This window comes from Miscanthus floridulus, chromosome 15 (genome assembly GCF_019320115.1).
Source record: "Miscanthus floridulus cultivar M001 chromosome 15, ASM1932011v1, whole genome shotgun sequence".
Lineage (NCBI taxonomy): Eukaryota > Viridiplantae > Streptophyta > Magnoliopsida > Poales > Poaceae > Miscanthus > Miscanthus floridulus.
The window spans coordinates 76,788,037-76,860,125 of NC_089594.1; the positions used below are offsets into that span (position 1 = coordinate 76,788,037).

The following is a 72,089-nucleotide window of genomic DNA, read 5'->3' on the forward strand; positions in this document are numbered from 1 at the left end:
GTTTTTCGTCCTCCAATTGACCTTTGCGTATCTCCTGCTCCAATGTAGGTTCTATCACCAATTCCATTGCATTAGTGACTAGGCTCAAGTTGAGATACTCCATTTCAGCACACAGCTCTGCTAACATAGATGTTATCTGAATTCCATTGGCATAGCTCTTTCTGCTAAGTGCATCAGCTACGACGTTTGCCTTTCCCGGGTGATAATGCACTTCCAAATCATAGTCTTTGATCAATTCCAACCAACGACGTTGTCTTAGATTCAGATCTGATTGGGTAAAGATATACTTCAAACTCTTATGATCAGTATAGATATCACTCTTATGTCCAATTAGATAATGTCTCCAGATCTTTAAAGCATGAATCACCGCTGCCAATTCCAAGTCATGAGTAGGATAATTCAACTCATGCTTCCTTAGTTGTCTAGATGCATATGCAACCACTCTTCCTTCTTGCATAAGCACACATCCAAGACCCAAATGGGATGCATCACAATATATAGAGAAGTTCTTGCTTAAATCGGGCAAGATTAATACTGGAGCTGTAGTCAATCTCATCTTTAGCTCTTCAAAGTTTGCCTAGCATTTATCCAACCATACATACTTAGCATTCTTTTCCAACAGAGCTGTCATGGGCTTGGCTAGCTTGGAAAAACCTTCAATGAACCTTCGGTAATATCCAGCTAATCCCAAAAAAACTACGAATCTCACTTACAGTAGTTGGTGGTTTCCAATTCAGTATATCTTGCATTTTGCCTGGGTCCACTGCTATTCCACCATTGGAGACAACATGACCCAGAAAAGAGACTTCCTTTAACCAAAACTCACACTTGCTCCGCTTAGCGTACAACTTATGTTCTCTAAGCTTTTGCAAGACCAACCTTATGTGTTCAGCATGTTCTTCTTCAGTCTTGGAGAATATTAGTATGTCATCTATGAATACTACCATAAATTTATCCAGAAACTCCATGAACACCTTATTCATCAGATACATGAAGTATGCGGGTGCATTGGTCAATCCAAAATACATAATGGTGTACTCATATAATCCATACCGTGTAGTAAATGCTGTCTTGGGTATGTCCGAGTTCCGAATCTTAAGCTGATGATACCCAGATCGGAGATCAATCTTGGAGAACACATGAGCTCCTCTTAATTGATCAAACAAATCATCAATCCTAGGCAAAGGGTATTTATTCTTGATGGTAACCTCATTAAGTGAGCGGTAATCCACACACATCCATTGACTACCATCCTTCTTATCCACAAAGATCACAGGTGCCCCCCATGGGGAAGAACTGGGGCGTATGAAACCTTTTTCTTGCAACTCTTTTAGTTATTTCTTAAGCTCTTCTAATTCATTAACTCCCATTCTATATGGACATTTAGCTATTGGTGCAGTTCCAGGTAATAATTCAATAATGAATTCAATGTCTTGGTCAGGTGGCATACTTGGCAAGTCATCGGGGAAGACATCCGGGAACTCCTCCACGACACGATCTTGTTCATGGACTTCACCATCTAGCTGATTCACTGTGGCTGTAGGCTGAGCTTGCACTACTACTTCTACATAGATTCTATCCCCATTGAGTGATGTCACAACCATAGATTTCTCCTGACACTAAATCACTGCCCGGTGTTGTTTCATCCAATCCATTCCCAGAATAAGATCGATTCTCGCTGTTCTCAACACAATAGGCTTCACTTTGAAGTCTACCCCCCTTAAGGAAATGCTAGTTGAGGGGCTCCAATAAGAAGCGGGCATACTACCTCCTGGGGAATTCACTAGTATGGGGTTTTTCATGGCACACAAAGGTATGCTATGCATTCTAACAAAAGCTTGGGAGATAAAAGAATGCGAAGCACCAGAATAAAAAAGTATGGTAGTAGAAATATAGTTAACGCTGAACGTACCCAACATGACCTCAGGCGTCTCCTAAGCTGCATCAGATGACACATAGTTCACCTTCGCTGTGTGAGGTGGTCGGGCGTTGAACTTCTGATTGTTGGTCTGGTTCTGAGGTGCTTGTTGGTTCTGCTTCTTAGGACACTGATGAGCATAGTGACCTACTTCTCCACATTGGTAACAGGCATTGGGATTGTTGGGTGCACCACTCTTCACCGGAGCATTGTTAGGCACTCCCTGGCATGTTGTAGGATTGCTGGTCTGTTGCGGGGGACGCTGATTTCCAAACTGTTGCTGATACTGAGGGCGTTGCTGGAACTGGTTCCACTGGGGATACTGACCATGGTTTCCCTGGTGAGTTGGTCCTTGATTCCTCTGCTAGAAACCTTGCTGGGGATAAGCATGTGGGCGAGTGTTGCTTCCAGAAGCTTGCCCTTGGAGCCTTCTCTTCTTAGCTTCCATCTCCTTGCGCTTATCATCAATCACGATTGCGTGATTCACCAAAGATTGGAAGTTAGGATAAGTATTAGACATCAGCTGGAGCTACAGTCCATCATAGAGTTCCTTGAGGAAACGGCATTGCTTATCCTTGTCATCCGCTACATCATTAGGAGCATAGCGTGATAGTTGGGCGAAGTTGTCCCGATATTCCGCCACAGTCATTGATCCTTGCTTGAGAGATCTGAATTCTTCCTGCTTCAGTTCCACTAGTCCATCAGGAATATGGTATGACCGGAAACTGTCCTTGAATTCCTGCCAAGTGATGGCAGGAGCATTGTTGGGACGTCCAAATTGGAATGATTCCCACCAATCCTGAGCAGCTCCTTGGAGTTGCCCGGAAGCGTACAACACCTTCTCAAGGTCGTTGCATTGTGCTATGTTCAGTTGTTTCTCCACAGCACGCAACCAATCATCTGCCTCCATAGGGTCTAAGGCATGGGTGAACACCGGTGGACGACCTTTCATAAACTCTCCACGCTTATCTCTAACCTGAACAGGCAGTGGCCCTCTTGCAGGTTCATTGTCCAAGCGCTGCATCATAGCTTGCATCAGCTGCGCTTGCATTCCCAATATATGTTCCATGGTCCCCGGTGGCGGTGGTGGATTTATAAGAGCATCATGCCCACGACCATGGCCTCTGCCTCTTCCTCCTCTTGCGGCCATCTGTTTTCCAACAAATGTGCAAAATTTAGAGATTTTTCCAATTATAGAGAGCTTACAAAAGATAAGAAACAATGCTGAGAATTTTCTGGACAAGATTCAAATTCAGCAGTTCAGTAAAACTGTTATAACTCGAGTTTCAGAGATCCAACAGAGGTGCACCAAGATTCGTTAGAAAGCTTAGGACATCAGCTACAACTTTCATTTAGACCACTTTTACAGATTCGGACTCACACATAGTCAAAAGTAGAGCTAAACCGAAACTGTTCTGAGTTCCAGACAGCGCAGGAACATCAACTTGTGATAGCTAGATCTCCCAAATCTGAACAGATATTGATGTGATTCCAAAGACACTCGAAAGATACAGAGGTCTAGTTATCTCCACAAAAATTTCAGAATTTTTATCATCCCAGATTTCGAGATACCAAATAAAGAACACAGGCTGCTCCAAAAATCAGCACAGCAGAGATAAGATAAAACGAAACATCTGCACTAAGATTTCATTCTAAACTTAAAGTTCCAATCTAAGGAAGTTGTGGACATGCCCACAAGCTTCCAGCAATCAAGCAAAATACCAAATCAACCAAGTTCACAAATTAAACATCTAATCAACCAAGTTCACAAGACCAACAAAACTAAATAAGAACACGAACTAACGACGTGGTAATCTAGATCAAGGCACCCAACACCTATGGAGCGGTGTCAATCATGGTGAAGGACCGGCGCTTCTTCTTGTAGATGGAAGGCTGTCCAAGTTGTGCTCAAAGTTCATCCACTTGTTTCTGAAGACGTCTCTGCGCCCTCTGAGATGCACGCAGTTCTCCTTTGACTTCATCATCCACTCCCTGCATAGCGTGGACATACTGCACCGTTGCCTCCAGAGTTGGGTCATTCTCTGGTGGAGCCAAAACCTGCCAAACACCCTCATGATCATTTCGAGGAAGGAACCTGAAGCGATCCTCCCTCATGGCCTCAAAGCGACGACCATGGTAGTGGATGTAGGCATTCTGTGCTGCATCCTCCATGCCATCCAAAGCATGGGCTCTCCTGGCAGGGGCACAGTGGACAGTCTTCACCTCATGTCCATTATTGATATCGTTCCAAGCGGTGACCACCAGCTCAACCTTCCAGAAGGTAGCCTCCAATGGATGCTGGTACTCGACGCAGTGGTAGCTGATGGAGGCGTGCAAGTCGGGGAAGTAGTCGTCCAGCATGTGGGTGAGGAGAGTGTGGTAGTAGGCTGTCTCTGGAGCTGGCTTGAAGTAGTACTTGCACTTCTAGCCAATCTCCTCGTCCTCCACGGGGGCAGCTGGGGATGGTGCAGGTGTAGGGGAAGTAGCCGTCGACTCCTCAGGTGTAGCTACAACAGGATAGACTGGCACGGCGACTGGTGTAGGAGTAGGTGCAGGCGTCGGTGTAGCCATCTCCTCGTCGTCGGAGATGATCACAATCTCCCTCTCCGCCGATGGGGCACGCGGGGTGAATATGGCATGATAGCTGGCGGTGCTGAGGTGAGCAGTCTTCGGATTATGAGACATCTATAGATTTAAAGTGAGATAGAATTAGAATCAACAATTTTAAATAATAGATTAAGGTATGAAAAGCATAAATGTTTTAATAAAATAACAAGAATAAATCAGTAAGCAAGAAACCAGAGGAGCAAAGATGCTAAAACGACCATTTTCTAACTAGGCTTGCGTCCTAGAGTCAACACGGCTCTGATACCAATTTGTCACACCCAATTTTAAGGATAAAATTGAATGCACAAAACTCGTGTGTGCCCAGGAATCAATCACACACACAAGCTGACAAATTACATAAAGTATCATCACGGTGTCTCATACATCAGAGTTATAATAAAACTTAGTCTTATACATCACAGCGGAAAAATAAAAAGATAATAAAACTCTCGTGGGCGTCATCACAGGGAAGGTCAACTGGTTGACCACAAGCCTAAAAATCCTCCGGAAATTCCTCATACCCGTTGTCATCTGTTACCCATCCGGGATTTTTATCCAAATAAAGAAAATAAACAAGTGTAAGTACATTCCGTACTTAGCAAGCTAACATGGGGTTATGAAGCTCAAAAAGGATTGACTCTGGTTTACAGCAGTTAGCATTTTTAGTAGGTCAAGCTTTTATTCTCAAGTATTATCAAGTCATGCTTAAGCTCCCATTTAATTCCCATAAGAACATATATCAGTGTAAAGTGTATCATAGATCATCATAGAACATCTTAATAGATCATCTTCAAGTATTCAGTTATTCTGTGAGTTTTTCGGGCCGCTCGTAACCGTGAGCACGGCTGTTATAATAGTTTGTTACCCTCTGCAGAGGTGGTGCACATTCACCACGAGTCGTGATCCCCATATGCCCAGGTTAATTACTCCCATGTCACTACCAAGGTGAGCGGGCATGGTACACTATGAAGCCATTTCATAGGTTTCCCTAACAAGTTAGGGCCGCTAGGTTTCCTTGGCAGGCAGATGTAGGAACCCCCCTTTCCTATGGCACATATCCATCGCGGCTATACTCATAGGAACAAAGGCAGCCCTATACCCAAAGTGGCAAGCCCCATTTGCGCCAAAAAGGTAACCTCTAACTAGCTAGGAAAGATCCTATTACTGAGCTAAAGTCAGAGCCATATGACTCTCCCGGTTGCACTGTCAGTCCCAGCTTTTGCCGACAGATAAGTCCTTATGGAGGGCCGGGAGCAACATGAACAAAGGTCATATGCACTTTCGCCCTATGGAACAATTGTTATAAATCATGTTACTCACTTTGTTCCATAGTATCATTCATCAACATGTATGTCAAGTTCAGTTAGAGCACTAGCAATCTACCCATATGCATTTAACCCATAGGAGACAAGGAACAGGATAAACAATCACTAGGATGTCCTTACGGGTATCAAAATTAGACACATGCAAATGAGTAATTGATTAAAGTGAAATAGGACATCAAGGAAGGCCCATGCTATACTTGCCTTGGTTCACAAACTCATGCTGGTCCTGCTGGTCGTCGAAGAGTTCTTGGTCTCCAACGTTTTCCTCACCGTCTGAACGCGACCAACACGGCAACATACAACATTCCAAAAGCATTCATGCAAAGCAAACATTCCTATCATTAGAACAGTACACCAACAGTATTGAAATCAAGATAAAATGTTTGTAAACTAATCTACGTCTCGCTACGATCACGTCAACGCGAAGTTCACGAAAAACAGAGCTAAAATGCGAAAGTTATGATTTAAACGAGTTTTCCTATAGCCATATATTTAATTAAATCTAATCATGAAATTAAAAAGTTCCAAACTTGACTAACAGTAGTTCCAATATGTAGCTTATGAAATTACGAAGCTAACGCGATTTGAATGGATCAATTCGGAGCTAAAACGATAATTTTATAAGCGAAACAGTTCAAATGGCATTTCTGTAAATACTGAAAACGTATTTTTGACTTAACCCGTGAAGTTTACGCTTTCCAATCGAGATTGCGCATTCGGGGAAATACGCCTTGGACTGCGGGTTCTATTTTCTGAAAACCGAGGGGCTCTTTAGCATAACTACGCGTGAAAGGGTAACTTCCACTGGTGGCCGTTGATCTCGCGATGGGCGGTTGAGATTAAACCGAGGGGGGAGAACACGGGGGGGGGGGGGGGGGGGGGTGGCTGGCCGGAACAGTGCCCCAGGCGGCCAGGCGCCATGGTCGGCGGCGAAGTCTCACCGGTGAGCTCGGTTAGGGGGGCTAGGGTTCGCCAAACGGAAAGCCGAGTGCACCGGGGGACGCGAGGGAGGAAGGGGGTCGTGGCCATGCCATTACGGCGGCCGGGAACGGTGGCTAGCGCGGTGGCCGCCATGGCCGGTGACCACGGCTCGCAGAGCTTCGCGGCCAGGGCTCGAGAAGCCAAGAAACGAGAAACGAAAAGCATGGGAGGATAGGGGAGAGTACGGCGATGCTCACCACGGCGAAAAACCGGAGCGGAGGCGGCTCGATGACTGTGGTTCGTGCGGAGGCGGACGGCGGAGCTCGGAGACCTCGGGGCGGCGGTTGCTGGGGCCTCCGGTGCGGGAGCGAGGGTGAAATTGGAGCGGGGAGCGAGAGAGGGACGCGCGGGAGGGGCTCGGTGCTTTTAAAACGAGGCCGAGGAGCGGGCGACGCGCCCACGATGCGCGAGGAGCGGGCGCAGTTGCGGCTCGACCGCCGCTGCGGTTGCGGGTCGCGCGGGAGGAAGGTGGGGGGAAGAGCTGACCAGCGGGCCTGACTGGCAGCGGCTGAGAGCGAAGGAGGCGCGCCGGTTGGGCTGGCACGGCTCGCTAGGCCGAGCGGCCGAGGCGCGCAGCGGTTGCGCCAGGGAGAAGGGGAGCTGGGCCGGCGGGGCTTGCTGGGCCGAGCAAAGCGCGCGGCTGGGCCAGCGGTGCCGGGCCGAGCGGGGAAAGGAAAAAGGCCATGCGGGCCGAAAGTGAGGAAGGAGAGGAGAAAAGAATAAATCCTTTTTCCTTTTTATTTTCCAAACAAATTTTCCAAAAGCATTTTCAAATAATTTTTGAATTCATTTGAACTCTAATTCAAGAACAATCATCACATGAATAAATATTGCAGCAGCATGTATGCATCAAAAGTTTCTAATCTTATAATTGATTTTAATTCCCCAAAAATTATTAATTTCCTATAATTGAATGCACACTTAATAACATAATTAAATCAAATTTACTTATTTTAAAAGAATGAAAAATTTTGGGTGTTACAAGATCTTGCAAATGTCATAAGACTTTAAGGAAAAATAATTTACTTCTTCATATATAAGGCATGTTTGGGATTTACCACAAGTTCATTAGACAATTTTACGTTGATACAATGCTAAATATATATGCCTTGCAAACTAATGTCATTTTACAAAGACATTGCCCCTATTCTAATATTCACAATATTTCAGAAATTACATGTGGGGCAAGAATTCAAGGTTTTTGCATAGAACAGCAAAATATAGATGTGTGATATAACACACTAGAATCTAACAAGAACTGTAGCCATACATAAAGGCAAATATATATATTTCAACATTTTAGATAAAGAATTGTGCAACTGTCTTTAATACCATATGCATTATGAGTAAATGAGTAATGAATATGCAACTGTCTTTAATACCATAGACCATTGCATAACATCCACAAACTTATTATTAACAATATAAAATTAGTAAAAATGTGAACCATAACTTCCACAAACTTATTAACAATAACCTCAACTCTATATCATGTTGAGGTTATTGTTAATAAGGGTCTGTTAGGTAGGGGTTGACACGGTGAAGAGCAGGACGGAGAGAAAGCGTTTCTAGCTTGGCGTGGATGTGCTGCATTTTCACAGGCGAGAGGGGCAGTGGTGGAGTGGCCGTCTGGCGTTCTAGTAATATGTGTGTGTGTGTGTGTGTGTGTGTGTGTGTGTGTGTGTGTGTATACAGAATTGGTTGCAAGAGGCCAGAAGAGGCGGAGGGTGCTCCAATGCGCGTTGTTCGTTCTTAGCTGAGAATCTTGAGATGCCCTTCACCGTACCCCGCTTGCATCGCTGCCTCTTGTCCATATCACCCAGGATGTGTTTTGATGCACGTCAATCCTGACGTCGTTAGTCTAATTTTGCTATGGCATTTTTTAGACTCCTTCCACGAACTGTTTTTTTAAGAGTCTTAATGGGCACATTCAGGTATTTGGTCAGTTATTTTAGGAAGGGTGCAGAATTCGAGCTGTAAACAGTTTATAACCGGATAAGATTATCCGACCTATCTGTGCTTATAATATTATAAGTGGTAAAATTTCTATTTTCTATTTCTTACTCTCTTCGTTGTCCGTCCGTTTCCGACTTCTGTTCCGTCCCCTTGCTGCTCCGCCATCCCCTACTCTCGCTTTTTTTAGTTTGAAGCTGATATATCTATACATAATACTAAAAGCGGTAAATTTCTTTCTTTCGTCTCTCACTCTCCCTCTAGTCCGTTTGTCCTTCACTTCTCTCATGTCTCTTCGTCCTTTGTTCCTCGCTTTCATCCTTCTCACTTTGATCTGGCCGCTCGAGCCCATAAGCGTTGTGGCACACGTGTTGGCATGTGGCTCACCTCCATTGTCGCATATGGTTTTAAGGACCATAGAATGCAAATCATATGTATGATAGAATCATTTATTCAATATAGGTGACTGCAGGGCATGTGACTCGGGGGCTTCTGTTGAGTACTTAACAAACGGGTTACCTAACCCCCCGGATCCGTGCCATGACAATATGATAGACCGACTAACTGATTCTCCTAATCAACCAGGGGTTTGGGAGCTACACCCGTCATAGGCACTCACGTGCACACTTCGGACAATCACTAAGGCTTGATGTGCCCAAGACGGCCCACTCCAGAAAGAGGTCCCAGTTCCAAGGAGATAAGCCACGAGGGCAAGCCCGCGCCTAAATCGCCCGCGCCCGAGGGCTTGGCTTGGACCACCAGGTTCCTGACCTTGGAAGGTGACAACTAACCAAGGGCAGCCACGAGTGCCCTTGTGTTGCTCGGCTCAGCTTCCCATCCTGACCGACGTGAGGAATACTTCTCCAAAATCTGTCAGACACCAAAAACCTGACACATGGATAGGCCATAGAGCGTGAGGTCTTGCTGGGCTCTGTTCCCTTGCTCCCATGAAGTCGTATCGGCCACTTCAAGCCTAGGGTCACGCCCGTGGCATGACACATCGTGACAAGGATGGGCGCACGGCCACCGCCTGGGCACGCTTGCTCCTGCCACTTAATCTATCTTTGCATGTGGCCAGGCCCTTAGCATGTGATGGATGCCGAGAGGAAGACGAATCCAGGAATGACACATCGGCAAATCTAACTCTGACGGACAACTCTAGGCTCTAGTAGATAGGATGTCGGGGCTGTTGAGGACTGTCGGCCAAGAACAGCGACGATGGATGACGCCCGACACCTCCACCAACCAAATACTTAGGACACAAAATCCTAGAAACCCCGTGAAACCTAGCCCGGCCGACTTTGAAGTCGGCCAAGCTGACTTTTCTGCTGATTCCAAACCGAGTTGTTTCCAAATCGGTTTTTGGATCTATTTTGATGTGGGAAACTTGGTGAACGCGTTTTGGACTTGTTTCCTACTGGGCAAGACCACATGCTACTATATAAATGAGAGGATCACGGCCGATTGAGGATCCCAACTTTCAATCATCAAAAAAGACATCTACTACCTCTCTTTACCCTCTTTTCCCATCTACCTCTTCTCCTCGTTCTTCGTCGTTGCTGCATGGCTAGAGGGTTGACAACGACGAAGCTCTAGAGTGGCTAGACCGACTAGGGCAGCCCATAGCCATCACACACCCCGATTGGGTCCCTCCCGGGCATGTGGTGTTTTGGGTTTCAAGAGACCTCGTCGGCGTCCCTTGCGCATTGCGCTCCCGGTGAGGCTCCTCCGGCGACATGTCTTGAGTATCATGCTAATCGCTAGAGGCACGAGGTCCGGGTGCAGACAAACCCTAGGCACTGGCCGACCTAAAATTCGGGTAGACCCTACATCGAGCGTTCTAGCTCCTTACCGGTGTGGTAACACAACTCAGCGTCAACACTGTGGTGCTGAGATACATAGTGCTGGTTAGGCTATCTCCAACAACAACACTCAAAATACAAGACTCATTCGTCCTTTGGGTAGCGCTACATGCTAAAGGTTCAATACATATTCGGCATCTTCTCCAACAACAAGACCCAAAAGAGAATCCTTTCTGTAAATGGGTTTCTAGGAGAGAGGATACCCATATTTGGATTGTGCCTCTCAGGCAACCAAAAATAGGTCTCCCATATAGGTACTCTGTTGGAGACTGATTTTGGGTCTCCTGCACCCATTTTGGGTTTGGGTCTCCTTGTTGGAGACAGTCTTATAGTTGTACCATACACAAGCAAGGATGGAACAGAGTTAAAAATGTCAACATATTAACACTATTTTCAAGCATGTTAACACTATTTTTTTTTATAAAGTTAGAAACTTAAAAAACTTAGACTTCTAAGGATGCCTCACCACTGAGGCCGCCCTAACATAGTAACATATTAACTAGTTGTGGTGCTGAGAAAGTGCCGGTTCTAGTCGTGTCATCCACATGAACAGAGTTCAGCAGTCCGAACGGCACCGGTACACGCAGGTTGCCACCGGCATTCTTCTCTAAGGGAGGCTCGGTAGCGGCGCCTCAATCCGCAGAGCGCTAACAACTTCCCTGATGGATGGCCTCAGGTTCCGGTCCTGTTGCGTGCACCAAAGACCGAAGAGCAACATGCGCTCCATCTCTTTGGGGTCAAACTCCCCGTTCAAGCGGGGGTCGGCCGCGTGAAGAACCAGCCCACGCTCCTGCAGCTCAGAAACCCGCTACGCCAGGTGGACGACGGTGTCATTAGGGAGAACCACCACGGGTCGCCGGCCACAGGCGACCTCAAGGAGGAGGACGCCGAAGCTATAGATGTCGGATTCCGTGTTGAATCTGCCGGTGACCGTGCACTCCGGGGCCATGTACCCCATGGTTCCGGCGAGCACCGTGGTGTGCGAGCCCCGGCCATGGTCGAGCAGCCTCGCCAGCCTGAAGTCGCCGAGCTTGGCGTGGAAGGAGGCGTCCAGCATCACGTTGCTGGGCTTGATGTCCTGTGCACCACGCACTGCTCCCACTCCTCGTGCAGGTAGAGCAGCGCTGACCCCAGGCCCAGCACGATCTGGTGCCTGAGCGGCCATGGCAGCACTACACCGTCGTCGTTGGTAGCTCCATAGAGGTGCTTGTCGAGGCTTCCGTTGGGCATCAGCTCGTAGACGAGGAGCAGCTCGCGGCCGCCGTGGCACCAGCCGATGAGCTGCACCAGGTTGCGGTGCCTCAGCCGGCTGATGACCCTCACCTCGGAAGCGTACTCTTTCCTCCCCTGTTTTGAGCTCCTGGACACCCTCTTGATGGCAACGTGGAGCTTGATCTCCTGGACGAATCCTCTGTACACTGACCCCAACCCACCTTCTCCGAGCTTGTGCTTGTCCGAGAAGTTGTCAGTGGCAACGGCGAGCTCGCCGTAGCGGAACCGCTTTGGCCCGGTCTGTTAACAGCAATCGGAGGAGGGGAGGAAGCAGCCAGGATTGAAAGGGAGGAATCGGAGTTGGGGGAGAAAAGCAGAGCACGGGGACGAGCTCAGAGGAATCTTGTTAACTTGGAAGATGGTTCATACATTGTTCATATCCCAGACCTTTACCACTATACTACATATAAGTCGAACGGCGACTCACGCCACGCTTGCCTCTGGCTCACTCATGACGCCACTCTGGGCCGAAGAAGCGCACACTCTTGGACTTGGGCCAAACTTGGCGATCCATCTTCTCTTGGGCCTTCTTCTTGCCTTCAGAGCTTGCCTGGTCAGCGCCTGTTGCCGGTTGGTGCATAGGTACAACGCTGACACTCCCCCCTTCTTGCGCGCCAGGATGATCCCAGACCAGAGCGCGAGGAAACTGCTGTTGAAGATCGGCGAGCTTCTCCCAGGTTGCCAGCGATTTCGGAAGATGAGTCCACTTGATCAAGCCCTGCAGAACATAAGATGTACCTTGGCGTAGGTAGCGCTGCTGCAGAATTCGTTCAGGAATACTCCAAAGCGAAGACTCTGATGGAGGTTCAGGGGTAACAGAATGAGCCGCACCCACCGCTTTTTTAAGTTGGGAAACGTGAAAAACTGGATGAATGGCAGACGAGGGTGGAAGCTCCAATCGATACGCCACAGAACCGACCTTGGCAAGAATGCGATAAGGTCCAAAGAACCAGAATGCCAACTTATGATGGGAATGCTCAACAAGGGAAGATTGGACATACGGTTGGAGCTTGAGGTAGACCCAGTCGTTGAGCTCAAACTGCCGTTCGGAGCGGTGCAGATCAGCATTCTTCTTCATGCGTTGCTTGGCATGGAGTAGATGTTCATGGATCAGCTCAGTGTTGAGAGCTCAATCAGATAACCAAGAGGCTAGATTAGTGATAGAAGAGTTGTGAGCAGCCTCAATACCGAATGTGCCAGGGGCATAGCCATACATCACTTCAAATGGAGAACAACCCACGGCAGTGTGGAAACTCGTATTATACCAATACTCGGCCAAATCCAACCAGCTGCTCCACTACTTAGGACATGCATGAGTGTAACAGCGAAGAAAGGTCTCTAGACACTGGTTGACGAGTTCAGTCTGGCCATCGGACTGCGGGTGATAAGCAGTAGACATGCGCAGATCCACTTTTGCCAGCTTGAAGAGTTCTTGCCAAAGCTTGCTTGTGAAGATGCGGTCTCTGTCCGACACAATGGCTTGTGGCAGGCCGTGGAGCTTGAAGACATTGGAGAAGAAAAGCTTTGCCACATAACTTGCAGTGAACGGATGCTTCAATCCAATGAAGTGGGCATACTTAGAAAAGATGTCAACGACGACCAGAATGCAGTTAACAGACCCCGACATTGGCAACCCTTCAATGAAATCAATGGAAATGATCCGCCAAGCACGATCTGGAACTAGGGAGAGGTTGAAGAAGACCTGGTAATTTGGAACGGTCAGGCTTGGCCTGCTAGCACACCTGACAAGCAGAGACAAAATCATGCACTGCCTTGTTCATACCAGTCCAGGCAAAGTATTGCTTCAGTCGGCGGAGAGTAACCGAAATACCAGAATGCCCCCCATGGCATTGGAATGCAACTCAGAGATCAACTGGCGCTGAATTTCAGTGTTGGCACCCACCCATAAGCGAGATTTATACCTCAGAAGGCCATTGAGGAAAGTAAAGTGGGGCACCGATTGATCATCTGCAGTCAGACGCGTGATGATAGACTAGGCATGCTCATCTGCAACATAGGATTTGGTGACCCCAGATAACCAGTGCGGTTCAGCTACCGAAATAGCAGCACAGGAGCCGACTGGGTAGCGTGAGAGAGCGTCAGCAGCTCGATTCTCCGCCCCTTGCCTGTAGACAATCTTGTAAGATAAGCCCAATAGCTTAGAAAAGACCTTGTGTTGCCAAGGGGTATGGAGCCATTGTTCCGTCAGCTGGCTCAGATTTTTTTGATCAGTCAATATATGAAACTCCCCATGTTGTAGATAGGCACGCCACTGATCCAGCGCCAAGAGAATAGCCATATATTCTTTCTTGTATGTCGACAACCCCTAAGACCGTGGACCCAAAGCCTTACTGAGAAATGCCAATGGATGGCCCCCTTGCATTAGTACAACGCCAATGCCAATGCTGCTGGCGTCAGTTTCGACATAGAATGGTTTCTTGAAATCTGGTAGAGCCAGAACCGGTGCTAAGGTAAGAGCATCTTTTAGTGCCTGAAATGAGTGAACTTGTGGTTCGGTCCAATGAAAGGGAACACCCTTTTTGAGTAATTCGGTCAATGGCTTGGCAATGATTGCAAAGTGCCGGACGAAACTCCTGTAGTAGCCGGCAAGCCCCAAAAAACTGCGCAGATCTTTGACAGACTGAGGCACCGGCCATTGCTGAACTATGATGATCTTTTCAGGATCAGTAGCCACACCGGTCTCAGAGATGACATGGCCTAGATAACAGAGTTGTCGCTGCAAGAAAGAGCACTTAGACATCTTGACTTGCCATTTGTCACGGTGGAGGAGCTCCAACAAAAAGCGTAGGTGGACGAGATGTTCTTCACGAGACTTGCTGAAAATAAGGATGTCATCAAAGAAAACCAGAACACATTTGCGAAGGAGAGGATGCAATGTGGTGTTCATGGCCTTAAGAAAAGTGGCTGGCGCTCTAGATAACCCAAAAGCCATCACCCAGAACTCATATTGCCCAGAATGGGTCTGAAACGCCGTCTTGGGTTCTTCGCCAGGGCGCAGACGTATCTGATGGCAGCCAGCAGTCAAGTCCAAAGAAGAAAACCAGGAGGCCCCTTGTAACTCATCTAGCAGCTCCTCAATAACCGGGACAGGGTACTTTGACTTAGCTGTTATGGCGTTCAGCTGACGGAAATCAACACAGAACCAAAAATGATCCGTCTTTCTTCTTGACCAAGAGTACGGCAGACGAAAAAGGACTGCTGCTTGGCTGGATGAGTTCCGAATTCAGCATCTCTGCAACTTGACGCTCAATTTCAGTCTTGACGGCCGGCGGGTAACGATAAGGCCGAACCTGCACTGGAGCAGCACTAGCAACGAGAGGGATCTCATGGTCACAGAGGCGAGCGGGTGGGTAGCCTTGTGGTGGGTCGAATACATCTTGGAACTCAGACAATAAAGCTGCTAATTCTGGTGGAGAAGATGATGAGCTGCCTGCGAAAGCGTCTTCCTTCACTGCAGTGATCTGTAAAACTGCACCCACTGGAAGGGAGTCCAACTGACCCTGCAACTGCATCTGAGTACCCGCATATGTTATAATCATCCACTTGTACCTCCAATGAATCTCCATAGGACTATGTGCCGTGAGCCAGTCCATGCTGACAATGAGATCGTATTGTGAAAGAGGAAGGACCTTGGCCACGGACACAAAAGAACACTGTTGTACTGACCACTGCAATTGCTTGAATTCAGTATCACAGAACATCTGAGTACCATTTGCCACCATCACTCGGGTGGGGTGAACACAATTGGAGTTGCCTTGAAGATGAGCTGCAAGGGAAGCACTGACAAATGTATTGGAGCTGCCAGAATCCAACAATATACGGACCTGCCTGCCCTGAACTTCACCCATGAACTGCATCGTACTAGCAGAAGCGGGATCAGACACCACTGCTGAAGAAAGAGTCATGAACAGCTGAGCCTCAACATCGAGATCCTCAGGCACCACTTGATCAGCACAATCATCACCATGACAAAGGTCCCAAACTTCCTGGAGCACGTGCAGCTGAATCTGCTCAGGATAGCGATGGTCGCGAGACCATTTCTCGCCACACCTAATGTAGAGACCGCGGGCCCGGCGATAGTCGCGCAGAGTGTTCAGCTTAGCGTCGACACCACGCCCACACCGGCCATCATCACCCGCGACCGCTCCCGGCGCACGCTCTTGTCGTTCACCACGCCCGGCGGACACCAGCTGGGGTTGTGGCGCGCGCGGGGGCAGCTTGGCCCATTGGTACGCTTTCGGACGACGTAACTCCTTCTTCCGCGACGAGTCCAACATTTCCTCCTGCAACAAGGCGAGAACCACGGTAGTATCCAAAGTACCAGGACACTGCATATGGACAACAGTACGAATCTCGTCGCGCAAGCCATCAACAAATCTCATAGCATAGTAGATGGGGTCAGTGTTTTTGCCATAAGCTATTAAGCCATCAACGATAGAAGTGAATTTGTCAGCATAGTCTTGCACGCTACCCGTCTGCCTGATGTGAAAGAGCTGACGGATAAGCAGTTCGTGCTGGTCTTTGCCAAAGCGCTCCATCACTAAGGTAGTGAATTGTGGCCAAGACATCCTGAGCACTTGCTGCTCAACAGCGGGAAACCAGCGCGCGGCAACCCCGGTGAGATGCATCATGGATACCTTGATCCAGCGACGCGGAGCCACCTCATACATCTCAAAAATAATCAGTGCAGTTGCGAAGCCATAGGCGTGGGTTTTCGCCATCAAATTTGGGAAAAATCAGTTTAGGTAGTTTGTCAGTAGATTGGTTAGGATCCCAGAGCTCAGGTGCTTCCTGTGTTCCTAACCCCAGCTCCACAGCGGTCTGACCCGTATCCAGCATGGAACAAGAGTATGATTTACGTAGCGCAAAAGTAGGACGAGGAAGAGACTCCGGATGAGGGTGGGTAAAGGGAGGGAAGTGACTGTGCGTACCCTTGACCAGGGACAGAGTTTGGAACTCGAATCCCCGGTGATGGTGCTCAACGCCGTGCCCAACCAACGAGCCAGTAACCTTGGGACCGGCGGAAGATGAAGCCGTGGTCACCAGCGGAGGAGGCAGGACGCCAGATGCGGCGGCCGGCGCAGCGCCGAGAGCTGCGCGGCTCACGGTCTTGCGTAGGGCTGTCATCTCCTCCCGTATCTTCTCCACGGCGTCCTCCGACTTGCGAATCGCACCGATCTCCGAGCGGAGCTCCTTGACCGACGCATCTTCTGTGGGCTTCCATTCGTCGAACACCTTGGCTGCGTCCTCGAGATGGCCAAAGCGGTCGGCGAGAGTGCCCTCCACGGCACCGATGCGGTTGCCGAGGGACATGTTCACGCTGGCGATACTGCTCTCCAGCGACGACTTCATGGATTTCATCTCATCGAGCATCAACCTGAAGTTGGGCTCCATTGCTCCCCGATCTCTGCGAAAGCGGGTGAAGTGGTCGTGATCTATTTGGTGGGGCTCCAGGGTGGGGTGGTCGAGCAACCGACTTCCGATTCAACGCCGATCAGATCAGCCTTGGCTCGGACCTACGGGTTCACACGATCCACATAGAAGTGAGAGATCGGCGATCAACCTGCCGACGGGAGTTACGATCTGGGATCGAGGCGAGGAACGAGAAACAGTGCCGAGGAAGGAGGGCTCCGAGTACCAATTGTTAACAGCAATCGGAGGAGGGGAGGAAGCAGCCAGGATTAAAAGGGAGGAATCGGAGTTGGGGGAGAAAAGCAGAGCACAGGGACGAGCTCAGAGGAATCTTGTTAACTTGGAAGATGGTTCATACATTGTTCATATCCCAGACCTTTACCACTACGCTACATATAAGCCGAACGGCGACTCACGCCACGCTTGCCTCTGGCTCACTCATGACGCCACTCTGGGCCGAAGAAGCGCACACTCTTGGACTTAGGCCGAACTTGGCGATCCATCTTCTCTTGGGCCTTCTTCTAGCCTTCAGAGCTTGCCTGGTCAGCGCCTGTTGCCGGTTGGTGCACAGGTACAGCGCTGACACGGTCCCTTTCTCAAACTCGTCGTCGAAGGGGTCTTGTGTCTCTTGCTTGCTAGCTTCCCCGTTGGGTTTGGCCGTTCTTTGCCGCCGTCGCTGGAGTAGGAGACTAGGAGGCACGTCGTCATGAAGCCTAGAATGATCACGAACGAGACCAAACGAACGGACATGCCGATCGCATCCCTTGTCTTGAACAAAGACGAAGGTCTTGTGGGAACTGAAGATCCTGGAATGTTGCACGACGTGAAGTTTCCTAATACATAGATATAACAGAGCATTTTCTACAACTGCGTCAATCGATAAAGCAAGGAGCAGCGAGACACGTACTCGTACCCGGAAACAGCGGTTGCCCCGGATGTGCACCTGGAGCCGGCGGTGGTGCCGGCAACCGGCGGCAGAGTGACATCAAACTCTCTCACCTGGTAGCGCAGGTAGCAGCTACCCCTTGAGGGCACCGAAGGTGTTGTCGGGGAACAAGTTCCCCAGCTTCTCGGTGTAGTTTGAGATGCAGCTCACGCACTCGCTGGCGTTGAGGTCCCTGGTGCACTGCGCCAGACCGTACATCTCCATCTCCTGCGGGCCCGAGTATGGCGTGCTGCTGATAGAAATGCGCAACGGCGAGGCGGCGACGCCGCTGGTGAGCTTGCTCATCAGCGGCACCCAAGCGTCCCACATCGCGTCCGAGGTGTTAGGTACGAGGGGCGTGATCCGAAGTTTCGAGACCACGTAGTCGAGGTCCGCGGTGGCGGGTATCGGTGCGGCCGAGTACCGGAGCACGCACGCGTGGCGTCGTACACTGCCTTGGCGTTCCCGCTGCCCGGGCATGCCGTCGTGATACCGGCCGGCGCCCCGGAGAGACAGTCCAGGCAGTTGATCGCTTCGGTGTCCGCGAAGGAAGCACATGATGAGGCCGAACCAATGTTTTAAATAGCGGGCTAAGGTGTTTAGCGGTATATCTCTAAAACAGCTAATGGCGGAGCTATATCGGGCTATAGCGGGATATAGCGGCTAAATTATACATGAACTCAAATAGCGGCACCCTGCCTCAAAAGGCTATAGCGGGCTATAGCGGCAGCTATAGCGGGAGATTTAAAACTATGGGCCGAACACCTGGTCGGCCCCCGCCCCGGTGCTGCCCTTGTAGAACCCGCCGTTGTCGTCGCTGGCCGCCACCGGGAGCACGGCCAGGAGCTGGACCAGGTTCTTCATGTATAGGCTGCCGCTGGTGTAGTTGCCCGTCGTCGAGCAGGATGGTAAACTAGGATCACCGTACTGCCCTGCAGCCGCGACGAGGAAGAGGAAGTCAATGGCGGCGATAAGAAGAAGGTGGGAAGCCATGGCCGCCGAGGACGCCCTTGCCTTTTCTACTCCCTAATAATCCAATCACCCTCTTTACTCCTCGTTACTTGGATCCATTCTTGCATGACAAGAGGACTTATCGGCAGGGGCGGATCCAGGGCCCGGGCTGCAGCCCGGGGCGAGTCCATGTAGCCCATTTAACATATGTGGTGTTTAGCCTAAAAAACTATTATCTTAATTAGACAAAAGGAGGCCTAGGAAGCAAGATCAGATTGTTTTGAACGTGAATCAGCAGCTCAGCCCGGGGCGCAGCCCCGTTCTGGATCCGCCCCTGCTTATCGGCTTCTCTGTCATGGTGCCCAGTTGCAGGAATCTGAATTGTGTTAAAGCAGCTAAAGATGCAGAGATTCAACAGTTGAGGAATTGGAACAGACAGCTAGCTTCTTGCAAAATTCAGGATCCGTTTGCAAGTTTCACAGAAGAGGAGTGGTTAGAAAGGTTTATAACCTAGTAGTACTATACTACTATTCTTCTGCTCTGAATGAATGCCTTGGCTCTAATCTAGCAGTCTAACGGCAGATACTAAGATGTGGCTTTGGAATTGGACCATGTCAAATGTATTAACATCGCCGGCTTGCTTTTGGCTTGAATCAATTTATTATCTTGATGCCGCCTATCACTATCGTTTTTATCCGATTTCTCAACTAGGACTAGCATTAGATGCATGCCTTAACAGTGAGGTCCTCAAATATAAACGGTCTCCACCCTCCTCGATAGGGATACCCCACGAATCAAAATAAACTAGCTCAAACCATCTTTACGATGCATCTATTCTATCCCTACTGCTCGACGCTGCAATCGTCCAGCGCCTTTGTCTCGGCCGGCAAAGGAAGGACTCGCATGCATCAGAGTTCAGAGACAACCGCTACGGACGGTTCGTTCAGCAATCGAGTGACATGTGTTGTTCTGCTGACGGTGGTCATGACCATAGTTATTTCAATGATGACCTGGTTTTTAAACATTTTCAACATGTCATCGAAACATGACCTGGTTGCAAACACATGATTGATGTGTCCATGTGTATCTAGTTATGATGAGTGATTGTCAGGAGAGGATCAGATTTCGGTTGAGTTTGAGAATTTAAACCTAACGTGTGTGCTGTGCAACATGTCTCTTGTCTTTGTGATGCACACATGTGGAGCATAGAGATGGTCGACAACTATGGAGAAGGTCAAGTAGAGGTGTGCCGTGCCGATGGACTAGGGGCAGTGAAGGATGGATGTGAGGCTTGGACCGACCGACCAAAGTGATCAGAAGACTGACCATGAGTGGCTGACACTTGAGGACATCGACAAGCAAGTGTACATGTTGAGCAATAGACTGTGTTGACCAAGTCAAGATGGCGGTTGACCAAGTCAAGTAGAGGCGTAAGAGGACTTGTCAATCGGGCGGTCGAGGATGGACGATGATAGGCGTCGAGATTGTGGAGGAGGCGTAGCCGAAACACTTCGTTTAATTTGGGCTCAAAACCACTGGCGACGGTTTACTGGTTGGGCCTAAAAACCCGGGATGGACTTCGGGACGACACATGGCGTCATCGCGAATCTTGCATCGATACGAAGCAAAGTTGTGAAGAGCTCATGGCCGTCGAATGCACGGATCTCTCCACTTGGAGCATTTTGCCCCTGGGTTAATTGTTCATGAAAAATATCTAAGGGCATGTTAGAAATTGTGTAATAGCTCTATTAATAAGAAGGGGCTGCTCCTAACCAGCCCATCTCTCCAATGCTTGGTTCTGTCTTAAGCTCTAGTTGCAGTTCAAGTTTTTCTAAGTTTTCTACTACTGTTGAGATTGACAGTATAGAGAGTAATTCCTCTGATGTGTTAATCTTTCCTCTGTAAGAACTAGACGTGGTTGATCTTCAATAAAGCAATCATTCATCGGAGATCTGAATATGAGTTCTTAGTTTGAGTTGAGTTTGGTTTTTGCTACCCCTTCTCCCTTCTCTCTATTTGTTGGGATTTTGTGTTCTGCATTCTTTGAGTTGTTTTGAGTGCTTGAATTTGTGCAAGGATCTATATGGTGAAGATAACTCCCTAGTGATTTGGGCAGAAACACCATGAGCGCGAATTTACACTTTTGGGAGGAAGAGAGACCTACATGCAACTACGGTGGTGCTGAGATACATAGTGCCGGTTCTAGTTGTACCCTGCACAAGCAAGGATGGAAAAGAGTTAAAAATGTCATCACATTAACACTATTTTCAAGCATGTTAACGCTATTTTTTTTATAAAGTTAGTAACTTAAAAAAGTTTGACTTGTAAGGATGGGAAATGTGCAATTATTTTAGACGAATGAAGTACTCACCACTAATGCCAGCCTAACATAGTGACATATTAACTAGCTGTGGTGCTGAGATACGTAATAGTAGTGCCGGTTCTAGTCGTGTCATCCACATGCAAAGAAGGAACAGAGTTCAGCAGTCCGAACGGCACCGGTACACGCAGGTTGCCACCGACATCCTTCTCTCAGGGAGGCTCGGCGCCGGCGCCTCAAACCGCAGAGCGCTAACAACTTGCCTGATGGATGGCCTCAGGCTCGGGTCCTGTTGCGTGCACCAGAGACCGACGAGCAACATGCGCTCCATCTCTTTGGGGTCAAACTCTCCGTTCAGGCGGGGGTCGGCCGCGTGAAGAACCAGTCCACGCTCGTGCAGCTCAGAAACGACCCACTGTGCCAAGTGGACGACAGTGTCATTAGGGAGAACCACCACGGGCCACCGGCCACCGGCCACCGGCCACAAGCAACCTAAAGAAGGATGCCGAAGCTATAGATGTCGGATTCCTTATTGAATCTGCCGGTGATCGTGCACTCCGGGTCCATGTACCCCATGGTTCCGGCGAGCACGTCGTGCCCTGGCCGTGGTCGACCAGCCTCGCCAGACCGAAGTCGCCAAGCTTGGCGTGGAAGGAGGCGTCCAGCATCAGTTGCTGGGCTTGATGACCCTGTGCACCACGCACTGCTCCCACTCCTCACGCAGGTACAGCTAGCAACGCCGACCTCAGGCCCAGCACGATCTGGTGCCTGAGCGGAAGCCTGGACAAGCACCTCTATGGAGCTTGTTAATTAATAATTGCACATTTACTATCCTTAGAAGTCAAACTTTTTTAAGTTACTAACTTTATAGAAAATAGTGTTAATTAATATGTTCACATTTGTAACTCTGTTCCATCCTTGCTTGTGGATGATACTACTAGAACCAGCACTATGTATCTCAGCACAACCGTGTTGACGCCAAGTTGAGTCACCACACCGGTAAGGAGCTAGAACGCTCGATGTAGGGTCTAGCTGGATTTTAGGTCAGCCAGCACCTAGGGTTTGTCCGTACCTAGACCTTGTGCCTCCAGCGATGATGAGCGCGATACTCAAGACATGTCATCGGAGGAGCCTCGCCGAGAGCACGATACGCAAGAGACGCTGACGAGGTCTCTTGAAACCCGAAACTCCACATGCCCGGGAGGGACCCCATTGGGGTGTGCAGTAGCTATGGGCTGCCCTAGCCGGCTTGGCTGCTCTAGAGCTTCGTCGTCGTTGATCCTCTAGCCATGTAGCATCGACGAAGAACGAGGAGAAGAGGTAGATGGGAAAAGAGGGTAAAGAGAGGTACTAGATGTGTTTTTTGATGATTGGAAGTTGAGATCCTCAATCGGTTGTGATCCTCTTGTTTATTTAGAAGGGGGTCTTATCCCAGTAGAAAACAAGCCCAAAATGCGTTCTCCAAGTTTCCCACGTCAAAATAGATCCAAAAACCGATTTGGAAACAAATCGGATCGAAATTTGCAGAAAAGTTGGCGTTGCTGACTTCAAAGTCGGCCAGGCTAGGTTTCACGGGGTTTGTGGGGTGTTGTGTCCTAAGTATTTGGTTGGTGGAGGCATCAGACGCTGTCCCTCGCCGCTGGCCTTGGCCGACCGCCCTCAACCGTCCCTGACATCCTCTACTAGAGCCTGGAGCTGTCTGTCAGAGATGGAGTTGTCATTCTATCATGCCCAGATTCGTCTTCCTCTCGGAGTCCAAAGCATAAGGACCTGGCCGCATACCAAGATAGACTAAGTGGTGGGCCTAGGAGCGCCATGGCGTTGACCGTGCGCCCATCCTTGTCACAATGCATCATGCCCTGGGCATGACCCTGGGCTAGAAGTGGCCGACACGACCTCATGGGAGTGAGGGAACAGAGCCCCGACAAGACCACGCGCTCTATGGCTCTATCCGTGTGTTCAGACGCATGGCAGATTCTGGGGGAATATTCCTAACGTCAGTCGGGACGGGAAGTCGAGCCGAGCAACACTAGGGCGCTCGTGGCTGCCCTTGTGGTTAGCTGCCGCCTTCCAATGTCGTCAAGGCCCTGGTGGTCCAATCCAAGCACTCGGGCGCGGGCGATTTAGGTGGGGGCTTGCCCTCGTGGCTTATCTCCAAAGCACCAGGGCCTTCCTCTAGAGTGGGCCGTCTTAGGCCCATCAGGCCTTAGCCAGTGCCGGTCCTAGGATTATAAGGGCCCTCCGGCGATCTCGTCGTAACGGCCCCTCTTGACCATGTATAAAATCTTATAATATATATGCGCTAATTTTACTTGCAAAATAAAAGCAAATTCAATAACATATTTTTAATTTAACATGTCTGATAATTATCGAGGAATAATATAGATTAAGGAATATATTTGTAGATGTATGATAATTATCAAGGAATAATGTAGATTAAAAAAATAATATATTCGTTTTCTTTTCTCACACATGACAAATGTTTCTTAGGTAACATTATAAAATTCTAACATGTAAATTAGGAGAAAAATATGATTTTATGGGTATAAAGTACTAGAAGTCTGGAATACTATACAAATAATTAATTTGAATTAAAAATAAAAAGGAAAAAAATACCTTGGGCCTAAACAACTAATCGGTGATCGCAATTCATAAGAAAAGAATCAAGATGTCGTCGTCGTGGAGCCCTGCCTGGTCGCCATCCTCGTGCGCCGTGTCCGTGTCTCCGGTAGTCTAGCTCTTCATGGCGGCACGGCTCTCCAGCTCCGCACGTGTAAGGCGCACGTCCCGAACTCACGATCAGAGTGTGTTGTGTGCAGCGTGACTCCTCGCCTTCTCTTTACCCGAGGGCCGTGGGGAAAGGAAACTAGAAAAGAAATGTCAATGTTGTCTTTTTGGACCGTCTAGCCAGTTCTATGTCTCTCTTCTTATTAATTTGCTAATGCTTAATGGACTATAGGACCTGAGGGTTTGTATACCTAGGCTTGGGCCCCTCCTCCGCTTGGGCCCTCGGCCGTCGCACCTCGTGGCCTACCCTTAGGGCCGGCACTGGCCTTAGCAATGGTCTGAAGTCTGCATGTGAGCACCTACGGCGGGTGTAGCTCCCAAACCTCTGGTTGATTAGGAGACTCAGTTAGTGGGTCAATCATACTGTCATTTTTTTGTTAGGTACTCAAGAGGAGCCCCCAAGCCACATGCCCCGGAGTCACATATATTGAATAAATGATCCTATCATACATATGATTTGCATTTGGTGGTCCTTAAAAACCATATGCGATAATGGAGGTGAGCCACATGCCAACACGTGTGTCGTGACGCCCACGGGCTTAGCGGCCAAGTCAAAGCGAGAAGGATGAGAGCGAGGGACAAAGGACCAAGAGATAGGAGGGAAGTGAAGGACAAATGGACTAGGGGGATAGTGAGAGATGAAAGAAAGAAATTTACCGCTCTAGTTTTATGTACAAATATATCAGCTCCAAACTAAAAAAAAAGGTGATAGTGAGGGACGACGGACAAGGGACAGAACATAAGTGAGGGGCAGATGGACAAGGAAGAGAGTAAGAAATGGAAAATAGAAATTTATCACTTTTAATATTAGGTTTCGACAGGTCAGGTAACCTTATCCTGTTAGAAATTGTTTACGACTCGAATTCTGCACGATTCCTAAAATGACTGATCAAAATACCGGGATATGAACGATTCCTAAAATGACTGATCAAATACTGGAATATGGCCATTAAGCCTGTCAACAGTTCATGGAAGGAGCCTAAAAAAATGGCATAGCAAAAATAGATTAACGACGTCAGGAATGACGTGCATCAAAACAGATCCGGTGATATGGACAAGAGGCAGCGATGCAAGCGGGGTACGGTGAAGGGCATCTCAAGATTCTCAGCTAAGAACGAACAACGCGCATTGGAGCACCCTCCGGCTCTTCTGCCCTCTTGCAACCAATTCTCTCTCTCTCTCTCTCTCTCTCTCTCTATATATATATATATATATATATATATATATAGAGAGAGAGAGAGAGAGAGAGAGATAACTACAGCCGTGATTGAATACTACATGCCTATCCTTGATTTGATGTTTGCAACATCAATCATTCGGGCGTGGAAGACTATACCAAAGAATATCTAGAAGGATACTATCGTGTGCGATGGAGGACAGTGCACAAGGATTATACAGTCACTCTACTGTAGCCAGGACAATTATTCTCCATCCAGCTGTCCAGGCAACAGTAAAAAGAGATAATTGAAGACTTCGCCTCGAAGGCTCCTTCAGACAATAAGGTTCGCTCCTTCAGACGATAAGCATGAAGGACACTCCCTTCGTGCTATAAAGCGGGACGCCGGAGCGCATTCATTCAGCATCGAAAGCTCAATCAGAAAATCATCGAAGACAATCACCGAAGCCTCAGACACTCACTCTCATCCACCACCCACTCCACCAACTCTCCACCCACACATACACCATGAAGACATGATCTCAAAAGCACTCTGAGAATCATCCACCATTAGTAGTAATCACCCATCACCACTGTATCACTCCACCTTTGTAAATTAGAGAATAAAGGAGGTCTCCGTGATCTTCCTGCGCTCGTAAGGTAATCCCTAAGGTTTGTGTTAAGTGCTTAGGGTTTCCTGTTTGAATCCCTGCCTTCCTTTAAGCTCGTTCATATGGGGGCGATGTCTCTATGCTAGGGACCCTAGAGGAGAATCCTCTGCGTGTGTTGTTCTCGTGTTAGCCCTCGTAGCGGCGTTTGTAGAGAATCCTGTGTGCGTAGAGAAGTGTTCCCTTCGGGTGGAACTACCTGGGGAGACGATAGAGCCTGAGTCATGTGTGTGCATGGCTGGGGATGGCGAGGGAGTAGACCGGGCTAGCCTGGTTCTGAAGCGAGCCAGTGATGCATACGGTGGGTACCAAGTAGGACTGTCACAAGCATAGTCGCACGACTGGCTGAACTGTTGGTCTCGTCAGCCTATAAAAGATCCTTAGAAATAATCATCCACATACGCATATTCACTAAGCACTAGCTTAACTAATCGCGAAAGCGACATATCAATATTTATATTCACTAATCACTCGCTCACTCATCCAGCGTCCATAAAATATTCGTGCATGAAAGCGATGCCATGCCATACTTGCAGAGGCCTCGTGCCTTGAACAGTAAAGTGGTTGAGCCACTCTCGCGCATTGTTCATATCCCGAATTTGAATAGTAACCGCGAATTTGAATAGTGAACGCCGAATTTGAATAGTGCTGTGAATAGTAACTTGAGATCTTAGAATTCGAATTTCGAATTCGTCCGAGTTCTCGATAGAACGTACCCCCCGATTCTAGTGGTATCAGAGCCTGGTTATTATATTTTGAATTTAAGGGATTTACTATAATCTGTTGAAGATTGAAAAGTTACATTATTTAAATTTGGAAGTGAATACAGGAAAGACGGTCACTACTAAAGACAATATAAATATAAGGTGCAGATTAAATAGCTCTGAAGAACATACTTGGCATACCTCTCATGGACAGATAAATTTAATAGTCGATTTGATACATAACTTTTACATATCTTGGGGAAAGAGGCAAGACGATCTAGAATTAAAATTTGATAGACTGCAAAAAGAACATAAGCACCTTGAAGAGCAATATTTAGCTACCAATAATAAATTAGAATTAGCTTTACAAATTTTAGAAGAGAGTAAAGTTTCTCTAGGAAGAATTAGTGATTATATTAAAGATATAACCTATCTATATAAGAAACTGATAATATTGTTGAGCATAACAAAGAAATTGTGTTGTCATCAGCAGGAATAGTTGAGTCCACTAGATCTTTAAATTCAAAAAGATGGAAGTATCTAAGAGCCTCTCTAGAAGAGACAAGTCACTCCAATTAGTTAATAAAGACAATAGACCTCTAGGTTTTAAAGATAAACTAAAAGGAGGATGTGATGATACTGAAACCTTAGAAGAAATGATAGATGTAGATAGAGATCTTGAAATATATCAGAAAGATACCTTTAGAAAAATAAGGCCTCAACAAATATATCAAATGGGTTGGTTTGAAAATAAAAATGGATTATATAGAATATCTAGAGAAGTAGAATTAAGCGTATTGGCAGAACCAGTTCTGCTAAGAATTGTTAGTAAACAATTTGAGAATGCTTTAAAATATTCAGGGTATAAATATATACATCAAGGAATGTATATCATTAGAATTAAAGGTATGACCAGAAAAAAATTAGGAACAAAGGTCTTAATAACTCTATTGGACGAAAGATGAGATTCAATAAATAAAGCAGCATTAGGATTTCTAGAAGGTGATATGAATGAAAATATGTTAATAACATATATAACACCAGATTTAACAATGCCAGTAAAAGAATTTATAGATAAGATGGCATTTGGATTCCAGACTAAAGGATGTGAAAAATTTAAAGGAATGAATCTATTAGTAAGCATAGAATTTATAGGAAGGTTAACCAACAGAAATGGAACCAGATATAAGGTAAATGTGAACAATGTTGTAGAAAGTATGCAATCTAATGGAATAAAATTTATGAGTCCCCTGAAAATAAGTTCTGAAGAAAGAGCAGGAGAAGAATGGAATATAAGCTCATTAATAGAGCCAAAAATTTTAAAACAACCTAAAGATTACATAAGCTATGAAAATAATAGAGGGTTGACTAGTATTAGGTTTGTAGATTATAAAGAACAAAGTCTAGATGATTTAGAAGCATCCAGTTCAGAGGCAAAATTAGAAGAAAGAAGGCATAGCATATGTGAATTTATGCAAAAAATTAGACATAGATAATGAAATAAAAGATTATGAGCAAAAGTTAAGCAAAATTCATGACGAATACAAAACATCTATGATATGTCAATGGGCTGCTATAAGAGAAAAGGAACTCTACTTTAGACGAGAAATATGTAGACTTAATAACATCAAGAAAGATAGAGAGTTAAATGCTAAGAAATTTAGCATTCCAATAAAGAAAAATAAATTTGTGTCAAAACAAATAGATAACATGGTAAGGGAAGCCCAAAAAGAAATAGAACATAGCAAGGATAAGATAAAAGACATAGAAGAGAATGATATAAGCGAAGAAGAGCAATGGGAAATTAATAATAAGTTGTTACTAGAAAGCTATGAAGAAGAGGATGAAGAAGCAATTGAGATATGCAGTAACAACACAATAACTCTCATAAACTCCTTAGAAAATAAAGAGTTGCATAAAAATAATGCCATAGAAGCAATGGAAATAGATCCAAGTATATCAAAAAGAAGACGAGGACCTAAAATAAAGATAGAAGGAGAAAGTGAGAGACCAACTAGAAAACCAGGAACTTGGCCACCAGAAAAAGAAGAGCCTGCATATAGATATATACCTGGACAATATAAGCATATGGGTTCAAAAAGAAGAGAATTTGAAAAGAAAGTACAATTTTAGAATTATAGAAGCGATGGTGCCATATTAAATTTAGCAGCACATGATCCTATAGATTGGTCAAATATAATTAGCATATGGAAAGGATTGATAGTCCAAAAGTATATACAAAATCAGCATAATATTAAAAATAGAGTAGAAGATATGATTACATATTTAGAAACATTTTTAGGTGAATCAGTCAAAGTCTTATGGGAACAATGGGTAGAAGCTTTCCCTAGCCATTATGCCCAATTAAAAATGGCTGGTAGTAATCCATATAATTTTGCAAATATTATATCAAGCATAGTAGTAGGAGAAGATCCTAAATTAGGATTTACTATTTTACAGAATGAAAGATTAAAAGAAATAGAAAAATTATCAGTAACAAGCTGGAAAGGAATAAAAGAATTTTCTCAACACTATTTGTATAATGCTACGACTTCTAAGCAAGGCTATAATCAAGGTATAGTTGAAAGATATTTCAATAAATTACCAGATCCTTTCGGGTCTATGATATTTGAAGAATATAAAAAAGAAACTATTGGTAAAGAATATAATATTTCTCAGGCTATAACATTCGTTTTCAAACAGTTAAGAAAAATATGCACGAACATACAAGCCCAAAGATCAATGAAGCAACCGGATTATAATTTTTGCAATAAAATAGTCCAAATACCATTAACATATGGAGAAGAGAGATCAAATATCCTAAGAATTATAAAGGAAATGTAAGGACAAAGAGACATTATTTTCTTAGAAGATCAGATAATAGAGCTCCATTCCTCCATAAAAGGAATGTAAGAAGATATAATCCTAGAAAAAATTATGATAGTTCATGTAGATGCTTTATTTGCAACTCGCCAAATCACTTAAGCAAAATTTATCCTAACAAAGACAAGAAAAGGTATTCCAATAAGCAAGAAGAACAAGAAAAGGTTCAAATAATAGATAGTGTGAATGAAAATATTTTAGTCTGTGATGATGATATAATGGATGATGAATCGATATACTCAATTATAGAGACAGATGAAATAGAATATGATGAAGAAAAAGAATCAAGTGATGAAGAGCTAGACTTAATTGATGAGTTAGCAGGATTAAAGATAGAAATGATGGATCAAAGAAATTGCGAACACAAGTGGGATCATAAACAAGGTGATTCTAATATAAAATGTGTATTTTGCATATATTATGAAGATCCGGCAAAAAGAGCAACATGTAGACTATGTTTAAGACAAGCTTGTATGTCATGTCTAAAACAACAAAGTGATATGAAAAATGATTCAAAAACTAAAATACCATATGAGGAAAATAAAGTGCAATCAGAAAAAGAAGTAATTCTAGAGGAAAAAAGAAACAAATATTTAAACAATATTCCACAAGAGTTTCTCATTCCTAGATTAAGTTTTAAGACTGAACAAACTTTGTCATACTTTACTCGTGATGTTAAAGATATAATTTGGAAGAAATATGCTGAAAGGCATTACAAAACCTTTCATGATATACAAAAATACTTTATGAAATTGTACCAAGGTAAAGAAAGACATCTAGGAATAATTGTGAATGCAAATACTTTTCCTTTACTTTATCTCGATGATAAATTAATGGTTAAGCCTCATCAAAGATTCTTAATATTGAGGGCTGATATAAATTTAAAATATTTCAGAAGTATACAAAGAAATATTGGAGATGATATCTCCCTACAAACTATTATTGATCATGGATTAGTCCATGATATATATGGTACACTTGAAGAAATTTTCCAATCAGAACTTGGAATAGCTTTCAAAGAAGCTTGTAAGAAATTAGCATGTATTCAAGGGAAATACAAAATTAAGTTTTGTTCTAATCCACCAAAATTTACACAACCAATAAGACCAGCATGCCATGATATATATTACAAAGGGATCATACACATTTCCTACTACATGGACTTCAGACTCATGGCAAAATTATGAAGAGTTGTTCATAAAAGATACAAACCATGATAATTGGAGAATTTTCAGTGAAGCAAAAGAATTAGAAGGAAATACCAAATTTGCTTCTGAATATTGTCGACGAAATATGGTCGGCAGTCTACCTAGGGGTATGCCCAAGGTAGTAGATTATCGGCAGACAGATGCGCAAGCCCTAAACAAGACGGTGACGCAAGACAGACATGAGGTTTTATCCAGGTTCGGCCGCCAAGAAGGCGTAATACCTACGTCCTGCGTCTGATTTGTATTGCAGTATGTCAATGAGAGATATTTTTTAGAGGGGTCCCCTGCCCGCCTTATATAGTCCGGGGAGCAGGGTTACAGATCTGGAAACTAATCCTAGTCAGTTACAATTGCCATATGTGGCCGGATAAGGATTCCTATTCTAACCGACCAGGATCCTGCTTGGTCGCCAAATCCGTCTTAATTCCTTGTGCGGGACTCCGATCAGGTTAACTGAGCCGCACGTCGTCTTTCGGGTGGACTGAACCCATCGATCCGGGCCAGCCCAAGCTTAGCCGTAAGGGTATAGGGGTTAATACCCCCACAGCTAGTCCCCGAGCATCATGTATTATGCTGCGACACGCCATTTTAACCTTCTCCGACAAGCGAGGCTTGGATCCTTGACACCTCCGACCACCGTCATCACCGGAGAAGTGGGTTGTCCGAAGAATGTATGGTGCTCCTAAGAAAAAAGAAAAGATTTCTGTCCTGAGAAGTGTGCCCACTTGTATTTCTGAAAAGAAATGTAAGTGGTCTTGAAGCATAGCGTCCTTGAACATCAGAAGCGTAGGGGTCGAAAACAAACACATTCACCGCAAGGTGAAGTGTGCCCACTTAGTCCCCGAGCCTGGTAATAGGTGACGCAGGCACGTGGTGCCAGGGTCTAAAAAGAATTCATAGTTTAGTTGAAAACCGAATTGCCATACAGGCAAAACATGATGCACCGGCAGGTGCATCGTACCGACGTAGTCCCCGAGCTTGCTGGAAGGCAAATTTTTGAGCCTTGTAGCAAGGTCTAAAGAAATGTCTCTTAACTGTATGTGAGTACAAATCACATGTAGCCAAGGAGAACCATTATTCAAGCAGTGGTCGGGGCAGTCCCCGAGCATATTAATAATCCTTATAATCATTCAAAGCACAGGGATCGATTTAAACAAACACATTCACCGCAAGGTGAAGTGTGCCCACTTAGTCCCCGAGCCTGGTAGTAGGTGACGCAGGCACGTGGTGCCAGGGTCTAAAAAGAATTCCCAGTTAAGTTGAGAACCCAATCGTCGTACAGGCGATACGAGATGCACCGGCAGGTGCATCGTACCGATGTATTCCCCGAGCTTGCTGGAAGGCGAAGTAGGAGCCTTGTAGCAAGGTCCAAATAAATGTCTCTCAACTGTATGTGAGCACAAATCACATGTAGCCGAGGAGAGCAAAACTCCAAGAAGTGGTCGGGAGAGTCCCCGAGCACAGCGGTGGTCATAGTAGTTCCTGAATATGGTAATGGTCGGAGCAGTCCCTGGGCACGACCGTGGTCGGAGCAATCCTCAAGCACAAAAGTGGTCTGGACAGTGCCCGAGCACAGTAGTGGTAAAGGCAAATCCACGATTGCGTGCGCTGCTTGTACTATTATTTTGTGTATTTATTTTTCTCTACTCTCTGCCAAGTCCAGTCTGACCAGTCTGACACGTCTGGTCAAAAAAGCAAATAGGTATAGTACGTCATTCTGTCTTCTTATATTTTTCTGGCAAATAGTCGGTTGACACCTGTATTGAGGTGTGTCAGTGTGGGCCCTCTTACACCATTAACGAAGAGGCGCGTACACTGTTAACGAAGGAGCGCGTTTATTGGCGCAGATTTCGAGGTTGTGTGAACAACCGTCCGCGGCGCGTGCGCACGACTCCCAATATTCTTGGGCGAACGAAACGACGGTACTCTTTGTTATTTATAATATAGATCTGGCAAGTTACTGTCACCGTTCCCCATCATCATTCGCCGCCGCCACCTTCGTCTTCCTCTTGCCAAACCCTATTCCTCCGATAAACAGTGCCAAAATCACCTTGCCACCGCATCCACCCCCCTAGAAAGGATAGAGTAATGGCGAGGAGAGACGCCCAGAAGAGAGGCGGAATCATGGCGAAGGAGTGGTGGAAGTCTCGGAGCAACGAGCAAACCATCGAAGACCTCGTCGCCATGGGGGTGCTCCACAACAAAGCCCTCGCTGGATGGCGCGCACCGGAAGGAGAAAGCTTCCCCGATCCACAACCAGGTGAGATCGTGGTTTTCGAAGATTTCTTCAAACGGGGTTTTGGGATTCCAGTGCACCCTTTCCTTCACGGTCTCTGCTTGTACTACGAGATTGGGATTTGCAATCTGCATCCCAACTCGATTCTTCTCGTCTCTACCTTCATCCATCTCTGCGAGGCGTATGGTGGCTTCCAGCCCCATTTCGACCTCTTTCGCCACCTGTTTTGCCTTCGGAAAAAGGGAAGCGGTGGCTCGAAGATCGCCGGAGGCGTCTATCTGAATTTGCGTGACGGCATGAAGGCCCAATACCTGCACTGTCCCTGGAACACCTCATTGGACGAGTGGTACAAGAAATGGTTCTACATCCGTGAAGAGCCGAACACCATCACTCTGTGCGACGTGGGGCTAATTCCAGAGAAGAAGAACAGCTGGTCGGAGAAGCCCGAGAACTTGGAACAGATGGCCGAACTGCTCGGGATGATCCCGTGGGGAAGGCTTGATGGCCCGAGCGTGGTCGGCAACTTCATTAGCCGACGAATTCAGCCATGCCTAGAAAAGGATTCATCCTGGCTTCAAATACCAAGGTGGCGCGGATCCGACAAGGACCAGGAAAGAGCCGCTCGACAAGACGGAGATCAAGGCCAGGATTGGAGAGCTGTTCAATCTGGCTGATCCGAATTATGTTGCACTGAACGCCATCGAGCACGCCTTCAAGCTGGCTCGACCTCCCCCAAAGGTAAATGACGCTTCCTTTTAACTGTAGAGTCATTTTGTATCAAGAAAATAACTGTCTTTTCCTTCATTTTGTGTCTCAGTATAATGGCCGTGACCGGGCAGGAGTGTTCGTGTTGCCTCCCCCTGGTGTAGAATGGCCACAAGCTACCGACCCAGCTGCCCAGACCAGCGCCAGGACCGGCGACGTTCACTGGGCGGTACTCGAGACCGTAGAAGACGCCTCGACCAGAGCCGCTGGCAAGCGTCTGGCTGCCAGCAAACGACGTCAAGCCATCTTCCCCCTGTCGGACGACGAAGCAGAGGATGCTGACATCTTCCGGCTTGTCCCCCGAAAGAGGAGAAGGCAGGTGGGACCGACGGAGCAGGGTGGCTCCTCTGAGCTAGCAGTGGTCACAGCACCGACCACTGCTGCACAGAGGACCGACGAAGGAAACATGCCGCATCCTACTCCGACGCCCGTACCGGAGGTTGAACAAGTCCCGGTGGGAACTGCCGAGCAAGCGGAGCAGGGGCGGTCGAGAAGACGTTCCTTCGCCACATCCTTCCGCAAGTCGAAACTGTAAGTATCTATATTTTTGATGTAAGCTTTGCATTTTGTACTGGATGCTATTATCGTCTGAATTTGTCTCTGAATTCATTAGATCTCAGTCCACCGAAAGCCCCGACCAGCTAGCTGGGTGCGGAACGTCCTCACCAACAACGGCGGGACAAACTGCGCAGCAACCAGCAGTGGAGGAGCCTATGGCAGGGACTCCGCCTGCGCCTCAGCAGGCGGACGACCAGACGCCAGTCCCCGAGCAGCTGGTCAAGAAGACAACCGAGTAGAATACAAGTGCTCCAAGCACGAACCCTGCTGAGGCGGATACCATGACGCCAAGGGAGCAGGATCTAGCCGAGGAGCAGCAGCCAGAAGTTGCCCAAAACATGGTTGCCGACGCGACAGCTCGTGGGAAAGCCCTGGTGGTCGTGGAGTCTGCCAACTCTAGACCAGTGCCGCCTCCCGAACAGGAGGCTGAAGAGGATGAAGTGGAAGAAATCCTGAGCCGTCCCCAAGATAGGCGACAACATGTATATGTGTCACGCTATCGGAACGACGAATGGGTCATGCACGAGGAAATCCCAGAGGTCGAAGAGACCTTAAGAGTCGAACGGGCGGCCAAGCGTCTGGTGACGGAAGTCCAGGTATATTTGGCTTGAGCCCTTGACCCTATTGTGTAGTCGAACTGTCTAACGTAGCTTGTCTGTATGCAGGACTTGATGAAAACTGCAAAATACCGAAAAAGGTGCTTCGACCAGATAGAAGGAATCACGACGACCAATAAGGAGCTGACAGCTGAAGTGGAACGCCTACGGCGCCAACTCGAAGCCGCCGACCTAGGAGAAGACAGACCGAGAAGCACAGAACCAAAACCTGGTCGGCCAGCTCAAAAGCAAAGAGCTGGAGAAAATAGGTAAGTCTTCACCGTATCATAGCAAGTGCGGAACTTGTGTTATTTTGTTCTTGGCAGTAATAGCTGTAATGCAGGTTTAGATGCTGAAGTGACCCACCTCCAGGGGGAGAACAGCCGTGTGCTTGCAGAATGTGGTCGCCTGAAGGAGGACAACGAGAAACTGGCACGCAGCCAGTCGGAACTCCAAGACCACACTACCAGAATGAAGGACGACCTGAGAAGTAAGCACTCCTAGACCACCTTTCTCATTCTATTGCCCAGCTTGCCTTGTCGTGTCATCACGTTTGATGTCTTGTACTTTTTTCAGTTTTGAAAGTCAATGCCAAGAGGCACCTGGAGGCCGTGATCAAGGAACGTGACGACTGGAAAACACAATGCCTTAAGACCACCGAGGAGCGGGACACGTGGAACAAGCGGTGCCAAGAAATGGCAGCTGGCATTGTGCCCGTCCTCGACCTTATCGACCCGGCGCTCACAGAGGAAGAGCTAAGGATGCCCCAGCTTGGACTGGTCGAGAGATGCAAGCAAGCATGGGGATGGTTCCAAGACTTCGTGAAGGAGGCGGGTGAGTACACGGGTGCCCATGTGCTAAGCATGGTGCGTGCTCACTACCCCCTGATCGATCTCAAATGCTTGGAAGCTGGGTACCCGAAGGAGATAGACCCAGACAAGGCCGAAGAGCTTCGAACGGCCTAGCTGGACTTGTCGTCAAAGATAATTGGCGATATTAACCTGTGCGGAGGTGGGACAGCACCTGTGCAGGGTATGCCATCGACAAGTCAGCTGGAAATGCCGTCGGCTACAAGCCAACCAACGAAGCCTGCGGTCTTGACCAGCCAGGCACCGGCGGGGCCATCCCCTTCAGCTTGACTAGCTCAAGAGTCCCCTAGACTCGAGTAGGGTATCAGAGGTGAATGAGCAGTAAATGCTATGCGCCCCGACCAGTCAATGTAATAGGCTTAGAGCTGTAGAAGGAGGACATAGTTGTGTTATTGTAAACTTGAGCCTCTTCAGGCAAGCTTGTAATAACGTAACTGTATATCATTATAAGCTTGTTTGTTTTACACAAAACGTGTTTAAGCTTGAAATTTTTTTTGTTGGTGTAACTAAGTGGGAACGTGTTAACGTTCTGTTTAGTTGTACCGTTTTGCTCGACACATCATCCCGAAGGGTTTGTGCGGCCCTAGTTGGCATGTGGTCGGAGTGTGAGGTAACATGACCTGTGCACACGTGGACACGGACAAGTCAAACCAGGGGGGACCTGCCGATCACCCGCGACGTAGAGAGCGGATCCCGTGCACGTGTTGGGAGGAACCGGAGATAGGACCTGCTCCGAAAACCGTAGAAAGAGTGGTGCCGTCGTAACTGACGACGTTGCCGAGCAATATGCCAGAAGGGACACCAAAGATGCACTTCTTTGGGTTTAATTTCCATTGGAACGTATTAAGGGCTACGAAGGTGCGTTCCAGATTGTTAACAAGGGTATGTGCTTCCTTGGTTTTGACAACTACATCGTCGACGTAAGCCTCGACGAGGCCATCTTTTATCTCGTCGTTCTAAGTCAGAATGACCATAAAATTCGGAGTGACACATTAGAGTGGTCGGAGGAATCATAATTGCTTTATTAAAGTAAATCGAAAATGCAAGTAGAGTACATATCTCAGTAATTAAGCATAGAAACGTCTAAGCTTGTCGATGTGCCACGAGTTTGGTACGTCCGCGCCGTCCAGATGGGCTAACCTGTAAGACGTTGGACGTGTGACTTCCTTGACCATGAAGGGTCCCTCCCATGGGGTTGCGAGTTTGTGGACACCAGGCCTGGTTCGTCTTCCACTTCAGTACTAAGTCCCCGACCACGAAGAAACGCTCTTTAACGTTCTTGTTGTAGTACCTGCGCAAAACAGCAAGGTATTTGGCCGTGCGCACGCAAGAATCAAGCCTTTTCTCTTCTGCGCTAGTTGACTTCTAGCTCCCGTACTTCATTGACCTTGCCTTCGTCGAAGTTTTCTACCCGTGCTGATCTGAAAGCTATATCTGGTGGGAGGACTGCCTCAGCGCCGTAAACCATAAAGTATGGTGAGACGCCGGTGTTACGACTGGGCTGAGTTCGGAGGCCCTAGACAACGGCTGGTAACTCCTTGAGCCATCTTCCAGGAGCTTTATCATTTTCTCTGTACATCCTCTTCTTCAATGCGTCCAAGATCATGCCATTTGCCCGCTCGACTTGTCCATTAGCTCTAGGATGCGCCACCGAGACGTATTTTACAACTATGCTCCTTTCATCGCAGAAGTCCCAAAAAGCGTTCCCGGTAAACTGAGTACCCAGATCAGTAATGATGCTGTTGGGCACGCCGAAACGGTGGATGACCTGGTCGAGGAATGTAGCAGCTTTCTCTGAGGATGCCTGTACTAGAGGCATGTATTCTATCCACTTAGAAAACTTATCAATTAGCACGAAGACGCATGTAAATTTCCTAGGAGCTGGTTTGAAAGGCCCGATCATGTCCAGTCCCCAGCATGCGAAGGGCCAGGAGGCTGGAATCGTCTGGATCTCATGTGCTGGTACGTGAATTCTCTTGGAGAAGAACTGACAACCTTCACAGCGGCGGACTAGCTTCTCTGCGTCGGCCACTGCTGACGGCCAATAGAACCCTGCTCGGAAAGCCTTACCGACCAGTGTTCTTGAGGCCGCATGGTTGCCGCAGGAGCCAGAGTGGATTTGGTCTAGGAGATGCTTGCCTTCCTCCTGGGTTATACACTTCATCAAGATTTCCTCCTTAGCGTTTTTGCGCCATAACTTGCCATCGACAAGCAGATACTGCTTACTACGACGCATCAGGCGTTCATTTTATGTTCGATCGATATAACCGCTACCGTCTGTTAAGTACTTGATGAAAGGTGTTCTCCAGTCCGGCTCATGAGTGGTCGGAAGCGGCTCGGTTGTGCTCGGCGCCGGAACCGTAGCCACTAATTGCTGGTCTGAAACTTTGTCGGTCGTTGAATCTTCGTCTTCAATGGAAGGCGTGAGCAGGTCTTGGACGAATACGCCATGTGGGATTTTGGCTTGGGATGATCCTAACTTTGACAACGCATCGGCTGCCTGGTTCTTGTCCCGGACCACATGTATGTACTCGATGCCATAGAACCTGCCTTCCAGCTTTCTTATCGATTTGCAATATGCGTCCATCTTTTCATTGGTCGTGTCCCAGTCCTTGTTGAGTTGGTTGATGACCAAAGCCGAATCTCCGTAGACATAGAGACGTTTAACTCCAAGCTCAACCGCAATGCGTAGACCATGCAGGCATGCTTCATACTCGGCGGCATTATTAGATGCTGGGAAATAAATCCTGAGGACGTACCAGGAGCTTTTCCTTGGATGGTGATACGAAAAGAACTCCTGCTCCCGCACCGTCAATGTTGAGAGAACCGTCGAAGTACATCATCCAATATTCGTCGGATCCCGGAGAGGCGGGAGTGCTTAAGTCTGTCCACTCGACGATGAAATCGACGAGTGCCTGAGACTTGATTGTAGTACGGCTTGCAAATTCCAAGGAAAGGGGGCATAGCTCCATTGCCCATTTGACGATGCGCCCGTTCGCATCCTTATTGCGAATGATGTCCCCCAAAGGATACTCGGTCATGACCACCACACGATATCCGTCGAAGTAATGTCTCAACTTTCAGGATGTTATCAGTATGGCGTAGAGCAGTTTCTAAATCTGTGGGTACCTGGTCTTGGATTCGTTGAGTACCTCACTAATGAAATAAATTGGCCGCTGTACCTTGTAGGCGTGGCCCGGCTCATCATGCTCGACCACCAATGTAGTGGAAACCACCCGATCGGTTGCCGCAATGTAAAGTAGGAGAGTTTCATCTTCTCTGGGAGCAGTAAGTACCGGAGGTGACGTGAGGTATTGCTTCAGCTGCGTGAAGGCAGCGTCTACTTCCTCCGACCACTCGAACTTCTCCGATGCTTTGAGCAGTTTGAAGAACGGTAGTCCTTTTTCTCCTAATCTTGATATGAAACGGCTTAGAGCAGCCATGCAGCCGGTGAGCTTCTGGACATCCTTCACCTTTTTTGGGGGCTTCATGTCTAAGACAGCTTTGACTTTCTCCGGGTTAGGGCGTATGCCGTCGTAACTGACGACGTTGCCGAGCAATATGCCAGAAGGGACACCAAAGATGCACTTCTTTGGGTTTAATTTCCATTGGAATGTATTAAGGGCTGCGAAGGTGCGTTCCAGATTGTTAACAAGGGTATGTGCTTCCTTGGTTTTGACAACTACATCGTCGACGTAAGCCTCGACGAGGCCGTCTTTTATCTCGTCGTTGAGGCAGGCCTGTATAGCGCGTTGGTAGGTAGCACCGGCGTTTTTGAGCCCGAACGACATAGTCGTGTAGCAGTAGGCGCCGAAAGGCGTGATGAAAGATGTCTTGATCTGGTCGCCCTTTTTGAGAGCGATCTGGTGATAACCAGAGTAGCAATCGAGAAAGGAAAGCAGCTCGCAATCGGCGGTTGAATCTACGACCTCGTCTATGCGAGGTAAGCCAAAGGGGTCCTTAGGGCAGTGTTTGTTGAGATCAGTGTAATCAACGCATATTCTCCATTCATTATTCTTTTTGCGTACAAGAACCGGGTTGGCTAACCATTCCGGATGATACACTTCTTTGATAAATCTGGCTGCCAAAAGCCGTGTAACTTCTCCCCTAATCGTCTCCTTTTTGTCACGAGCGAACCGTCGTAGCTTCTGCTTGATTGGTTTGGCTTTGCTGTTGACATTTAAGGAGTTTTCAATCAAGTCCCGAGGTACACCGGGCATGTCGGAAGGTTTCCATGCAAACACATCCACGTTGCCCCTCAAGAACCTAACGAGCGCGTCTTCCTATTTGGGATCCAGGTCGGCCCCGATGAGGGCCGTTTTGCTGGGATCGCCTTCGACCAGCTGGATTGTCTTGTGCTCCTTGGATCTGATGTTCTTGCGCAGAGCCTCGAGCTCCGGGATCTCTAGGTGGTCGGCCGGGGTCTTCTTAGCATCGAGCATGGTCTTGGCCATGCGAATAGAGAGGTCGTGGGCCTCTGCTATTTTGAAGCTGTCATCCTCGCAGGTGTAAGCTGCGTATACGTTGCCCCTGAGGGTTAAAACTCCTTTCTCAGTAGGCATCTTGAGCACCAGATACCTGTAATGAGGTATGGCCATGAACTTGGTGAGCGATGGTCGACCAAGAATAGCATGGTAGGTGCCGTCGAAATCAGCGACCACGAAGTTGACGTAGTCGGTGCGGAAGTGGTCTGGAGTCCCAAACTGACACTGGTAGCGTGATCTGCCCGAGAGGTGTGGAGCTCTGTCCGGGGAGAACGCCCCAGAACTGTGCCTCGTACGGCTTCAGGTCCGCCTGGGCTATTTTCAGAGCGGGCAGGCTGTTCTTGAACAGTATATCAATGGAGCTGCCGCCGTCGATCAGTACCCTGTCGAATTGAACCTTGTTGATGCAAGGATCGAGGACCAGGGGAAAACGCCCTGGCTCGGGTATGGCGGCCCATTGGTCCTTCCTGCTGAAGTAGATTTTACGGTGAGACCACGGAGGAAGCCGTGGATCGGTGAGAAGGTTGTCGGTGTTTGCCACGTTCAAGCAAGCGCGGGCGAGCAGCTTGCGTTCTCGTTTGGTCTCAATGGACACCTTGCCGCCGATGATGGTGTGCACGCGATCAGTCGGCTTGACGTATTTATGACGAGGATCTGCATCGTCGTCGTCGTTGTCCTCGTTGCGCTGTTCCCCCGCGTCGTTAGGCTTGTCGGACGTATCCAGAGCCTGTTGACGCGTGTAGATAGTCTTGAGGACGCGGCAATTCTCCATGGTGTGGCTCGACTTAGGATGGAGCTGGCAGGGTCCCTTCAATGCTTTGGCGTAGTCGTCCTCGTAGTTTCGACGTCCGCTGCCCTTTTTCACAGTATTGACCTCGCCGTCGTCTTCCCGAGCGCGCTTGCTCCTGTAATCGTCACGGCGGTTGCGCCGCTGATTACGTTGATCACGGTGATCGCGGGAGTCGTTGCGCTGGTTGTGGCGGTCAAAATTGTCGTTCCGACCACGATTGCCGCGGTAATCGTCGCGGTGTGGGGGGTGGTCGGAGCGTGGAACCCTTGCTGCTTCTTCAACGATTATCTTTTTAGCGTCGTCAGCGTCCGCATATTTCTTAGCGGTGGCCAAAAGCGCTGTGACCGATTCGGGTCTCTTCCGGAGGAGCTTGTCTCTTAGGGCGTCGTGGAAGCTGGAGGCCGGTGACAAAAGCCTCGATTGCTTCGTTGTCGGATATTGATGGGACCTTGATGCGCATTTCCGAGAAACGCCAAACGTACTCGCGCAGTGGTTCATCCTTTCGATCTCGGATCCGTTGCAGATCGTACTTGTTGCCGGGTTGTTCACAAGTAGCGATGAAGTTGTCGATGAAGGCCTGCCTGAGCTCCTGCTAAGAGTCAAAATAGTTCGCTGGCAAGCTAACCAGCCATTGGTGACCTGCATGACCAACAGCGACTGGGAAGTAGTTAGACATGACGTGCTCGTCAGCCATGGCTGAGCGGCACGTAGTTTCGTAGAGCATGACCCATAATTCGGGGTTTTCCTTGCCGTCGTACTTCTGAAGCTTCTCGAGCTTGAAATTCTTGGGCCATATGACTTGGCGCAGGTGTGGAGTGAACTGCTTCAGACCCGACGGACCGTGGGCGGTGTCATACTCCATACAGCGATAGCTTTCATGGGATGCACGATTGTCGGCTCTCTGGTTGATGCGAGCACGCAGATCACGTCCACCGAGGTGATGGCGGAGATCGTTATTGCCATCGCGGCGATCTCGATTGCCATCTGGATTAGCCCTGCGACCGTGGTTATCACGGCGATTGTCGCGGTTATCTCGGTGGTTGTCTTCCCGAACGTCGTGGCGGTTATCCTCCCGGCGGCGGTTGTCGTCCCGACCATCATCACGACCACCGTTTCCACCTTGACGGTTGTCTGATGGGTCGTTATTGCGCGAGCCACGTTGGTTGAGTGGCTGTGAGCGACTTGAGTATTGACGGCTGTAGCTTGATTCGACAGAAACGGATGGAGCCCGGGCTTGGTTCATCTCTGCGGTCTGAGCCATAGCAGCCGTCAGATAAGCTTGTATGTCATCACGGACTGCTTGGGTCTCGGGAGTGTTGGGCAGCCGCTGCATTGTCGCCATGGCGACGGCTACGTTGGCGCTTGGGGTCTCGAAGACTTGTTTGTCCCCCACCCTGTCGAAAGCATTGTTGAGGTCACGTGGTCGGAGCCTTATGCGTCGTGCCTCCTGGTCTGCTTCAGCTTCGATTTGCCGGCGATTAAACCGGTCAATATTGCATGCTTCACGTGTAGTTTTTTCTTGTTCTGTTTCGCCAACTGCTGGCGGCTCGTCGTTGCTGACAACATGGATCAAATCTCCTCGTCTTGGCGGGAAGGACGGAAATTGGGGGAAACCCGGGGCGTGGTCTGGTAGATCCAGATCGTATTTGACGCCTTCATCTTCATGACGCTGAAGCTCGGTGTGGACAGATGTGTTGGATGCGATGCCGGATGAGGAGGTGGAGTCACCCTCTCGAACTGTGTGGACGGATCCTTCTTGATAATCTTCAATCCGGACCATGTTGACGATGTTGCATGGCTTCGGCCGAGATCGGTGTATAGGACATAGATCCGAGCGGCGTCGTAGGTTGTACGCGTAGCTGGAGGCAGCGTTCCGCAGGCCGTAGGGCTAGGACCTAGTGGTTCTCCGTCGGGACTTCGTACTCGCAGAGTCGGAGACCCATCGCGAAGGCTGGCTGGCGACGAGCGGAGCGCTCCTCAGGAGTAGATACGACCACAAGATCTGTTCCAAGTCATGCAGGACGACTGGTCCGAGCTGGTCGGATAGATCTATTGTGGGGAGATGTTACCTGCTCATTAGGTTGGCTTTGAATCAGTACTTACCAGAGCTAGGGTTTCAGTGAGTTTGATGTCGACCCGATCGATGGAGCCGAGCAGGTCGGTGTCGTCGATCTGCTTTCCTCTGTAGCGGGGAAGCGGATGACGGGTTGTCGGCGTGGCTGTAAGCGTGGTTGGAGCCAGATGTACCGTGGTCGGAGCCAGATCCATCGTGGTCGGAGCCGTGTTCGCCGTGGTCGGAGTCATGCTCACCGTGGTCGGAGCCGTAGCCGATGCAGGTGAAGTAGTCGTCGGCGTGGGTTGAATCCATGCCTCCTCCGCGGCCATGGCGATGGAGACGTCAGGGCCGGTGGTCCAGGTGATCTGGCCAACGGTGAACGTGAGGCCGTTGGGCGTAGCCATGGAGCCAGATATGATGACCATCTTATTTGCTTGGAGAGCAGTACGCACACCCCCTACCAGGCGTGCCACTGTCGACGAAATATGGTCGGCAGTCTATCTAGGGGTATGCCCAAGGTAGTAGATTATCGGCAGACAGATGCGCAAGCCCTAAACAAGACGGTGACAGCAAGACAGACATGAGGTTTTATCCAGGTTCGGTCCGCCAAGAAGGCGTAATACCTACGTCCTGCATCTGATTTGTATTGCAGTATGTCAATGAGAGATATTTTTTAGAGGGGTCCCCTGCCCGCCTTATATAGTCCGAGGAGCAGGGTTACAGATCTGGAAACTAATCCTAGTCAGTTACAATTGCCATATGTGGCCGGATAAGGATTCCTATTCTAACCGACCAGGATCCTGCTTGGTCGCCAAATCCATCTTAATTCCTTGTGCGGGACTCCGATCAGGTTAACTGAGCCGCACGTCGTCTTTCGGGTGGACTGAACCCATCGATCCGGGCCAGCCCAAGCTTAGCCGTAAGGGTATAGGGGTTAATACCCCCACAAATATTATATGATGTATCAAAATAAAATAATAAAAGTATTCTTACGAGAATACTATGGAAGATATAGTATAATACAGAGAGAAGTTGGTAGGCTAATAAAGCCTAGTTATGGCAAAGAATGTCAATTACGAAAAGAATATCGTGAATTGTTGTCCTGGTATGAAATATGGCAACCTGAAGAAGTGGACAACGAAGAAAATATTGAAGAGTCAATATAGACTCAGTTCAATATCAATATATCTATACAAGAAATATATTTCCTATGTTGATAAGGTGTTATCAACAATTTGGCTAGGGGAAGAGATAACTACAGCCATGATTGAATACTACTTGTCTATCCTTGATTTGATGTTTGCAACATCAATCATTCGGGCGTGGAAGACTATACCAAAGAATATCTAGAAGGATACTACCGTGCGCGATGGAGGACAGCGCATAAGGAATATACAGTCACTCTACTGTAGCCAGGACAATTATTCTCCGTCCAGCTATCCAGGCAACAGTAAGAAGAGATAATTGAAGACTTTGCCTTGAAGGCTCCTTCAGACAATAAGGCTCGCTCCTTCAGACGATAAGCATGAAGGACACTCCCTTCGTACTATAAAGCGGGACGCCGGGCGCATTCATTCAACATCGAAAGCTTAATCAGAAAATCATCGAAGACAATCACCGAAGCCTCAGACACTCACTCTCATCCACCACCCACTCCACCAACTCTCCACTCACACATACACCATGTAGACATGATCTCAGAAGCACTTTGAGAATCATCCACCATTAGTAGTAATCACCACTGTATCACTCCACCTTTGTAAATTAGAGAATAAAGGAGGTTCCCGTGATCTTCCTGTGCTCGTAAGGTAATCCCTAAGGTTTGTGCTAAGTGCTTGGGGTTTCTCGAAAGGGAAAGCCATATGTAAGCTTGCTCTGTAGAAATGATTTAAGCTTTCCTATTTGAATCCTTGCCTTCCTTTAAGCTAGTTCATATGGGGCGATGTCTCTATGCTAGGGACCCTAGAGGAGAATCCTCTGCGTGTGTTGTTCTCGTGTTAGCCCTGGTAGCGGTATTTGTAGAGAGTTCTCTGCGCAGAGAAGTTTTCCCTTTGGGTGGAACTACCTGGGGAGACGATAGAGCCTGAGTCCTATGTGTGCGTGGCTGGGGATAGCGAGGGAGTAGACCGGGCTAGCCTAGTTCTGAAGCGAGCCAGTGATGCATATGGTGAGTACCGAGTAGGACTGTCACAAGCATAGTCGTATGACCGGCTGAACTGTTGGTCTCACCAGCCTGCAAAAGATCCTTAGAAATATTAATCCGCATACGCATATTCACTAAGCACTAGCTTAACTAATTGCGGAAAGCGACATATCAATATTTATATTCACTAATCACTCGCTCACCCATCCAGCGTCCATAAAATATTCATGCGTGAAAGCGACGTCATGCCATACTTGCAGAGGCCTCGTGCCTTGAACAGTAAAGTGGTTGAGCCACTCTCGTGCACTGTTCATATCCCGGATTTGAATAGTAACCATGAATTTGAATAGTGAATGCCGAATTTGAATAGTGCTGTGAATAGTAATATGAGATCTTAGAATTCGAATTTCGAATTCGGCGTTCACTATTCAAATTCACGGTTACTATTCAAATTCGGGATATGAACAGTGCACGAGAGTGGCTAAACCACTTTACTGTTCAAGGCACGAGGCCTCTGCAAGTATGGCGTGGCGTCGCTTTGATGCGCGAATATTTTATGGACGCTGGATGAGTGGGCGAGTGATTAGTGAATATAAATATTGATATGTCACTTTCACGATTAGTTAAGTGAGTGCTTAGTGAATATGCGTATGCGGATGATTATTTCTAAGGATCTTTTGCAGGCTGGCGAGACCAATAGTTTAGCTAGTCATGCGACTATGCTTATGATAGTCCTAGTCGGTACTCTCTGTATGCATCACTGGCTCGCTTTAGAACCAGGCTAGCCCGGTCTACTCCCTCGTTATCCCCAGCCACGCACACACAGGACTCAGGCTCTATTGTCTCCCCAGACAGTTCCACCCAAAGGGAACACTTCTCTACGCACATAGGGTTCTCTACAAATACCGCTACCAGGGCTAACACGAGAACAACACATGCAGAGGATTCTCCTCTAGGGTGCCTAGCATAGAGATATCGCCCCATATGAATGAGATTAAAGGAAGGCAGGGATTCAAACAGGAAAGCTTAATTCATTTCCACAGAGCAAGCTTACATACGGCTTTCCCTTTCGGGAAACCCCAAGCACTTAGCACAAACCATAGAGATTACCTTACAAGCGTAGGAAGATCACGGGGACCTCCTTTATTCTCTAATTTACAAAGGTGGAGTGATACAATGGTGATGGGTGATTACTACTAATGGTGGATGATTCTCAGAGTGCTTCTGAGATCATGTCTTCATGGTGTATGTGTGTGGGTGGAGAGTTGGTGGAGTGGGTGGTGGATGAGAGTGAGTGTCTGAGGCTTTGGTGATTGTCTTCGATGATTTTCTGATTAAGCTTACGATGCTGAATGAATGCGCCTGGCGTCCCGCTTTATAGCACGAAGAGATTGTCCTTCATGCTTATCGTCTAAAGGAGCGAGCCTTATTGTCTGAAGGAGCCTTCGAGGCGAAGTCTTCAATTATGTCTTCTTACTGTTGCCTGGACAGCTGGACGGACATAATTGTCCTAGCTACAGTAGAGTGACTGTATATTCCTTGTGCGCTATCCTCCATCGCGCACGGTAGTATCCTTCTAGATATTCTTTGGTATAGTCTTCCACACCCGAATAATTGATGTTGCAAACATCAAATCAAAGATAGGCATGTAGTATTCAATCACGGCTGGCTAGGGATAGCGAGGGAGTAGACCGAGCTAGCCTGGTTCTAAAGCGAGCTAGTGATGCATACGATGAGTACCGAGTAGGACTGTCACAAGCATAGTCTCACGACCAGCTGAACTGTTGGTCTCGCCAGCCTGCAAAAGATCCTTAGAAATAATCATCCGCATACGCATATTCACTAAGCACTAAGCACTACCTTAACTAATCGCGAAAGCGATATATCAATATTTATATTCACTAATCACTCGCTCACTCATCCAGCATCCATAAAATATTCGCGCGTGAAAGCGACGCCACGCCATACTTTTAGAGGCCTCGTGCCTTGAACAGTAAAGTGGTTGAGCCACTCTCGCGCACTATTCATATCCCGAATTTGAATAGTAACCGCGAATTTGAATAGTGAACACCAAATTTGAATAGTGCTATAAATAGTAATTCGAGATCTTAGAATTCGAATTTCGAATCCATCCGAGTTCTCGATAGAACATACCCCCCGATCCTAGTGGTATCAGAGCCTGGTTATTATATTTTGAATTTAAGGGATTTAATTATATTGCCAAGTTTAAACAAGTTGCCAGTATAACGATTAGTCAAATACTTTACTAATAATGGAAGATTTAGACAGTCAGATTCAATATTATGAGAAAAAGTTAAGTAAGATCCCTAAAGAATATAATACTTCTATGATATGTGAATGGTCTGCCATAAGAGAAAATGACTCTACTTTAGACGAGAAATATGTAGACTTAATAATATTAAGAAAGATAGAGAACTAAAGTATAAATATTTTACAACACCTGTTGTGATAAAGAAACAGGAAGATGAGTTAAAAACTAAAGACAAAGAGACTCGTAAAGTTAAAGAAGTTGTGCAGACAAATAATATTGAATACATTACCAGTGAAGAAGAGCAATAGAAGATTAATAATAAGTTTTTATTAGAAAGTTATGAAGAAGAAGAAAATAATGCTCAGAGTTACCAAGATTTTATAGACTCTTTAGATGATGAAGACTTACTCAATCTTGATAATGCTATAGAAGGCTTAGATATAATATCTAAAGATATTAATAGTTCAAAAGAAACAAAAATAGAATTAATGAATCAAGAAGACTATGAACAAGATTGGATAAAAGGAAGAGGTGATTATAATATAAAATGTGCTTTTTGTATATTCTACCCTAGTCAAGAAAATAGACTTACATGTATTAAATGTTTAAAGCAAGCATGTGCTTCATGTCTAAGAATTACTAACCAAAAATGGAGACAAGAAGTAGAACTAGAATCAGATGATAAATTATTAGCAAGTAGAGTCAGAAATTTAGAGAACAAAATAAATAGCTTAGAAGCAGAATTAGAAGAGCTAAAGAGTAAAATAGAATTCAATGAAGCAAATAAGATAGAAGATAATCATAGAGGTCTTGCTGAGTTAAAGGATCAAGCAATGATAAATACAAATAATGATAAAGCGATACAATTAAAAGAGGCCATAATAAACTTTGGTAGCAAATATATAGTAAGATTACCATTTAAAGAAATTATAGGGATAAGAATACCTATAAAAGTAAAATTAACGCCTAATATCTCTTATAAAATACTAGCATTAGTAGACACCGGTTGTCCAGAAATAGTTCATACAATAGATCAAGATAAAGCAGAAATATCTACTGATATGTTTCGGATAAAAAAGGTTCAGAATCAACTAGCTTATGATGTTGAAGTACAAACAAATAACACAAAATATATAATGGATGAAATTATAATAAGAGATCTATCTATGATACATGATGATATGATATTAGGATTAAGATTTCTACAATTCTCTTTACAAACAACTATCATACATGAGCAAGGTATAACATTTATTCCTTATCAAGACAACATTCCACATATAACAGAAGTACGAAAGACTATAAATTCTACTTCAGGAAAGACCAACCTAGAACTCCAAGGATCTGATGAAAAGGTCCCTGAAAATCATATAGATGAAGAGCTAGGTGAAAATATAGAAGAGTTTCATATAGCAAACTCATGCATAGAATGCATCAGTCTTCAATCATTAGCACCAAATTGGTATAGAGATATAAAATCTAAAAAGGATATAGATAAAATTATAACAAGATTGGAAGATATTCAGATAATCAGAGAAATACCAATGAAGCATTGGGACAAGAATGGTATATTATGTAAAATTAACATAATAAATCCTGACTATATAATTAAGACAAGTCCTATAGAAGCAACACCTAAAGATATAGAAGAATTTAAGATGCATATTGAAGAATTACTAAAATTAGGAGCTATAAGAGAAAGTCAAAGTCCCCATAGATCAGCTTCATTTATAGTTAGAAATCATGCTGAAATAGCCAGAGGAAAGTCAAGAATGGTTATTAATTATAAAAGACTGAATGATAATACCATAGATGATGCTTATAATATCCCAAATAAGCAAGAATGGATAAATAGAATACGAGGTAGTAAATATTTCTCAAAATTTGATTTAAAAGCAGTGTTTTGACAAGTAAAGATGGCAGAAGAATCAATAGAATGGACTGCTTTCACATGTCCTCAAGGTCATTTTGAATTGTTAGTAATGCCCTTAGGATTAAAAAATGCCCCTGCTTTATTTCAAAGAAAAATGCAAAATATTTTTAATGAAAAACAAGAATTTATATTAGTTTATATTGATGACTTATTAGTTTTCTCAAAATCCTATAAAGAGCATATAGCTCATCTGGAAACCTTCTTTAGAAAGGTAGAATAATATGGGTTAATATTATCTAAAAGGAAAATGGAGATATGTAAGGAAAAGATAAATTTTTTAGGTCATGAAATAGGAGAGGGAAAAATCTATTTACAAGATCATATTACAAAGAAAATCTTAGAATTTCCAGATGTCATGAATGATAAGAAAATCCTACAGCAATTCTTAGAAATAGTCAATTATGCTAGAAATTATATTGAAAATTTAGCTAAGTTAGCTGGACCATTGTATGCAAAATTAAGAAAAAATAGGCAAAAACATTTTAATTCTGAAGATATAAAGTTAGTAAGAACTATTAAAAAAAAGATCAAAGATTTAAAACCCCTAGAGTTACCTTTAGATGATAATTATTTCATTATAGAGACAGATGCATCTAAGTTAGGATGTGGTGCAATATTAAAGCAAAAACCACACAAATACTCTCCAAAGTTAGAAGAACAAATATGTAGGTATGCTTCAGTAAAATACAAGCTAAAAGCAATAAACAATACAGATAGGAAAATTTTAGCCATTATAAATGCAATAAATGCTTTTAGATTATATCTAGGATTTAAAGAGTTCATAATTAGGACAGACTATGAAGCTATATGTAGATATTATAATAAAGTCAATAGTAAGAAAAGTTCAACTAGGCGATGGGTCTTATTTGAAGATATTATTACTGGAAATGGTTATAAAGTAATATTTGAGCATATAAAAGGCAAAGATAATACATTACCTGATATATTTTCATGATCTTCTATTTTGCAGGAATGAAGAGAGGAACAAGCCCTATTGGGGGTGAATGTTTTAGCTTTGGAATTGATAATAAGCTAAGAATTTTTCCACCAAATACTTATAAATTCAAGCCTCGAGACCATATTGTTCTAGATGATATACAAGAATGCATTCTAGACAATTTCTGGTTTCAATATAATAATAAAAGAGAAGATAAAGGTTATATACTTGCAATATTAAATAGTTTGGCTGGATATTTTCATATAATTAATGGGAAAATACAACCAAAAGAACCATCTAGCAATATAGAGAAAAAACCCATATATGTTATATATAGGGGAAAAACACCAGGAATTTATATATCATTTGAAGAAGTTATAGCTCAGCAGATAGAAAAAGAGAAAGATGGAGGAGTGTCTTGGAAAAAATATTTAGATATTGATCAAGCTCTTTCATATGCAAGAACAATTCTGGGAGTAAACTATTACTTAGAGCCAGCAGCTAAAGACTATATCCAAAAATATAGGAAGGCCAATGAAATAAAACCAATATGGGCAGGGCCAAATATAAGAGAAGAAGGATCGTCTAGACCACATACATATAAAGAGGCGGTAAAAAAAAGATATAGATCCATTGAATGAAGAATATGTTAATACTAAGATGAAAGAAAAATTAGAGTCAATGACTCTTCAATGGAAGAAAGATATAAAAGAAGAAATCCTACAAGAGATAAAAGGTGAAATAGATGAAAAATTTGAAAATCTAATGAAAGACTATAAAGAAAATATTAAGAAAGATTATGAGTCAAAAATGAATATACATATATCAGACTATGAGGAAAACGATGATGAGATGTTGGATATCCGTGGTCATGGACAAAGGCCATAATATTAGATTTCAATATGATGAAAATTAAAACACAGATGTTCCATACAAGAAATATATAACCTATGTTGATAAGGTGTTATCAACAATTTGGTCGGGGGAAGAGATAACTACAGTCGTGATTGAATACTACATGCCTATCCTTGATTTGATGTTTGCAACATCAATCATTCGGGGGTGGAAGACCATACCAAAGAATATCCATACCACATGCCCCATATGAACGAGCTTAAAGGAAGGCATGGATTCAAACAGGAAAGCTTAATTCATTTCCACAGAGCAAGCTTACATACGGCTTTCCCTTTCGAGAAACCCCAAGCACTTAGCACAAACCTTAGGGATTACCTTACAAGCGTAGGAAGATCACGGGGACCTCATTTATTCTCTAATTTACAAAGATGGAGTGATACAGTGGTGATGGGTGATTACTACTAATGGTGGATGATTCTCAGAGTGCTTCTGAGATCATGTCTTCATGGTGTATGTGTGAGTGGAGAGTTGGTGGAGTGGGTGATGGATGAGAGTGATTGTCTGAGGCATTGGTGATTGTCTTCGATGATTTTCTGATTGAGCTTTCGATGCTGAATGAATGCGCCTGGCGTCTTGCTTTATAGCACGAAGGGAGTGTCCTTCATGCTTATCGTCTGAAGGAGCGAGCCTTATTGTCTGAAGGAGCCTTCAAGGCGAAGTCTTCAATTATCTCTTCTTACTGTTGCCTGGACAGCTGGACGGCGAATAATTGTTCTAGCTACAGTAGAGTGACTGTATATTCCTTGTGCGCTGTCCTCCATCGCGCACGGTAGTATCCTTCTAGATATTCTTTGGTATAGTCTTCCACGCCCAAATGATTGATGTTGCAAACATCAAATCAAGGATAGGCATGTAGTATTCAATCACGGCTGTAGTTATCTCTTCCCCCAGCTAAATTGTTGATAACACCTTATCAACATAGGAAATATATTTCTTGTATAGATATATTGATATTGAACTGAGTCTATATTGACTCTTCAATATTTTCTTCGTTGTCCACTTCTTCAAGTTGCCATATTTCATACCAAGACAACAATTCACGATATTCTTTTCGTAATTGACATTCTTTGCCATAACTAGGATTTATTAGCCTACCAACTTCTCTCTGTATTATACTATATCTTCCATAGTATTCTCGTAAGAATACTTTTATTATTTTATTTTGATACATCATATAATATTCAGAAGCAAATTTGGTATTTCCTTCTAATTCTTTTGCTTCACTAAAAATTCTGCAATTATCATGGTTTGTATCTTTTATGAACAACTCTTCATAATTTTGCCATGAGTCTGAAGTCCATGTAGTAGAAAATTTGTATGATCCCTTTGTAATATATATATTATGGCATGCTGGTCTTATTGATTGTGTAAATTTTGGTGGATTAGAACAAAACTTAATTTTGTATTTCCCTTGAATACATGCTAATTTCTTACAAGCTTCTTTGATAGCTATTCCATGTTCTGATTGGAAAATTTCTTCAAGTGTACCATATATATCATGGACTAATCCATGATCAATAATAGTTTGTAGGGAGATATCATCTCCAATATTTCTTTGTATACTTTTGAAATATTTTAAATTTATATCAGCCCTCAATATTAAGAATCTTTGATGAGGCTTAACCATTAATTTATCATCGAGATGAAGTAAAGGAAATGTATTTGCATTCACAATTATTCGTAGATGTCTTTCTTTATCTTGGTATAATTTCATAAAGTATTTTTGTATATCATGAAAGGTTTTGTAATGCCTTTCAACATATTTCTTCCAAATTATATCTTTAACATCACGAGTAAAGTATGACAAAGTTTGTTCAGTCTTAAAACTTAATCTAGGAATGAGAAACTCTTGTGGAATATTGTTTAAATATTTGTTTCTTTTTTCCTCTAGAATTACTTCTTTTTCTGATTGCACTTTATTTTCCTCATATGGTATTTAGTTTTTGAATCATTTTTCATATCACTTTGTTGTTTTAGACATGACATACAAGCTTGTCTTAAACATAGTCTACATGTTGCTCTTTTTGCCAGATCTTCATAATATATGCAAAATACACATTTTATATTAGAATCACCTGTTTATGATCCCACTTGTGTTCGCAATTTCTTTGATCCATCATTTCTATCTTTAATCCTGCTAACTCATCAATTAAGTCTAGCTCTTCATCACTTGATTCTTTTTCTTCATCATATTCTATTTCATCTGTCTCTATAATTGAGTATATCGATTCATCATCCATTATATCATCATCACAGACTAAAATATTTTCATTCACACTATCTATTATTTGAACCTTTTCTTGTTCTTCTTGCTTATTGGAATACCTTTTCTTGTCTTTGTTAGGATAAATTTTGCTTAAGTGATTTGGCGAGTTGCAAATAAAGCATCTACATGAACTATCATAATTTTTTCTAGGATTATATCTTCTTACATTCCTTTTATGGAGGAATGGAGCTCTATTATCTGATCTTCTAAGAAAATAATGTCTCTTTGTCCTTACATTTCCTTTATAATTCTTAGGATATTTGATCTCTCTTCTCCATATGTTAATGGTATTTGGACTATTTTATTGCAAAAATTATAATCCGATTGCTTCATTGATCTTTGGGCTTGTATGTTCGTGCATATTTTTCTTAACTGTTTGAAAACGAATGTTATAGCCTGAGAAATATTATATTCTTTACCAATAGTTTCTTTTTTATATTCTTCAAATATCATAGACCATAAAGGATCTGGTAATTTATTGAAATATCTTTCAACTATACCTTGATTATAGCCTTGCTTAGAAGTCGTAGCATTATACAAATAGTGTTGAGAAAATTCTTTTATTCCTTTCCAGCTTGTTACTGATAATTTTTCTATTTCTTTTAATCTTTCATTCTGTAAAATAGTAAATCCTAATTTAGGATCTTCTCCTACTACTATGCTTGATATAATATTTGCAAAATTATATGGATTACTACCAGCCATTTTTAATTGGGCATAATGGCTAGGGAAAGCTTCTACCCATTGTTCCCATAAGACTTTGACTGATTCACCTAAAAATGTTTCTAAATATGTAATCATATCTTCTACTCTATTTTCAATATTATTCTGATTTTGTATATACTTTTGGACTATCAATCCTTTCCATATGCTAATTATATTTGACCAATCTATAGGATCATGTGCTGCTAAATTTAATATGGCACCATCGCTTCTATAATTCTAAAATTGTACCTTCTTTTCAAATTCTCTTCTTTTTGAACCCATATGCTTATATTGTCCAGGTATATATCTATATGCAGGCTCTTCTTTTTCTGGTGGCCAAGTTCTTGGTTTTCTAGTTGGTCTCTCACTTTCTCCTTCTATCTTTATTTTAGGTCCTCGTCTTCTTTTTGATGTACTTGGATCTATTTCCATTGCTTCTATGGCATTATTTTTATGCAACTCTTTATTTTCTAAGGAGTTTATGAGAGTTATTGTGTTGTTACTGCATATCTCAATTGCTTCTTCATCCTCTTCTTCATAGCTTTCTAGTAACAACTTATTATTAATTTCCCATTGCTCTTCTTCGCTTATATCATTCTCTTCTATGTCTTTTATCTTATCCTTGCTATGTTCTATTTCTTTTTGGGCTTCCCTTACCATGTTATCTATTTGTTTTGACACAAATTCATTTTTCTTTATTGGAATGCTAAATTTCTTAGCATTTAACTCTCTTTCTTGATGTTATTAAGTCTGCACATTTCTCGCCTAAAGTAGAGTTCCTTTTCTCTTATAGCAGCCCATTGACATATCATAGATGTTTTGTATTCGTCATGAATTTTGCTTAACTTTTGCTCATAATGTTTTATTTCATTGTCTATGTCTAACTTTTGCATAAATTCACATATGCTATGCCTTCTTTCTTCTAATTTTGCCTCTGAACTGGATGCTTCTAAATCATCTAGACTTTGTTCTTTATAATCTACAAACCTAATACTAGTCAACCCTCTATTATTTTCATAGCTTATATAATCTTTAGGTTGTTTTAAAATTTTTGGCTCTATTAATGAGCTTATATTCTATTCTTCTCCTGCTCTTTCTTCAGAACTTATTTTCAGGGGACTCATAAATTTTATTCCTTTAGATTACATACTTTCTACAACATTGTTCACATTTACCTTATATCTGGTTCCACTTCTGTTGGTTAACCTTCCTATAAATTCTATGCTTACTAATAGATTCGTTCCTTTAAATTCTTCATATCCTTTAGTCTGGAATCCAAATGCCATCTTATCTATAAATTCTTTTACTAGCATTATTAAATCTGGTGTTATATATGTTATTAACATATTTTCATTCATATCACCTTCTAGAAATCCTAATGCTGCTTTATTTATTGAATCTCATCTTTCGTCCAATAGAGTTATTAAGACCTTTGTTCCTAATTTTTTCCTGGTCATACCTTTAATTCCAATGATATACATTCCTTGATGTATATATTTATACCCTGAATATTTTAAAGTATTCTCAAATTGTTTACTAACAATTCTTAGCAGAACTGGTTCTACCAATACGCTTAATTCTACTTCTCTAGATATTCTATATAATCAATTTTTATTTTCAAACCAACCCATTTGATATATTTGTTGAGGCCTTATTTTTCTTAAAGTATCTTTCTGATATCTTTCAAGATCTCTATCTACGTCTATCATTTCTTCTAAGGTTTCAGTATCATCACATGCTCCTTTTAGTTTATCTTTAAAACCTAGAGGTCTATTGTCTTTATTAACTAATTGGAGTGACTTGTCTCTTCTAGAGAGGCTCTTAGATACTTCCATCTTTCTGAATTTAAAGATCTAGTGGACTCAACTATTCCTACTGATGACAACACAATTTCTTTGTTATGCTCAACAATATTATCAGTCTTCTTATATAGATAGGTTATATCTTTAATATAATCACTATTCTAGCTAATTCTTCCTAGAGAAACTTTACTCTCTTCTAAAATTTGTAAAGCTAATTCTAATTTATTATTGGTAGCTAAATATTGCTCTTCAAGGTGCTTATGTTCTTTTTGCAGTCTATCAAATTTTAATTCTAGATCGTCTTGCCTCTTTCCCCAAGATATGTAAAAGCTATGTATCAAATCGACTATTAAATTTATCTATCCGTGAGAGGTATGCCAAGTATGTTCTTCAGAGCTATTTAATCTGCACCTTATATTTATATTGTCTTTAGTAGTGACTGTCTTTCCTATATTCACTTTCAAATTTAAATAATATAACTTTTCAATCTTCAACAGATTATAGTAAATCTCATAAATTCAAAATATAATAACCATGCTCTAATACCACTAGGATCGGGGGTACGTTCAATCGAGAACACAGACGGATTCAAAATTCAAATTCTAAGATCTTGAGTTACTATTCATAGCACTATTCAAATTCGGCGTTCACTATTCAAATTCGCGGTTATTATTCAAATTCGGGATATGAACAGTGCACGAGAGTGGCTCAACCACTTTACTGTTCAAGGCACGAGGCCTCTGCAAGTATGGCGTGGCGTCGCTTTTACGCGTGAATATTTTATGGACGCTGGATGAGTGAGCGAGTGATTAGTGAATATAAATATTGATATGTCGCTTTCGCGATTAGTTAAGCTAGTGCTTAGTGAATATACGTATGCGGATGATTATTTCTAAGGATCTTTTGTAGGCTGGCGAGACCAATAGTTCAGCCGGTCACAATTTGGCTAGGGGAAGAGATAACTATAGTCATGATTGAATACTACATGCTTATCCTTGATTTGATATTTGCAACATCAATCTTTCGGGCGTAGAAGACCATACCAAAGAATATCCTTCTACCAAAGAATATCCAGAAGGATATTACCATGCGCGATGGAGGACAGCGCAAAAGGAATATACAGTCACTCTACTGTAGCCAGGACAATTATTCTCCATCCAGCTGTCTAGGCAACAGTAAGAAGGGATAATTGAAGACTTTGCCTCGAAGGCTCCTTCAGACGATAAGGCTCGCTCCTTTAGACGATAAGCATGAAGGACACTCCCTTTGTGCTATAAAGCGGGACGCTGGGCGCATTCATTCAGCATCGAAAGCTCAATCAGAAAATCATCGAAGACAATCACTGAAGCCTCAGACACTCACTCTCATCCACCACCCTCTCCACCAACTCTCCACTCACACATACACCATAAAGACATGATCTCAGAAGCACTCTGAGAATCATCCACCATTAGTAGTAATCACCCATCACCACTATATCACTCCACCTTTGTAAATTAGAGAATAAAGGAGGTCCCCGTGATCTTTCTGCGCTTGTAAGGTAATCCCTAAGGTTTGTGCTAAGTGCTTGGGGTTTCTCGAAAGGAAAAGCCGTATGTAAGCTTGCTCTGTGGAAATGAATTAAGCTTTCCTGTTTGAATCCCTGCCTTCCTTTAAGCTCGTTCATATGGGGTGATGTTTCTATGCTAGGGACCCTAGAGGAGAATCCTCTGCGTGTGTTGTTCTCGTGTTAGCCCAGGTAACGGCGTTTGTAGAGAACCTTGTGTGCGCAGAGAAGTGTTCCCTTCAGGTGGAACTGCTTGGGGAGACGATAGAGCATGAGTCCTATGTGTGCGTGGCTGGGGATAGCGAGGGAGTAGACCGAGCCTGCCTCGTTCTGAAGCGAGCCAGTGATGCATACGGTGAGTACCGAGTAGGACTGTCATAAGCATAGTCGCACGACCGGTTGAACTGTTGGTCTCGCCAGCCTACAAAAGATCCTTAGAAATAATCATCCGCATACGCATATTCACTAAGCACTAGCTTAACTAATCGCAAAAGCGACATATCAATATTTATATTCACTAATCACTGGCTCACTCATCCAGCATCCATAAAATATTCGTGCGTGAAAGCGACGCCACGCCATACTTGCAGAGGCCTCATGCCTTGAACAGTAAAGTGGTTGAGCCACTCTCACACACTGTTCATATCCCGAATTTGAATAGTAACCGTGAATTTGAATAGAGAACGTTGAATTTAAATAGTGCTATAAATAGTAATTCGAGATCTTAGAATTCGAATTTCGAATCCGTTCGAGTTCTCGATAGAACATACCCCCCGATCCTAGTGGTATCAGAGCCTAGTTATTATATTTTGAATTTAAGGGATTTAATTATATTGCCAAGTTTAAACAAGTCGCCAGTATAACGATTAGCAAATACTTTACTAATAATGGAAGATTTAGACAGTCAGATTCAATAGTATGAGAAAAAGTTAAGTAAGATCCCTAAAGAATATAATACTTCTATGATATGTGAATGGTCTGCCATAAGAGAAAATGACTCTACTTTAGATGAGAAATATGTAGACTTAATAATATCAAGAAAGATAGAGAACTAAAGTATAAATATTTTACAACACCTGTTGTGATAAAGAAACAGGAAGATGAGTTAAAAACTAAAGACAAAGAGACTCATAAAGTTAAAGAAGTTGTGCAGACAAATAATATTGAATACATTACCAGTGAAGAAGAGCAATGGGAGATTAATAATAAGTTTCTATTAGAAAGTTATGAAGAAGAAGAAAATAATGCTCAGAGTTACCAAGATTTTATAGACTCTTTAGATGATGAAGAGTTACTCAATCTTGATAATGCTATAGAAGGCTTAGATATAATATCTGAAGATATTAATAGTTCAAAAGAAACAAAAATAGAATTAATGAATCAAGAAGACTGTGAACATGATTGGATAAAAGGAAGATATGATTATAATATAAAATGTGCTTTTTGTATATTCTACCCTAGTCAAGAAAATAGACTTACATGTATTAAATGTTTAAAGCAAGCATGGGCTTCATGTCTAAGAATTACTAACCAAAAATGGAGACAAGAAGTAGAACTAGAATCAGATGATAAATTATTAGCAAGTAGAGTCAGAAATTTAGAGAACAGAATAAATAGCTTAGAAGCAGAATTAGAAGAGCTAAAGAGTAAAATAGAACTCAATGAGGCCAATAAGATAGAAGATAATCATAGAGGTCTTACTGAGTTAAAGGATCAAGCAATGATAAATAGAAATAATGATAAAGCGATACAATTAAAAGACACAATAATAAACTTTGGTAGCAAATATATAGTAAGATTACCATTTAAAGAAATTATAGGAATAAGAATACCTATAAAAGTAAAATTAATACCTAATATCTCTTATAAAATATTAGCGTTAGTAGACACCGGTTGTACAAAAAATATTATACATGATAAATATTTTGTAAAGTGTCCAAAAATAGTTCATACAATAGATCAAGATAAAGCAGAAATATCTACTGATATGACTGGGATAAAAAAGGTTCATAATCAACTAGCTTATGATGTTGAAGTACAAATAAATAACACAAAATATATAATGGATGAAATTACAATAAGAGATCTATCTATGATACATGATGATATGATATTAGGATTAAGATTTCTATAATTCTCTTTACAAACAACTATCATACATGAGCAAGGTATAACATTTATTCCTTATCAAGACAACATTCCATATATAACAGAAGTACGAAAGACTATAAATTCTACTTTAGGAAAGACCAACCTAGAACTCCAAGGATCTGATGAAAAGGTCCCTAAAAATCATATAGATGAAGAGCTAGGTGAAAATATAGAAGAGTTTCATATAGCAAACTCATGCATAGAATGGATGAGTCTTCAATCATTAGCACCAAATTAGTATAGAGATATAAAATCTAAAAATGATATAGATAAAATTATAACAAGATTGGAAGATATTCAGATAATCGAAGAAATACCAATGAAGCATTGGGACAAGAATGGTATATTATGTAAAATTAACATAATAAATCCTGACTATATAATTAAGACAAGTCCTATAGAAGCAACACCTAAAGATATAGAAGAATTTAAGATGCATATTGAAGAATTACTAAAATTAGGAGCTATAAGAGAAAGTCGAAGTCCTCATAGATCAGCTTCATTTATAGTTAGAAATCATGCTGAAATAGCCAAAGGAAAGTCAAGAATGATTATTAATTATAAAAGACTAAATGATAATACCATAGATGATGCTTATAATATCCTAAATAAGCAAGAATGGATAAATAGATTACAAGGTAGTAAATATTTCTCAAAATTTGATTTAAAAGCTAGGTTTTGGCAAGTAAAAATGGCAGAAGAATCAATAGAATGGACTGCTTTCACATGTCCTCAAGGTCATTTTGATTGGCTAGTAATGCCCTAAGGATTAAAAAATGCCCCTGCTTTATTTCAAAGAAAAATGCAAAATATTTTTAATGAAAATCAAGAATTTATATTAGTTTATATTGATGACTTATTAGTTTTCTCAAAATCCTATAAAGAGCATATAGCTCATCTAGAAACCTTCTTTAGAAAGGTAGAACAACATGGGTTAATATTGTCTAAAAGGAAAATGGAGATATGTAAGGAAAAGATAAAATAGGTCATGAAATAGGAGGGAAAAATCTATTTACAAGATCATATTGCAAAGAAAATCTTAGAATTTCCAGATGTCATGAATGATAAGAAAACCCTGTAGCAATTCTTAGGAATAGTCAATTATGCTAGAAATTATATTGAAAATTTAGCTAAGTTAGCTGGTCCATTGTATGCAAAATTAAGAAAAAATGGGCAAAAACATTTTAATTCTGAAGATATAAAGTTAGTAAGAACTATTAAAGAAAAGGTTAAAGATTTAAAACCCCTAGAGTTACCTTTAGATGATAATTATTTCATTATAGAGACAGATGCATCTAAGTTAGGATGGAGTGAAATATTAAAGCAAAAACCACACAAGTACTCTCCAAAGCTAGAAGAACAAATATGTAGGTATGCTTTAGGAAAATACAAGCTAAAAGCAATAAACAATACGGATAGGGAAATTTTAGCTGTTATAAATGCAATAAATGCTTTTAGATTATATCTAGGATTTAAAGAGTTCACAGTTAGTAGTAATCACCCATTACCACTGTATCACTCGACCTTTGTAAATTAGAGAATAAAGGAGATCCCCGTGATCTTCCTGCACTTGTAAGGTAATCCCTAAGTTTTGTGCTAAGTGCTTGGGGTTTCCTGAAAGGGAAAGCCGTATGTAAGCTTGCTCTGTGGAAATAAATTAAGTTTTCCTATTTGAATCCCTGCCTTCCTTTAAGCTCATTCATATGGGGTGATGTCTCTATGCTAGGGACCCTAGAGGAGAATCCTCTACGTGTGTTGTTCTCGTGTTAGCCCTGGTAGCAGCATTTGTAGAGAACCCTGTGTGCGCAGAGAAGTATTCCCTTCGGGTGGAACTGTCTGGGGGAGACGATAGAGCTTGAGTCCTATGTGTGCGTGGCTAGGGATAGCGAGGGAGTAGACCGGGCTAGCTTGGTTCTGAAGCGAGCCAGTGATGCATATGGTGAGTACCGAGTAGGACTTTTACAAGCATAGTCGCACGACCGGCTGAACTGTTGGTCTCTCCAGCCTACAAAAGATCCTTAGAAATAATCATCCGCATACGCATATTCACTAAGCACTAGCTTAACTAATCACAAAAGCGACATATCAATATTTATATTCACTAATCACTGGCTCACTCATCCAGCATCCATAAAATATTCGTGCGTGAAAGCGACGCCACGCCGTACTTGTAGAGGCCTCGTGCCTTGAACAGTAAAGTGGTTGAGCCACTCTCGTGTATTGTTCATATCCCGAATTTGAATAGTAACCACAAATTTAAATAGTGAATGCCGAATTTGAATAGTGCTATGAATAATAACTCGAGATCTTAGAATTCGAATTTTGAATCCGTCCGAGTTCTCGATAGAACATACCCTCTCAACCACCACCCACTCCACCAACTCTCCACTCACACATACACCATGAAGACATGATCTTAGAAGCACTCTGAGAATCATCCACCATTAGTAGTAATCACCCATCACCACTGTATCACTCCACCTTTGTAAATTAGAGAATAAAGGAGGTCCCCGTGATCTTCCTACGCTTGTAAAGTAATCCTTAAGGTTTGTGCTAAGTGCTTGGAGTTTCCCAAAAGGGAAAGCCGTATGTAAGCTTGCTCTATGGAAACGAATTAAGCTTTCCTATTTGAATCACTGCCTTCCTTTAAGCTCGTTCATATGGGGCGATGTCCCTATGCTAGGGACCCTAGAGGAGAATCCTCTGCGTGTGTTGTTCTTATGTTAGCCCTGGTAGCGGCATTTGTAGAGAACCCTATGTGCACAGAGAAGTGTTCCCTTCGGGTGGAACTGCCTAGGGAGACGACAGAGCCTGAGTCCTATGTGTGCATGGCTGGGGATAGCGAGGGAGTAGACCGGGCTAGCCTGGTTCTGAAGCGAGCCAGTGATGCATACGGTGAGTACCAAGTAGAACTATCACAAGCATAGTCGCAAGACCGGCTGAACTGTTGGTCTCGCTAGCCTACAAAAGATCCTTAGAAATATTAATCCGCATACACATATTCACTAAGCACTAGCTTAACTAATCGCGAAAGCGACATATCAATATTTATATTCACTAATCACTCGCTCACCCATCCAGCGTCCATAAAATATTTGCGCGTGAAAGCGACGTCACGCCATACTTGCAGAGGCCTCGTGCCTTGAATAGTAAAGTGGTTGAGCTACTCTCGTGCACTGTTCATATCACGAATTTGAATAGTAACCACAAATTTGAATAGTGAACGCCAAATTTGAATAGTGCTATGAATAGTACTTGAGATTTCAGAATTCGAATTTTGAATCTGTTCGAGTTCTAGCTCGATAGAACGTACCCCCCATCCTAGTGGTATCAGAGCCTAGTTATTATATTTTGAATTTAAGAGATTTACTATAATCTGTTGAAGATTGAAAAGTTACATTATTTAAATTTGGAAGTGAATATAGGAAAGACAGTCACTACTAAAGACAATATAAATATAAGGTGCAGATTAAATAGCTCTGAAGAACATACTTGGCATACCTCTCACGGACAGATAAATTTAATAGTCGATTTGATACATAGCTTTTACATATCTTGGGGAAAGAGGCAAGACGATCTAGAATTAAAATTTGATAGACTACAAAAAGAACATAAGCACCTTGAAGAGCAATATTTAGCTACCAATAATAAATTAGAATTAGCTTTACAAATTTTAGAAGAGAGTAAAGTTTCTCTAGGAAGAATTAGCTAGAATAGTGATTATATTAAAGATATAACCTATCTATATAAGAAGACTGATAATATTGTTGAGCATAAGAAGGAAATTGTGTTGTCATCAGCAAGAATAGTTGAGTCCACTAGATCTTGAAATTCAGAAAGATGGAAGTATCTAAGAGCCTCTCTAGCAGAGACAAGTCACTCCAATTAGTTAATAAAGACAATAGACCTCTAGGTTTTAAAGATAAACTAAAAGGAGGATGTGATGATACTGAAACCTTAGAAGAAATGATAGACGTAAATAGAGATCTTGAAAGATATCAGAAAGATACTTTAAGAAAAATAAGGCCTCAACAAATATATCAAATGGGTTGGTTTGAAAATAAAAATTGATTATATAGAATATCTAGAGAAGTAGAATTAAGCGTATTGGCAAAACCAGTTCTGCTAAGAGTTGTTAGTAAACAATTTGAGAATGCTTTAAAATATTCAGGGTATAAATATATACATCAAGGAATGTATATCATTGGAATTAAAGGTATGACTAGGAAAAAATTAGGAACAAAGGTCTTAATAACTCTATTGGACAAAAGATGGGATTCAATAAATAAAGCAGCATTAGGATTTCTAGAAGGTGATATGAATAAAAATATGTTAATAACATATATAGCTCTAGATTTAATAATGCCAGTAAAAGCATTTATAGATAAGATGGCATTTGGATTTCAGACTAAAGGATATGAAGAATTTAAAGGAACGAATCTATTAGTAAGCATAGAATTTATAGGAAGGTTAACCAACAGAAGTGGAACCAGATATAAGGTAAATGTGAACAATGTTGTAGAAAGTATGCAATCTAAAGGAATAAAATTTATGAGTCCCCTGAAAATAAGTTCTGAAGAAAGAGAAGGAGAAGAATGGAATATAAGCTCATTAATAGAGCCAAAAATTTTAAAACAACCTAAAGATTACATAAGCTATGAAAATACTAGAGGGTTGACTAGTATTAGGTTTGTAGATTATAAAGAACAAAGTCTAGATGATTTAGAAGCATCCAGTTCAGAGGCAAAATTAGAAGAAAGAAGGCATATCATATGTGAATTTATGGAAAAATTAGACATAGATAATGAAACAAAACATTATGAGCAAAAGTTAAGCAAAATTCATGACGAATACAAAATCTCTATGATATGTCAATGGGCTTCTATAAGAGAAAAGGAACTCTACTTTAGACGAGAAATATGCAGACTTAATAACATCAAGAAAGATAGAGAGTTAAATGCTAAGAAATTTAGCATTCCAATAAAGAAAAATGAATTTGTGTCAAAACAAATAGATAACAGGGTAAGGGAAGCCCAAACAGAAATAGAACATAGCAAGGATAAGATAAAAGACATAGAAGAGAATGATATAAGCGAAGAAGAGCAATGGGAAATTAATAATAAGTTATTACTAGAAAGCTATGAAGAAGAGGATGAAGAAGCAATTGAGATATGCAGTAACAACACAATAACTCTCATAAACTCCTTAGAAAATAAAGAGTTGCATAAAAATAATGCCATAGAAGCAATGGAAATAGATCCAAGTACATCAAAAAGAAGACGAGGACCTGAAATAAAGATAGAAGGAGAAAGTGAGAGACCAACTAGAAAACCAGGAACTTGGCCACCAGAAAAAGAAGAGCCTGCATATAGATATATACCTGGACAATATAAGCATATGGGTTCAAAAAGAAGAGAATTTGAAAAGAAGGTACAATTTCAGAATTATAGAAGCGATGGTGCCATATTAAATTTAGCAGCACATGATCCTATAGATTGGTCAAATATAATTAGCATATGGAAAGGATTGATAGTCCAAAAGTATATACAAAATCAGAATAATATTGAAAATAGAGTAGAAGATATGATTACATATTTAGAAACATTTTTAGGTGAATCAGTCAAAGTCTTATGGGAACAATGGGTAGAAGCTTTCCCTAGCCATTATGCCCAATTAAAAATGGCTGGTAGTAATCCATATAATTTTGCAAATATTATATCAAGCATAGTAGTAGGAGAAGATCCTAAATTAGGATTTACTATTTTACAGAATGAAAGATTAAAAGAAATAGAAAAATTATCAGTAACAAGCTGGAAAGGAATAAAAGAATTTTCTCAACACTATTTGTATAATGCTACGACTTCTAAGCAAGGCTATAATCAAGGTATAGTTGAAAGATATTTCAATAAATTACCAGATCCTTTATGGTCTATGATATTTGAAGAATATAAAAAAGAAACTATTGGTAAAGAATATAATATTTCTCAGGCTATAACATTCGTTTTCAAACAGTTAAGAAAAATATGCACGAACATACAAGCCCAAAGATCAATGAAGCAATCGGATTATAATTTTTGCAATAAAATAGTCCAAATACCATTAACATATGGAGAAGAGAGATCAAATATCCTAAGAATTATAAAGGAAATGTAAGGACAAAGAGACATTATTTTCTTAGAAGATCAGATAATAGAGCTCCATTCCTCCATAAAAGGAATGTAAGAAGATATAATCCTAGAAAAAATTATGATAGTTCATGTAGATGCTTTATTTGCAACTCGCCAAATCACTTAAGCAAAATTTATCCTAACAAAGACAAGAAAAGGTATTCCAATAAGCAAGAAGAACAAGAAAAGGTTCAAATAATAGATAGTGTGAATGAAAATATTTTAGTCTGTGATGATGATATAATGGATGATGAATCGATATACTCAATTATAGAGACAGATGAAATAGAATATGATGAAGAAAAAGAATCAAGTGATGAAGAGCTAGACTTAATTGATGAGTTAGCAGGATTAAAGATAGAAATGATGGATCAAAGAAATTGCGAACACAAGTGGGATCATAAACAAGGTGATTCTAATATAAAATGTGTATTTTGCATATATTATGAAGATCCGGCAAAAAGAGCAACATGTAGACTATGTTTAAGACAAGCTTGTATGTCATGTCTAAAACAACAAAGTGATATGAAAAATGATTCAAAAACTAAAATACCATATGAGGAAAATAAAGTGCAATCAGAAAAAGAAGTAATTCTAGAGGAAAAAAGAAACAAATATTTAAACAATATTCCACAAGAGTTTCTCATTCCTAGATTAAGTTTTAAGACTGAACAAACTTTGTCATACTTTACTCGTGATGTTAAAGATATAATTTGGAAGAAATATGCTGAAAGGCATTACAAAACCTTTCATGATATACAAAAATATTTTATGAAATTATACCAAGGTAAAGAAAGACATCTAGGAATAATTGTGAATGCAAATACTTTTCCTTTACTTCATCTCGATGATAAATTAATGGTTAAGCCTCATCAAAGATTCTTAATATTGAGGGCTGATATAAATTTAAAATATTTCAGAAGTATACAAAGAAATATTGGAGATGATATCTCCCTACAAACTATTATTGATCATGGATTAGTCCATGATATATATGGTACACTTGAAGAAATTTTCCAATCAAAACTTAGAATAGCTATCAAAGAAGCTTGTAAGAAATTAGCATGTATTCAAGGAAAATACAAAATTAAGTTTTGTTCTAATCCACCAAAATTTACACAACCAATAAAACCAGCATGCCATGATATATATATTACAAAGGGATCATACAAATTTCCTACTACATGGACTTCAGACTCATGGCAAACTTATGAAGAGTTGTTCATAAAAGATACAAACCATGATAATTGCAGAATTTTTAGTGAAGCAAAAGAATTAGAGAGAAATACCAAATTTGCTTCTGAATATTATATGATGTATCAAAATAAAATAATAAAAGTATTCTTACGAGAATACTATGGAAGATATAGTATAATACAGAGAGAAGTTGGTAGGCTAATAAAGCCTAGTTATGGCAAAGAATGTCAATTACGAAAAGAATATCGTAAATTGTTGTCCTGGTATAAAATATGGCAACCTGAAGAAGTGGACAATGAAGAAAATATTGAAGAGTCAATATAGACTCAGTTCAATATCAATATATCTATACAAGAAATATATTTCCTATGTTGATAAGGTGTTATCAACAATTTGGATGGGAGAAGAGACAACTACAGCCGTGATTGAATACTACATGCCTATCCTTGATTTGATGTTTGCAACATCAATCATTCGGGCGTGGAAGACTATACCAAAGAATATCTAGAAGGATACTATAGTGCGCGATGGAGGACAGCGCACAAGGAATATACAGTCACTCTACTGTAGCTAGGACAATTATTCTCCGTCCAGCTGTCCAGGCAATAGTAAGAAGAGATAATTGAAGACTTCTCCTCGAAGGCTCCGTCAGACAATAAGGCTCGCTCCTTCAGACGATAAGCATGAAGGACACTCCCTTCGTGCTATAAAGCGGAACGCAGGGCGCATTGATTCAGCATCGAAAGCTCAATCAGAAAATCATCAAATACAATCACCGAAGCCTCAAACACTCACTCTATCCACCACCCACTCCACCAACTCTCCACTCACACACGTACACCAAGAAGACATGATCTCAGAAGCACTCTGAGAATCATCCACCATTAGTAGTAATCACCCATCACCACTGTATCACTCCACCTTTATAAATTAGAGAATAAAGGAGGTCCCCATGATCTTCCTGCGCTTGTAAGATAATCCCTAAGGTATGTGCTAAGTGCTTGGGGTTTCCCGAAAGGGAAAGCCGTATGTAAGCTTGCTCTGTGGAAATGAATTAAGCTTTCCTGTTTGAATCCCTGCCTTCCTTCAAGCTCGTTCATATGGGGCGATGTCTCTATGCTAGGGACCCTAGAGGAGAATCCTCTACGTATGTTGTTCTCGTGTTAGCCCTGGTAGCGGTGTTTGTAGAGAACCCTGTGTGCGCAGAGAAGTGTTCCCTTCGGGTGGAACTGCCTGGGTAGACGATAGAGCCTGAGTCCTGTGTGTGCGTGGCTGGGGATAGCGAGGGAGTAGACCAGGCTAGCCTGGTTCTGAAGCGAGCCAGTGATGCATACGGTGAGTACCGAGTACGACTGTTACAAGCATAGTCGCACGACCGGCTGAACTGTTGGTCTCGCTAGCCTGCAAAAGATCCTTAGAAATATTAATCCGTATACTCATATTCACTAAGCACTAGCTTAACTAATTGCGAAAGCGACATATCAATATTTATATTCGCTAATCACTCGTTCACTCATCCAGCATCCATAAAATATTCGCGCGTGAAAGCGACGTCACGCCATACTTGCAGAGGCCTCGTGCCTTGAACAGTAAAGTGGTTGAGCCACTCTCGTGCACCGTTCATATCCCGAATTTGAATAGTTACCGCGAATTTGAATAGTGCTATGAATAGTAACTCGAAGTTACGTATCAAATCGACTGTTAAATTTATCTGTCCGTGAGAGGTATGCCAAGTATGTTCTTCAGAGCTATTTAATCTGCACCTTATATATATATATATATATATATATATATATATGAAAATTATTTCCTACTCTCAGGGAGTAGTTACTCCCATGTGTATATATCTAGATTTATGCCGTATATGGCCCGACCAAGTGTATGTACATAGAGTATATCATCGTACTAGACTATCTAGGGTACTATGTATGTCAGGTATGTATGTATACTTAGAGTATATGGTTATACTTATTTTATATGCTATTATCATAGTATTACATAATTTATTAAAAATATGTGCTCTTTTGAATTTTTTTTCACATAGTAAAGATCTAGAGTATCTTAATATTAGTATGTCAACATACTCAAACTGATAAATGAGTATGTACATATATGCAACGTGATTAATTGATTATGAGAGTAACTACTCCCGGGAGTATATAAAATGCACCATATATATATATATATATATATATATATATATATATCATCCGTTGTATATTTCTACGACAATTTCCCTCTTCCTATGCCAGACGGCCACTCCACCACTGCCCCTCTCGCCTGTGAAAATGCAGCACATCCACGCCAAGCTAGAAACGCTTTCTCCCTGTCCTGCTCTTATAATATTTATGTCTCTAAACTATCTCAAGTCAAAAGGTTATCAATTACATAGTTATATATCTTGTAGAGTATATAAATTTTACATAAAAATTTGTCTCCATCTAACTTCTTATGAAAAAGTTGTGCGTTTACTTGTACGACAGCTATAAGCTACTGCATAGGCAGTTTTTTAAACTAGCCTCAGGCAGTTTGTTTAGAGGTCCCCGATAGTTAGGCCTCTTAATTATTTTTAGAGGTGGTTGCTGCATCCTGAAAATGAAAGGTGGTGTCGAAGCAAGTTTCATCCTACAATTGACTTATGGCTAGAAGCTTACATGTAGTTCTCCTTATCTTCTTTGTAAACTTTTTTGTTTCGTGATTTTGTTTTTTAGACTTGTATTTAATCTTTTTGCAATAAACCACAGTACGAGCTCACATCCCTCCTATTTTAATAAGTAAAAAAAAGATGGTGTCTCTGTCTCTCTGAAGTCCAAAAATTATTTTTGTGCATATAATATCCCATATGGGAATATAGTAAGGGCCTGTTTGATCCACTAGAACTAAAAATTAGTAGCTAAAATTGGTACTAGTGGATCCAAACAAACATGCTAATTATAAACTGGAGAGCTACTAACTATTAATTCCATTAGCAGGTTTGGAGTTACTAATATGTGCTAATAGTTTATATACACCTTCAACCCACAATCCAACCACCTATTGGCATGTGATCCAAACAACCACTACTAAAAAATAGCTAGCTAAACATTAGCAGCTATTGGCTATTAGCTAGTTAATTTTTTTAGTATTAATGGATCCAAACATGCCGTAAGATAGCCCTGTTCGTTTGGGCTTGTTTGGCTGATAAGCCATGGCTGAAAGTACTTGTGGGGGTACGGCCCCCGGTATCCTCAAGACAAGACATGGGCCGCACCATTAGAGGTGGCCCAGCCCACAAGATCAAGGCGTGCACGGCGCTGCTCGGTGTGCACCGCAAGACATTATATAGTACCAAATAGGCTACTTTACTTGTAACCCTACCTCCTCCAGAGCATATAAGGAGAGGTAGGGGCCCCTAGCGGATAGGATCTATCAGATCATCTCATTTATATACAGCAATACAATCAGACGCAGGACGTAGGTATTACGCCTTCACGGCAGCCAAACCTAGATAAAACCTCGTGTTTGTCTTGCATCACTATCTCGTTCATAGCTTGCACACCTGTCTGCCGATAATCTACTACCTTGGGCATACCCCTAGGTAGACTATCGACCATATTTCATCGACAGTAGCGCGCCAGGTAGGGGGTGTGCATTTCTGCTCCTCAGACGAACAAGATGGTCATCATCCCCGGTTCCATGGCTACGCCGAACGGCCTCACGTTCACCATCGGCCAGATCACCTGGACCACTGGTTCCGACAACTTCATCGCCATGACCATGGAGGAGGCGTAGATCCAATCTATGTCGACCACTGCTTCACCAGCATCAGCTATGGCTTCAACCACGTTGGATCTGGCTCTAGCCACACCAGCATCGTCTTCAGCCACGCCGACAACCCGTCGTTCGCTTCCTCGCTACAAAGGGAGGTAGATCGACAACACCGACCTGCTCGACTCCATCGATCAGGACGACGTCGCCCGGACTACTTCCTCCGACCACCTACCGCGTCGCAATAATGATCGCCGCGAAGAATGGCACCGTGACAACAGCGACTGCCGCCATGATGACAGTTCAGAAAGCTCGAGCGCCGGGCAACTTCATCAACACCGACCAGATAATGCCATACGCCGCCGACCAGACGTTCTATCTAAAGCTAAGTGACGCTTTAATATTTTTCTAAATACTCTTCAATCTTCGTATATCACCATAATGTTTCTCCGAGCTGTTTTCTCTATGTTCGCTCTCCAAACGTTTTTCTTTCATGTATACCATCTTAAAGATGACATACAACTAAGTCTAAGGCGAACCCTCGAACAGTCACGTTGATGCTCGGACGCCTCCAGAGACGGCCCTGTCTCCGACTCCTCTTTACACGTGCACGAGCGTCTGCCCTCTGTGTTATGGGTGGTCGGCAGCGGCTCCTTGGTCACGCCTGTTCCTCCTACACGTGCACGGGCTCCGCGCTTGACGTTATGGACTATGGGCTAGCTAGGGCTGAAGACTCAGCTACACACTAACTGTTCGGGCGATTTATATTAAACATAAATATATTTTTACACCAACTGATCGCCGAACTGCATACGCCGTTTCATCACCAATGCTGATTTTTCTCCGAAGTTTATTTATTTGTGCGTCATGTACTACCCGTTCTACATGTTTGCATTGCAGGATCATCGTCCAGGTGATCGAATCACCTAGTGCTAGGGCTTCCCCACCGATCAACTGGTCGGACCGCTTGATTCATGGACTCCGTCGCCGACCAGTTGATC

The 72,089-nt window shown here is 43.1% G+C and overlaps 1 protein-coding gene and 2 pseudogenes across 1 annotated transcript; 1 reads left to right on the forward strand and 2 right to left on the reverse strand.

Moving 5' to 3' along the window:
- Nucleotides 1-21,707: 21,707 nt before the first annotated feature.
- On the reverse strand, nucleotides 21,708-22,215 carry LOC136507712 (L-type lectin-domain containing receptor kinase IX.1-like). Its single transcript, XM_066502351.1, has 2 exons — nucleotides 22,119-22,215; nucleotides 21,708-22,039 (listed from the first exon to the last, which is right to left on the reverse strand). The coding sequence occupies exons 1-2, from the start codon at nucleotides 22,213-22,215 to the stop codon at nucleotides 21,708-21,710; spliced, it is 429 nt and encodes a 142-aa protein (XP_066358448.1).
- A 6,357-nt stretch (nucleotides 22,216-28,572) lies between these two features.
- Nucleotides 28,573-50,631, forward strand: LOC136507713 (uncharacterized; annotated as a pseudogene).
- Nucleotides 50,632-53,400: 2,769 nt separating this feature from the next.
- LOC136507714 (uncharacterized) lies at nucleotides 53,401-55,138 on the reverse strand (annotated as a pseudogene).
- Between the last annotated feature and the right edge of the window lie 16,951 nt (nucleotides 55,139-72,089).

Bases quoted from the DNA above. Each gene is read 5' to 3' on its own strand.
- LOC136507712 (XM_066502351.1), bottom strand. From the start codon at position 22,215: ATGCTGGACGCCTCCTTCCACGCCAAGCTTGGCGACTTCGGTCTGGCG. The intron at 22,040-22,118 runs GTACATGGACCC...ATCCTTCTTTAG, and splicing joins GTGCTCGCCGGAACCATGGG to GTTGCTTGTGGCCGGTGGCC.